Below are 72,089 nucleotides of genomic sequence, written 5' to 3'. Positions count from 1 at the left end.
ACAAACATGTTTAACCCCACTATTTTTGCGCCTGTCCCTAGTCAGGAGCCTCTGGCTTTTGTTAGTCTTGTACTATTTTTAATATTAGTTTTTTGTGTACTATTTGGAGTTTAAGATGGCGTTCATACTTTGCTCCCTCTGCCTCTACATCAACCCCTACCACCACGCCCACGTGTTCTAGTAGATTTGGGTGGCATGACTGAATTGTTTCCGAGAAATCTCAGTTTTGATCAGAAATGGAAGGAATGGAACTATATTGATATGAAACACGATATTGACGGTATTGCTGAAAATGTAGTAAGATCGCGGTATGAACGTAGTAAAATCGTGGTAAGAACGTGCTATAATCGCAGTAAGATCGTGTTGCAATCGGATAACTCGTGGTATGGTCGTAGTGAGAATGTGAAGAGCGTAGAAAGATGTTTATAAGCGTAGTGAGGTCGTAGAATAAGCGCAGTTAGAACATGGTTTAATCGTAGCGGGATCGTTGTAGAAGCGTAATTAGGACGTAGTAGCATCGTGAAAGCAACGAACATTAACATTGTCATGCCGCTTATACCGCGACCTCAACACGATCTAAATTTATTTGAGATCGCGGTGAGCGTGGTACGGTCGTGGTCTAGTGGGACTGGGGCTTAAGAAACGATAACTGCATTTCCAGTAATTTAACAACTAATATTTTTTCATGGAAAGCACTCTGAGTCAAAATTTTTAATTCGTAACTTGTCAGTTCGTTATGTGTAGTTGTGTAATTTCATCATTCGTAATGCGTATATTGTCAGTTTGTTATCTGTATATTTGTAATTTCAAAATTGTTTAAATTGTTGTAAATTGTCAATTTTTTACTTGTAACTGTGTGTTTCAAAATTATTTATCGGTAAATTGTCAATTTGTATATTGATGTTTTGTAATTTGTAACTTGTAGGTTCGTGAAATGCCGATGTGTTAAATGTCAAAGTGTTAAATGTTGTCGTTGTTGTATTATATTAACGATCAATATGACGACTGATGGCGCTCGGTTTTTTCTTCGTGTACATAATCCATCTGTCAGTTGGAGCACCTTCATATGGAAAATATATTTAGTAATTTAAATCAATTATGTTCACCAAATGCCGCAAAAAAGAATGCATATTTACAGGATCCAAGTTTTATTTTGTTTACTGAAGACGACAGGTTGCGTTTCGTCATGCAACAACTATATAAAAAAAACATCCCTGATAGTTCAGTCCCTCCACGTAATCAATCTCTGCTAATTGTGAGGTTAATGAAAAAGTCGTTGGTCAGCGAAATAAAAAGACAGAATTAAAAATGAATAATAAGGAGATGTGTTGTTATTGCCAATGAGACAACTATCCACCAAAGTTCAAATAAAGTCGATGTAACTAGAAATGAAAAAGACAAACAAAAAAATAAAGCAGTGAAGACACAACATACAAAAGTAAAGACTAAGCAACCCGTACCTAACCGAAAACTTTGGGTAATCACAGGTGCTCCGGAATGGTAAGCATATTCTGCTTAAAATAGATTATCTCGAAGACACAGTATAAACTATTTTGAAAGAATGTTTATGTTGAGAAATAACACAACATGTGTGTAAGGTCTATCCACTCAGTTTAACAAAATCAATTAGATAAATTGGCAATAACTGTCGCTTGTTGGTATGTTTGTCACAGTGCAGGACTATTTTTTTTAAATAATTCGTAGTAAACAAATTTGTCGCCACAGTGAATTGTCATCACATGTATCGTTGTAACTTGTGTTAGCTTAGCACCTGGTTATTTTAGTTGGTTTTATAATATTAAGTTTATGAGTATTTCGACTTATTCTGATTTTCTAAAGCAGTTATTATTTAATGTGTTTAACATTATTTATATGAGTTATATTTACATGCTCAGGAAATAATGAGCGGCATTTAGCTTGGCCTAAAGTTCGTTACATGCAGTACATACACATGTACAATCGGGATTTCTGAACATATCTTTTGAAATAGAGAGGATAAGAAACTATGATGATATGTGCGAGCAGGTTTTACTGCCTTCCTCTATAGACATGTATGACTTTCTGACTGACAAACTCAATTAAAGCTTTGATAATATTTACGTACGTTTCGGCAACAAAGTTTATCGACAGGTTGTAGGTATCCCCATGGGCACTAATTGTGCTCCTTTAATAGCAGACTTGTGTTTGTACTGTTACGAATCACAGGTTATAACTAAACTGAGTAAAGACCCGTCGAAATTGCATTTAATTGATAAATTCAACAATCAAGAATTTTCTCAATATACTGCTGAAATTTACCCCAAGGAACTTACTTTAAATAAATCAAATGTATTTGGTAATAACTGTCCTTTCCAGGATTTAGATATTTCGGTTTTAAACGGGAAACTACACACTAAAATTTACGACAAAAGAGACGATTTTTCGTTCCCTATTGTTAATTTTCGAATTTTAGATGGTGATGTTCATTTGGCACAAGTAAGATCTTACGGTGTTTATATTTCACAACTTGTTCGCTATGCCCGTGTCTGTTGTGACGTTTTTGATTTTAACGAACGCAGCCTATGTATTACTGGTAAATTATTAAACCAGGGATATCGTTACCATAAATTACTTAAATCCTTTACTAAATTTTTCCATAGATATAAAGATTTGGTTTTGAAGTTTGGTTGTACCTGTAGAAAACTTATTTCCTCATTTTTACGGAAATATTGTTAACCGTGCCCGGAAATTTAGAAATGATCCATGTAAACTTGGTGTTCCTTTAAATAAACTTATTATAAAAGGTTACCTATTCAACACTGTAATAAGATCATTGAATATTGTTTTTATTGGTATAAATATTGATTTTGTTATCAGTTGATTAAAAGCTTACTAAATATTACTAGTATGTTATATACATATACATTTTCATGGATCTACAATCTGTCGACACCTGTAACTTGGCATTGCACAAGGTCATGTTTTTCTCTGGCTGTTTATGACGTCTTTACACTAAATCCATTGTAAGTTGGATGTGTACGGATTGAGTGTTTAGTCTTTGAGGCATGATTTTTTTATTAGTTGTTAGTGGCTTTGAACTAGCTGTCAGAAAACTGCAAGTACTCTCAGATCTGTTCATTGTATATATTTTTGTGTCGGGATGTATAAGTACCCGGCCACGTCCACGTCCACTTGTATTTTTTGTCTTTCTGATGAGTTAAGCCTTTTTCAGCTGATTTTTATAGTTCGTTCTGTTTGTGTACTGTTATACCACTGTACCAGGTTAGGGGGAGGGTTGGGATCCCGCTAGCATGTTTATTCCCGCCACATTATTTATGTATGTGCCTGTCCCAAGTCAGGAGCCTATAAAACAGTGGTTGACGTTTGTTTGTGTTACATAATTATTTTTCGTTCATTTTTTTACATAAATAAGGCCGTTAGTTTTCTCGTTTGAATTGTTTTACATTGTCTTATTGGGGCCTTTTATAGCTGACTATGCGGTATGGGCTTTGCTCAGTGTTGAAGGCCGTACGGTGATCTATAGTTGTTAATGTGTGTGTCATTTTGGTCTTTTGTGGATAGTTGTCTCATTGGCAATCATACCACATCTTCTTTTTTATATATTGGTAATTGTAACAAGTATACTAGAAAGTTATGGTACATTTTGCAAATATCGAAATAAAAATTTAAAGTGTGTTTTTAGCAAGAAAAAAAACACATATTAGAATACAATATACCAAATACCTCAACAATTGTCCTTCCTGTAATAGACCGTCATTTCAAAAATGTCTCATCATCAAATGTTGTAAGGTGAAAACTGAATTGCTTGATTTCAAAATTATCTTTTTTAGATTATGTAAGTGAGATTACATTTTTAAGAGTAGGGTATTTGATAAAATTATACTGTATGTTTGTTTTCATTTGATCTATCTAGAACCAAATTTGTTAACAACAGTAGACAAATTTTACCAAGTTAAAATCAGAAAAAAGGAAGCTAATAACAATTTACAACACAGAAATTATCAACTATATGCCATCTTATGGTATACAACAATAAGAAAAAACCCATATTGCATAGTCAGCTATGAAGGCCCCGTTAAACAAATCAAACCAGAAATGTAACGGTCTAATATATGTACAAAAACATGAACAAAAAATAAATATGTAAGACATCAACAAACTATAACCACTGAATTGAAGTCACATTACTAAGGCCAGGAACATATAAACATTATATGGCGGTTGAAACAAGTAAGCAGGATTGCAACCATCCACTAACCCAGAATAGTAGAACAACAGTACAACATAAGAAAGAACTTAACTAACATAACACCAACCGTTAAATATATGTACAAAAACATGAACGAAAACAGATATGTTAACATTGAATGTGATGCAACAATACGAGATACGAACGAACTATCAACATAAGTTGAGGAGGTTACCACACGTATAAAATTTTACTGTTTCACATATTAGAACCTATAACCAATTTGATAATGACTGTAGACTGTGAGATTTCTTTTTAAATTTATGTGTTTGCGTTCTGGCAGTCATACTAACGATAACTCAATATTAAAACCACCATTCGTAAATATATTAGACGTCAATAAGGATATACATATATGTAAAGTGGAATTTTAATTCGAAAAATAAGATCAGTTACAGTCTTTACCCTTCTAATTCCTTTAAACTGCGAAATTACTCTGAACCAAAACTAATCAATATAAACTGAAATTTTGAATATTTACCTAGTGTCTAATTCGTGCATTTATTTTTATATATAAATTCGATAGATTGTTCCGTTAGACCTGATAGGCGGGTGTTATGACCTGTATTTACGAAATAATTCATCATATTCATGGCAGCCGTCAATTTGTTTTAATTTAACCATTAGTTGGACATTTGTATTCGATTATTTGACAAAGCGTTAGGTCGTTATATTAGAATTATAGAAAACTTAATTCAAAAAATTAGTCCAATACTAACTACAGCTTGTGCGTAGGTACAAAGCGAATATATGGGATAAGGAAATACTAATTGTCTCGAATGTTTTTTTCTAATTAGTCGGTACTGTTAAGTTATCCGGGAACAGCAATCTATAGTTGTAGTATGCTTTAGTTTCCGAGTTTTAGTTTTGTTTTCATCGATTTAGTTTAACCTTCACTATTACTTATTGTTTAATAAAGAATAAATTAGATTTCTATTTTCAAAGGATAACAGGCGATAAAGGATACTCGAATATTACTTGTATAAACTAGATTTCTTTTCGTGTAGAGACACTTTCATTTCCATCGAATTTATAAAGTACCACGCTCATTAAAGTTAACTTCTTTTTTACCGGAATACAACATGCATGTGTACCTGTTGTGTCTGGTTTTTTTTATTCACGCATCGTTGTTAATATAATAAAAAATTGATACGACCGTCTCATAGTGAGAGGTTTAGCGCTACAAAACAGGGTTTCATTTGTAACTTTTTACATCAGAAAATGCCTTTACTAATTTAGGAATATGGAAGCTGTTATCCATCAGTCTGTAGTGTAATACATAGTTTATCGTGTAATCAATATTCAACTACTTGCAACACTTTATGGTCCCCTTAATTTGTATTGTATATATTGAACGATATGATGCAATATTTCCTATACAATATACAAAGACAAATCAGTATTGAAAAAAGGCTTTAATTAGTGTTATATGACATGTTTAAACAATGTATGTGATTTGTTGATAAGAACATTTTAGTATTCCAAATTGAAATAGTCGACAAAAAAAAACCAACAGAAAGTAAAAATATCAAGTTCCTAGAAACATCCATACCGAAAATAAAAAGTAAGCAGTAAACACCTGGCGAGTAATGAAAAATCAAAACCGAAAAAATCGAAACTCAGTAAATCCCGGATGACATAGAGTGCTCTAAAAAGTTGGATTCTCTGCTTCACTATCATTTTGCTACTCCGAATACGTTGTTATAGTATTATCACATATTAAGCAATGACATCTAAGTGCATTTATCGTCCATTCGTTTGATGTTTTTGAGCTTTTGATTTTGTCATTTGATTAGGGAATTTCTGTTTTGAATTTTTCTTAGAGGTTAGGCATGTTAGTATTTTTTGTGATTTTATTTTGTTTATTGCATGAAATTACTCCTTCTAGTGTATTGTTACATTGTTGCACGTTTGAATGAGTAGATGCTGTAAACCTTTACATTATCGTGACCACCTAATTTTAATATCACGTTGAATTATTTAGTTTTTCAAATATTATGTGGGAGTTAAATTTTAGAATGGCAAAATGAGTTAAAATTGTAATAAACAATGATGAAATAAAGCAATTTATTTTATTTCAAAAGTATTATTTAACATATTTTTTTTTCACAAAAAACACCAGATCTTAGTCAAACTAATAGATCTAAAACAAACTGACAACGCCATGGCTAAGAATAAACATACAGACAGACACATAATAACAAAGACGACACAACATAGAAAACCAAAAACTTAGCAACACGAACCCCACCAACAACTTGGAGTGATATAAAGTGCTCTAGAACGGTAAGCAGTTCTTGTTCCACATGTGGCACCCATCATGTTGCTTATGGTATTGCAAGTCTGGTAAATAGCATAATTCGGTAGGTTCAACAGCCAAACAGATACAAATTTAAAGAACATTGATGATAAAAAATTTCCCAAAGTGTGCCAAATACTGTTACGGTGATATGTGGTTGGGATGAGACAACTCTAACTGTTTAGAATAATTTATATTTTTGCAAACTATAAATTTATAAAAAAAAATACCATTAAATAGATATGCATGTTAAGAACGAAGTGCTGACATACAACAGAATAAAGGCAAATACGTAGAACAACCTAGGACAGCACATAAAAACAGCCCAAAAGAACAAAAACATTGTATGTCAAAGTACTTGATCCACACAGTGCCGTCACAATTAAATTTCTAAAAAAATTGTATAGTTAAAAATGTTGTATGTAATGTTGGTTTTTGATGTATTTCAAACAAATATTAATATTATAGTGTACTGATATAGTTGAAAAGAATCGCCATCGTAGAGTTCTATGAAACAAAACAAACGACAACACGATTTGTTGACCGATATAGAATATCCGGCTCAAAGACATACCGAACATGTCATATTTTCCTAACGACATCTGCGTCCTAAATATTTGATCTTAATGCTTTCTATTAGTTTAAAAAATTACTGGATTTTATGCCATTTGCATGATGTGCAAACATAACTTTTATAAATGAATTACATCATAAAGACTCAGAAGGAACCGTTCTTTATTAATGATATTTTATTAATGTTAGCAATTCCTTCAATGCATTTTGTTCGAATTCAGAAAAAGAGAAAGATAGATTGTAAACATTTGGCAGTCCATAAATAAAAATAATTGAGCTATTACATACTTTTCTATTAAATCGTGATTATACAATACCAGAATAATAAACCATTTAGAACTTTAGTATTACGAACCCTCCTGAACAATCAAATACCTTGAACTTTATCACATTCATTCTTTATTTTTTTTTCAAATTGCATAAAAAGGAAACAATTGAATGGTAATACGTTAAATGACTGAAATAAAGCAATTATTTATTCTTATTTGTTGAATATTGGTTTTTAACTTTTACCTCAAAAATGTTCATCACCGATTCATTACACATTGAAAATCGATTATTATAAATGTATTTGTTAATTGTTTGGAGATTATATTTTATCGTTTCAATTCATTGCATGACGTTCGAGATTACTTAATGACGTGACACACATTTCTTATGTTTTTATCAGTGCATTTGAAACTTTGAAACACTCAAACAACAATTTGTCAGAATAACAAAGAAACGATGAAGACATTAAACTAGATGTGCAGAAAATGAATCAAGACTGAAAATAAAGGATTTATACATCAACATAGTCAGGTAGAATAAAATTGCGAATGGAAATGGAGAATGTGTCAAAGAGACAATAACCCGACTAAAAAAATGATAGCAGAAACGCAGTCATATGACTGTTATTATGAGAAGATGGGATTTATATTGGTTTTATTGTAAATCATTTTGTATTAACTACTTATATTATTTTGAAAATCGAATCTTATGTTTTTCTTAAAACGCAAGTTTGAAAAAGTGTGATGCTGCGTATGTATTGCGCACAACTGTATCTTCTGTACAAGTTTTTTCATTAATTTTGATAATAATGGTGTGTACATCATGTACATAAAACGCAGAACCAACCATCTTTATGAGACTTCCGTTTGTTTTTTTCGCATTTGTCTGGTGTTTTGGGGTGTTAGCGGCACAATATAAAAAGCTTACAAGTATTCCAAGATAATTTTGTTTTCTTTTGCTCTCTCAATTTGTTTTCATATCTCGAGCAATCTCCTTAGACATGTTATAATAGACAAACATACATCGTTATTGTCAAATGCGCGAATGCAAAATTCCTAATATAAAATTGAACAAAAGAACTCTTCTCAGTTTTTTTTATATAAAAGATAACTTGAAAAATTACAATAAGTTTGAAAGTCTAAAGGAGAAGTGACGTCATGATCAACAAGCCTGGTAAAGGTATAAAAGTAAACTATACAAGCACTTATATTAAACAATTTGCAGACATTCATACATAAGTCAAGATTACTAAATAAGAGATAAAGTGATAAATTGCAGCTTCAAGAACATTATAACTTACACACACTTTAGTCAATAAACATTAATACTAATATAAGCCTTGATTTTTTCAAACAAGAAAACGAACGGGGAATGTTATGTAAAGTGTAGATTTACTTAACTGTACAGTCAATACAATATGTATTCATGCAGTTTAAAGTGTTGATAATAAACCCGATGGGACATTAAAACAATGTCTCTGAAAGTTAAATATATGCAAATACATATATATTTACTATATCAAGTATACATATACATGATGCAATGTGGGATATAACCATAGATATTTTCTATTTGGCAAAGATACCACACGGCTGTACTTACTCTTCATTGTGAAAAAGTCAACCTGTAATACTACACAGGTTTCGGTTTGTATAAAATTACACAATTAAATCTATTTATAGTAGAATGGGAAACAAGTTATTGCAACTTATATTAATCCTTTTCCACTTTGCGGTAGCAAGTGCTACTTTGTAGCGGATTTAACTTGTTTTTTTGTAAATCTACAAGGGTTTTTTACGTGAAAGAGATATGGCTCTCTTTTAACACGGGTCAGCATTGTTTCGACCCCTTTCGACGGACTATCCTCGAGTCTGGTGACAAAATACCCTGACTTTTTTTACCCAGAACAGGTATCGAATCAGGAACATTTGTGTTAGTAGTCTGATGCACTAACCACAACACCACTGGTCTCTCGGTTTGTATTAACAGCCCGATTCAAGGGTGTATGGTACGTGAGTGTCCGTACTTATCCGAAGCTTATTTATCTCTATCTTTTATAATTTTCTGTGTGTTTTTTTTCGACTGTATTATTGCCCTCACTTGTGTTTTGTTATATCTTTTGACCATGTTGTCGCCGATTTATTTTCATCTTAATTTGTGCTCGTCGTTTATTTGTCTAGACGTCTACATCTCTTTGCGGTTTATAACACCTGTCAGAGGTTTGTTTTGCTATAGTTAAACATTGATACTTTGATGATATTAATAAAGTATTCATTTTAGTGTTTTGTGTCTTTTTCTTTTTTTTTATTAGTGTATAAAGTATAATAATCGTTTTCATCTAAATAAACTTCCTTAATTCTCTAACGCCACTTTCGAGAAAAAATCACGTGCAATGGTGTAAAGTATATTGTATAGCTCAATGGTTTGTATCGGCGTGTACGAAAACACAAATAGAAGGAAACTGTCCTGGTTTGATTTTTTTTAAGAACTATCGGAAACAAATCTGTATGCATTTATTTTTAGAATTTTTAATTAAATTTCTTTGCTATAAAACGAAAAACCCTATACAATCGACGATAAGCCAATGTTTGCTGGTAATAATAGTAATTTGATTAGATTTGTTTAATACTGACTGAAACTTGTTTTCATGAAATCTACAGTTTGGAAATTGTTATTTAATATTTAAAATATACACGATATTATATTCTTATCATGCATTCTACGATATAATTGCCTTGTATCAAGAATTTTCATGGAGTGTCATTCAACAAACGCCATTAACGACTAGCACATTTTGTAATGATGTTCATTATCAGAAATGATTGAAATTATTATATCGTATTCAAATACAATAGAAGAATTTATTCATAAATTGTGCATGTCTACTGATCAATTTTTTAGTGTACTCTTAGGAAGCAGACTGTATACAGCTCACTTCCGAATACAAAAACAAAAGACCATATTGCTCAATTATACAATTATTCAATTTCAATTATGTATAAACTGATAATGTTGCGTTTATCAAAAACCAACAGTGAAAGTAATTTAATGAATTTAACATAATTTCTTAAAAATATTTAAGATACAAATGTACAGATCGATCGTGCGATTACTGAAATTGCATGATTTAAGATTTATGTTGAAGAGAGTCACTTTATTCCATGGAGTGTATGTCTGTTTTTTACCTACATGTTTATATTTGTTAAATGTTAATTATGTAGATGCAGAAGTTTGATTTTACAACAAAGAATAACAACAAAATATAGTGTATGAAATATACCTAATGTTCAAGTATATCAAAAATGTTTAAGCAATCGTATATGATGTACAAGGTCAAGTAGACACAATCACCAAACATTTGTTGAAAATTTCGTAGCCTGAATCAGACAAGTCACATTTGCTTCAAAGGACCGCAATCAAATTCAAATATATATTATTCAAGACGTGCACCCCTACAACATACTGTGTTTTATACCATCAAATCTGAATTGATATATAGTTCATGTTGATAAACTTAACAATATAGTTTTTGCAACATCTATTATATCTATGAAAAGTAACAAATAACATGAATAACGGTCCCATATCGTTATATATTCATGTTTTGTACAAGATGTAAGATAGTAAGTTAGTACATATTATAATTTGTACAGGGTCTTTGTGCAAATTATAAGTTTTTTGACACATTATTTTTTGAACCTGGTGATAAAAGTTAAACTTGTAAAATTCATCAGCTTAATGTCCAAAGTCAAATGACAAAATTAAAAGTTCAAACATTGCTCTTAACTTGCCATGCACGATTTAATATATACTGTATGATACGTCTGTGTTTCTTTTAATATAATCCACAAATATTAAGATTTTCATGATAGAGAACAAAGGTTGATTCATAGGGAAAATCATCTAATAAGTTATATGTTTTATTTGAAATTTCTTGTTTGCAAAAGTAGGAATTATTCGAAATAGTATTATTTTGTTTTATCCCAGGTAAAGGTTATCATAGTCGTAAAACTTTTGGGAATTGTGGGTCCTCAATGCTCTCAATACAAACACCATGTTGATCTTAGCGTCACTAATGAGTTTTATGTAGAAGAAACGGGCATCTCTTTTTTAAAATTATAAACCTGGTACCTTTCATAACCAATTAGATACAAATATATTGTTTCCCGTAAATCAACGCATTTAGGCTAACAATTTCTTTAAAAAAATGTTGAACACGTTTAAAAATAGTAAGCATGGTTTAACTTCATTGTCTTATCAGATAACGTTAGTCCACTTTGCGGTAGAGAGTGCTGCCTTTATGAGTCTTATGTAGACGAAACGCGCGTCTGGCGTACTAAATTATAATCCTGGTACCTTTGATAACTATTTACACCACTGGTTCGATGCCTCTGCTGGTAGACGTTTCGTCCCCGAGGGTATCACCAGCCCAGTAGTCAGCACTTCGGTGTTGACATGAATATCAATTATGTGGTCATTTTTATAAATTTCCTGTTTACAAAACTTTAAATTTTTCGAAAAACTAAGGATTTTCTTATCCCAGGCATAGATTACCTTAGCCGTATTTGGCACAACTTTTGGGAATTTTGGATCCTCAATGCACTTCAACTTTGTTTTTGTTTGGTTTATAACTATTTCGATATGAGCGTCACTGATGAGTCTTATGTAGACGAAACGCGCGTCTGGCGTACTAAATTATAATCCTGGTACCTTTGATAACTATTTACACCACTGGATCGATGCCTCTGCTGGTGGACGTTTCGTCCCCGAGGGTATCACCAGCCCAGTAGTCAGCACTTTGGTGTTGACATGAATATCAATTATGTGGTCATTTTTATAAATTTCCTGTTTACAAAACTTTGAATTTTTCGAAAAACTAAAGATTTTCTTATCCCAGGCATAGATTACCTTAGCCGTATTTGGCACAACTTTTTGGAATTTTGGATCCTCAATGCACTTCAACTTTGTTTTTGTTTGGTTTATAACTATTTCGATATGAGCGTCACTGATGAGTCTTATGTAGACGAAACGCGCGTCTGGCGTACTAAATTATAATCCTCGTACCTTTGATAACTATTTTTACTAAGAAACGTAAAAAATTGTGTTTATTTTCCAACCTATCAGAATATCATTTCAATGTGTTGGATAACCTTCCTATCAACCTTCCAATTGTTTATTTGTATATACCTGCATATTGATATGTCAATCAACACGAGTGAAACTTACGAATACAAATTGAATATTCAAGCGTGTATGAAAGGCTTACCAGTCAGGAGTCTACTTCGTGAAAATTATCTCCCCATAACGCCAGTTCATTTTTACAGTCGTATAAATGGAAGCCATTGTAGGGGTGACGCGCTACCAATTTTGCTCTTCGAAACCGATAAAGTTATCAACATTGCACCATTACGATCCTTATATGTCAGTTGTATTTTAAAAGACAAATATATCAACTAGCTAATGAGCATCAGTTTATGATCTTGTCTGCATTGATTCAACTTAAAACTATTGTCTGATCGGTTGTCAGGTGGAATTTTCGAAAATTCATAAGCATTTAAAAAAAATCTAATTAAATATTTCGTAGAAGGGCAGACTAGATTTTTTTAGTGGTTGAAGACTATAAACCCTATTTATCACACTTTTCGAAGATATGGATTTCCATCATCCAACTTGAAAGACTGTCGTCAAGTACTTTCAGTAAAAAAATAGCTATTCGAACCCAACTTCTCTGTTTTTGTAATTCATTAGATAGGTATTTCACTGGACCCATATATTGCATCTTTTAGTACTGTGATTTTTTATGTTATAAAGTCAACCTGTAGCTTTGATAAATATAAATAATAGAATCTGAAGCGAGACGATGTATGAAATATTTTTTGGTTTGTACGATACCAAGACAAAATATTTAACTCAAACACGCCCTAACATAAAAACGTGCACTCGATTTTCTCCTTTCGATACTATTGTATTCTAATATAGAAAATATAAAAATTGTATTGTCTTTGGCACACTTGCCACTAGATTTTCAGCAGGTTTTAAAAAAAAGACCTAGGTCTAGTCTACCACCAATGAAGTAAACTTCAGGCCTATAATAGCTAATTTTGCGGTATGGACTTTTCTCATTGTTGAAGGCCATACGGTGATCTAAAGTTATTAATGTCTGTGTCAGTTGGTCTCTTGAGGAGAGTTTTCTCATTGGCATTCATACTACATCTTCTTTTTTATATTGTTTGTCTTTTGAGAATCTTTTAGTTTCCTCATGGGAACCTTTGTACTGGTTATGACTACACCAATGTGTATCCAAGTGATTTATTATATCCAATGGTATTGCACTTGAAGCAAACAAAAAAAATCGAATAAGTATTTGAAGATTATTACACCAGTGTAATTATAACATTTTAACCACGATAAGGGGAAACTCTTGTGACCTCTTACAATGATATAATCAAAAGGAATTTTCAAGATTTAAATGTATACATTGGATCCATATAATATATATCGTCTATTTCTTTCCCTCTAACTTCTTCAATTGAGAACATATTTTGACGGCTAAACCTAAAGGCATATAAAAAAATTCTTTCAGATCTTTTTTGTCTAATTCTATCAAGGCGGCACCGTCAATATGCTCTGATCTGAATTTTGCCGCATATGGAGAGCAATCTGGTATTGACGTGATGAACTCACAAACGGCATCCACCTGAAAAAGAAAAAAAAACATACTTATATGGATATTTCACAACACAAATAATACATAAAGCTTCACATAGTTTGGTAAGGTGATAACAACCATGTGTCCAGCATATGCATAATATGTATAGTGTTAAATAGTGTTTGTGCATCTTAACATTTGTTACTTAAAACAATAGGTGATATGTACATGTATTTGGGATGTCAATTAGATTGCAATATATAGTGTTCCTACTATTTGAACGTATACAAATATACGTATATGATGAGTATAAAAAACAATGGATTAGTTTAATATGCTCAGACCCAAACATCAGAGTAATCACGTTTTGTATTAAAAAAAGTATATCGACAAATGACCATCTTCAATTATTTATCCATAATTTGTTAACTACATGGTTTGTTTTCCACTATCAAAACAATAGCAAAAAAAATCAAAGGAATAGTTACACTCATGTTAAAAACAAACTGACAATATGAATCAAGCACCTATTATGTTGATCCTGATAATACAAAACTGGTAATCAACTGTACAATGAGGTATCTTTGAGGAGAATAGGACAGCATCGTTTTCATTGATTTTTTAACATATCCTTCGTTATCTATAACACAGATATTACATAATGGTATATAAGTATGTGGTACACTAAAACAAAAATGAAAGAGGTTAAATATAGATAATCATTAAAATTATAATCGTAAATTAGAAAATGATTCAGGGCATCGACTATTCAATAACGATCATTACAAGAAATGTTTATTATTGCACAGTCAGGAAAAATCCGTTTTACGCTGAATTTAAATATAATCGTGGGCACCAAATTTCATGGATGAAGGCTAAACTGTATTCTCGGAGATGCTTGATTATATTGTTTCCATTGGTCTAGATACTAGCCGCTTGAAAATATGTTGTTGTTCAACATTTACATTCAGGGTAAACCACTAAGCACGAAATTAAAAAGAAACGTATCCCTTAACTATCGATGAATCAACAGTACCCTTTTAAATTGAGAACTTCCAGTAGAATTTGTATAGATGTTATCGTTATAGATTACATCGAAAAACATCTAAATATACATTCAATTGATTCAAAGCGCAGATTTTCAACAAACACATCTATTTTCAGTATTGTATAACTACAACAATCGATTTTAATATTAGCTTAATTTCCATTGTTAAAAGACTCCCAACTTTGAATATTGACACAAAATGACAACCGTGTATTTTGTTTATGTGACATAAAAAATACAACGATTATTCAAGTCGGGGTCGTTTAAGCATGGAATTAACTATTGATCTGTATGAAAAACATTATATACAGGTGTTGCCTTTGAAAAAGGCTTATACTAAATGGTAATAGTTCTACAAACATTCCAATCTGCTGGTCTCCCGCTGAAACTATGTGTCTTTGTGATTGCCACCTGTGCCCCTGCTTCTGTAGCTAATTCAGCTGCTGAAACAAAGTATCTCAAAGTATACTATAAACTTTAAATAACGCACTTATTCACTCATAGTACATATAATTATACTGCTTATAAAAAAATAAATATGTATACCCAACATAGTTTTATATGTATCTTTAAAAAAAACAATAGATTACATTTCGTTAAATGTTAAAAAAAAAATGAATGTTTAAATGTCTGCTTGTTTCAGTCATTTGATATGTTGAATTTTATTATTGGTATTATATTGAATGTTATCTTTTGCTATTAGAATTGAATGAAAGATTTTTAAACAATATCTAACATTTTTTTTTAAAATTACTGTTTTATCACATTAAATTAAAAGTTGCCCAAACAAAGACACTGAGAGTATTGAACAGCAATGTGTTCAAAAAAAATAGTGAATTCTAAAGCATAATGGTAAACTTTATACATAATGAATTGCCAAAAAATTTTGGCATTTTTAAAAATTCGTTTAAGCACCATAATCCATAAATTGTTGGGTCTTTTTAATATACTGTTTTGATAAAATAAATGGGTTATTTATGTAATTCTCGATTTTTGTTGAATTATGTATCCATAAATATAAAATTTGATCTCTGTTTTATTTTGCTGATTGACACGTTTCAAGTCTCATAAACACAATATGTCGCTTAAAGAAAAAAAACATATCTACCTCTGTTTTCTGTGCTTCTCCTCGATTCACAATCTGAAACCGAGTTATAACAGTTAGGTCATACAGATGGACGTTTAAGATATTTCTATAGTAAACAATTTAACACTAATTGTGTGTATTGCACGAAAATTGGAACTTTGACTGATTACAATAAAGGAGTCACATGTATTGAGTTACAGGTAGACGTTGATGTATATAGTTTGAAATATACATTCAAGAAATACGAGACTGAACTTAGTACGAACATTAATTATAATGTTCTTACTAATTCGTTAAAAGAACTTAAACCATGCAAACATTGTATTGTATTATTTTCATGTAGCAATCATAGTTTCTTTTCATATATACATCCTCCCTCATTATTTGACAAAATTCAAGATTACTCTATTAATAACTGTATCTGCATAAATTTCTGTATATGTACGCAATGGAACAGTGTGTCTTATTGTGGAGGTACAATTGAGAATTGTGTGCTTCGTAATATCAAAAATGATTTTCCATTCATAGATATTAGTTATGTTGTGCATCTGTGCATAGTGAAGCTAAACCAATGCTTTTAAACACAAAATGCGCGCATTAAACTTCAGGATCGCAGTATTGCAAGTCGGTAAAATATATTTGATATGTTTGATAACCAACAAATATAGTCACTTATCAATATATTCTATCGAAAACAATTTTGAAACGTTTCAGAGATTTAGTAATATAACAAAACTAGAGGCTTAAAGGAGCCGGTGTCCTTCCACTTAGTCTATTAGCAAGAACACTTTTCAACATTGAAGACGATAATACATTTCAAGACAGTCTCTATTTTGTTGAACTTATATTACTGATCTTTTTTGTCTGTTTTATAGTTTCTTTGACTTATTAATAGATCTTACAAATAAACGAAAGGTACGTATGCTTGACGAATCATACTAGTTTTAGGGATCCTTCATTTTTATATAGTTAAATAATAGTCGTGGAACTTCGGACATGCAACGACACTTATAAAATGGGATTTTTCTTAGATATATTTAGGGTTTCGGGATGTACGAAAGGTTAGAATATGATTATTGATACCAGCAGGTCGGAGGAGATAACTCTACAAAATATTCTAAATATAGAGTAGTCAGACGAAAAATATACCCCTAGAAGACTAAAAAACGGTCCCTCCCCCATTCTTCAATATTACAATGTTGCACTGTTTAACATAATCAAAATCAAAATATTGTCATATAAACTTTACAGTTTGTGACCAACATATATTAACACAATAAACACAATAAATATATAAACATACATATTAAACATACACAATAACAACAGCGTCAAAATTTATAACAACAAACAAGCTGTTAAGAGTCCCCTGCCTTCAGTTCTAATGACTTTTCCAAGAAGGATCCTAACTTATTTGTTTGTAAAGGCGATGATGGATTTAGTAAAAAATGAATTTGTTCTTCTTCATTTAAATTATTAAAGTTATAATTTTTAACCTAAGAAAATGTCAAAGTAAATACATTGTCTTCTTCCCTAACAGAAACACAAATACTTCCTAGATTCAAAATTTGCAACCCTCAAAATGATAAAATGTAAATGAAGAAAAAAAGACGATCTTCATACTATGCCATATGCTTGTGCTCGTTTCATAAGTTTTGAATCATCGCCTCTCCCCTGGTAATATACGATACACCGGAGCAATGGAACGATTATTTTAACGTATAACTGCGTTTTACTTATAGTCCTGAACATTCATGAAATTTTAGCCACTGGACGATAAGTGACAACTTCGCGTCTATCATCCAAACATATGACTCTTAAATCGTCCTTATAAAATCCAAAATATATATAGTGCAAGATTTATTTTCGTGATAAAAAAAGTCTTTTTTTCTACATTTATTCAACATTACTTTTTGAAAAAAAAATGAAATACGTGCTCCCTTTACGTTCGTTCGTACCTTTTGTCAATTTGTAAGAAAGCTCTAATAGTTCCACAATAACAGTTAAAAGAGACTTTGTTTTATCCAGTAAAAAATCATTCCTTTTTAAATCAAGTTTATTTTTCAATGATAATAATATCGCAAATAATACACGATTTTAATATAATCAAACAGAGAAAAAAAGTGTCAAATGCACATACGTCCCATACGTTAATTACGTAAACCACGAGTACACACATTTTCACGAGAATTTTTTAAGCATGAGTTTCACGATTCACATTTCAAAGGCATTGTTGAAGTAAGTTAGTCTTAATTTAACGACAAGCTTTACATATATTTTTATTTTTTATAGTACACTTTCAGCAAATTGTCAAAGAAGATTTTCGTGATTTGCTTAAAAAAGATGCTACAATGTTTTTAAAAATTAATGCTGAATAAATCTAGAAATAAACAGATTTTGTATGTCAAGAAAATAAATCTAAAATTTTGCATCGTATATATTGTGGATCTTATAATGACGATTTAACATTACACATGTTTGGAAGATGTACGCGAAGTTGTCACTTATCGTTCAGTGGCTAATATTTCATGAATGTTCAGGACTATAGGCAAAACGTGATTATACGCGAAAATAACCGTTCCATTGATCCGGTGTATCATATATACACATTTAGGGGGACAACGAATATTACCAAGGGAGAGGCGCCTTTGAATCAACTCTGAAGATCATCTTTTTTCCTTCATTTTCATTTTATTGTTTTGAGCATTGCAAATTTTGAATCAAGGAAGTATCTGTGTTTTGATATTTCTTATTTTGCTGTAAAGGAGGAAGACAATGTATTTGCTTTGACATTTTCTTAGATTAAATAGTGCAACATTGTAATATTGATGAGTGGGAAGGGACGGTTTTGGGGTCTTTTAGAGGCATTTTTTCCCGTCTGACTACTCTACAATTAGGATTTTTTGTAGTGTTATCTCCTCCGACCTGGTGGTATCATAAGTTTACTTATCGTACGTCCCAAAATCCTAAACATATCTCAAGGAAAATTAAATTTAATAAGTGTCGTTGCATGTAGGATGATTTTACGAAGTTCCACGACTTTTATTTAAATGTGTCTATTAGAGCTTTCTTACAAATTGACGAAAGGTACGAACGAAGTAAAGGGAGGGCGTATTTATTTTTACAATAACCAAAGAGTCTTTGTTTTATTCAGTAAAACAGCATTCTTTTCAAAATCAAATTTATTTTTTAAAAAAATCACAAGTAATTATACACGATTTTAATATAATCAAACAGAGAAAAATAGTGACAGATACACTTTCGTCCGACACGTTACTTACGTAAACCACAAGTACACACATTTCCGCGGGAATTTTTTAAGCACGAGGTTCACGATTAATATTTAAATGACATTGTATGAAGTACGTTAGTCTAAATCGTTTACGATAAAATTCACATTTATTTTTATTTGTTACAGTACACTTTCAGCAAATTGTCAAAGATCAAGATCATTATGCTATAATTAATGTTTTTAAAAAGTAATGTTGAATAAATCTAGAAAAAAAGACTTTGTATATCAAGAAAATAAATCTACAATTTTGCACCATATACATTGTGGATTTTATAACGACGATTTAACAGTACACATGTTTGGCAGATAGACGCGAAGTTGTCTTTCATCGTCCAGTGGCTGAAATTTCATGAATGTTCAGGACTATATGCAAAACGCAGTTATACGCTAAAATAACCGTTCCAGTGCTCCGGTGTATCATATATACACATTTAGGGGGGGGGGGGGCAATGATTATTACCAGGGGAGAGGCGATGATTCAAAAGTTATGAAACGAGCACAAGCATATGGCATAGTATGAAGATCATCTTTTTTTCTTCATTTTCATTTTATTATTTTGAGTGTTGCAAATTTTGAATCAAGGAAGTATTTGTGTTTCTGATAGGGAAGACGCCAATGTATTTACTTTGACATTTTCTTAGGTTAAAGTTTGCAACATTGTAATATTGAAGAGTGTGGGAAGGGCCGGTTTTTAGTCTTCTAGGGGCATTGTTTCCGTCTGAATACTCTATATTTAGAATATTTTGTAGTATTTCCTCCTCCGACCTGGTGGTATCAATAATCATATTTTATCCTATCGTACGTCCCGAAATCCTAAATATATCTCAAGAAAAATCCAATTTGATAAGTTTCGTTGCATGCACGATAATTGTCCGAAGTCCACGACTATTATTTAAATATGTCAAAATAAAGGATCCCTAAAACGAGTCTTACGTATGATTCGTCAAGCATATGTACCTTTCGTCAATTTGTAAGAAAGCTCTAATAGGAGAATTCCTCGGGTCAATACAATTCATATCGTATTAGGACAATGAACACTGTTTAACGAATTTATCCTGATTTTGTAATATTACATATTAGTATATTCAAATTCAATATAAGGACAATATCAAACATATATATTTTAAATACTCAATCAAAAACTGTGAAAATTTTTAAATATTCGGACTATAAAGACACTTAATAATATATTGTTTTATTAGGTCAACGGCATAAGGGAGATCTTTCCAATTGACGTAATACATAAAGGAGATACTTATGATTGACGTTATAAAACAATTGTTCTGCACTTTATAAGAAAATACTAGCCATTCAAATTGCGGGAAATTACTCTAATTCAGAGTAAAAGAATTTGTCTAACATATATAGACAATAGGTAGATATAAGTTTTTCTGAACATATTCGTTCCTTTCAGTCATATTGGTTGGTAGGCGGAATCATCTGACAATTACTTTTAACCATATACCTTTATAATGAGTGTGACCAAGTTTAGTTAAAATTGTCTCTAAAGTTTCAGAGAAGATTTTTGTAAAAGATAACAAAAATTTGCAAAATAAAGTTTAAAATAGACTATGCGGACATTTTGGTCGTGTTCGTTGAACAATTTTGCTGTTTCATTAAGTAATGTCATTCGACAAACTCAAGCAATCTCACAATTGTCTGATGCCAAGTAATGGTTCCGGACGGATGCCAAGTAAAGACTCAACGATTGAAATAAATATTCATCAACATTCTACGATTTGAACATTGGTGTGTGGAAGGATGAATCAAATGTAAGATATTTTCAAAAACTGATGTTATTTATCCACCAAGATTTTACTTGAGGTGATGTTTTTGTACAGCAATAAAACAAATAAACCCTCATTCACTGTTTCTAATAACAATTTGAATTAAATAAAAGCAAACACGCATGCAAAAAAAGATATATATGTGATGTCTTTTACCTGTAAAGATGTTCATACGAAGTTTCATGCGTGAATCGTCATTTGCATGATGTGTGTGGAGTGCTGCTCAACTATTAAAAATGCAATCGAAATATAAATCCTAATCTGAAGAACCAAGAGATAAAAAAAGTATGATAAAAGCAAAAGAAAAACGTTATCATTAGCAATCACTTATAGCTCTCGTCCGCGCAGACAGAAAATAAGTAACATAACGCGAAACATAACACAGAAACATTAAGGAGTACTCATGTGATAAGTTCTTGTATACAGGCCAAACCCGGCCAACAAATAAAGCATAGCAACAAGTAAGATGACCGGAATGATTTTTAGATTTTTAACTGCAATAATCTGTTCTACGATCAACATTTTAATTTAAGTTCTACGATAGAACTGTGCAATTTATTAAGGGCTTTTATAATTTACATTTACATTTTCATAAAAGTCCGATAATTACTTTCTGGTGAACATTGTTAAATCTTGTGACAGTCTTATTTAATTAGTCTAAGTGATCACATGCAATTCTATAAATTTTGACTGAAATGTGATGCAATGCTATTTCAGAGACATGACTGTCGAATTCAATGAGGGCAGTATTGGTGCTATTATATTTATTTAGATTATTCATTGTTAAACTATCTTTTGTTTATCATGTCAGTTAATCTGAGTTCGATTGATATATTTTTGGTTAATTTTGATAAATATTTGTAAGAAATGTATGCATAGCTTACCTTTGTTAATGATAGAAACTTGGCAACAATCTCCGCAAATTTCAACGACACCATAAACAACTGAAAAATAAAGTGGGATTGTTTGTTCATTTGTTTAGGTCGTACGGTTCCAAATCATTGCTGCATCCAGATAATTTGAAGTTTAGTGGACAGTATTGCCATTGGCGATCAAATTACGTCTGTTTTTTTTTAAACACAATGACAATAACAACACATACATGTCGACAAATGACTGTATTTTAATCAACACAGATTGATACTGCATCAATAAACGAGAACATCTGGAATAAAACTGGGGGGAAAGCTAGGCAACTCACAAAGATTAATGACGTTTCTGGATGAGAATAAGAAACACAACAAGCATAATGCTTTTCAGAAAGTAAGCTAAACACCGTCGAAGCAAAATTAGAAATAATTCAATAGATCAACCAACGTTCAACATAATAAATAATTATTAAACAATAGATCAAATACGAATACCGCAAAAGTCAACAACAAAAAACTCAAACGCAGACTGCTGACTTGGAAAATCCACCTTTAGAGTATGGAGTCGTTAACGGCGATGTTGTCAATTTTAAAAGTCAGCATTTGCTGACAAAATAATGTCACATATATATAGGAAGATATGGAATGAGTGCCAATGAGACAACTCTCCATCCAAATAACAATTTATAAAAGTAAACCATTATAGGTCAAGGTTCGGCCTTCAACACAGAGCCTTGGCTCACACCGAACAACAAGCTATAAAGGGCCTCCAAAATTATAAGTGTATATATATAACCTTTCAAACGTGACATCCAACGGTCCAATCTATATAAAACAACATGAAACGAAAAACACGTATAAATTACATCAACAAACGACAACTACTGTATATCAGATAAGTTTGTTTTTGCTTGACCAACAGCACGAATTTGATAAAATTGTCAATTACTTTCTAAGAAGATTGACAATTTCATTTCCGTGACTTATTTTTTCTTGTACTAACTCGTTTGTGCATGAAGATAGTATAATTCTAATGATTTTCACCCTTGGAAGTGTTCTCTTATCTATAGTGTGCTAATAATAAGCGGAAAAACAAATTGAACACAAATATTACTTGTTATGCTTAAGGATTATTGCTGCTAAAAAAATCCCCATGATAAGTTTAATAAAAATCATGGGTTTTTGAACAGTTTAACTTTTAAGAATATGATATATCTTTCAAATTATTGCAATGAAAATCGAGAAAAAGATCATAAAAGCAGTTGCCCGTTTTTCATTAAAGTTGTTATTAGATTGTGCCTTAACAAATGTAATATAACGGTTCTCATAAAGTTATTTCATTTACTAACCATTCCTGCATATTATCTGTACTTTAATTATTTGTGTGTAGCTACGTAAATTACCAAGATGGATGGTATAACACATTTTTGAATCAATATACGATAGTGGCCAAATAAACTGTCATTTGACAAACGACATACGATGTAATACGAACTGATGAGGACATGTTACTTGTCTGTTGGACAAGAGGAGCTTAAACACAATTTCGCATTAAAACAAAAAGTAGTTAATATACAAATAAGTATAACCATGCATATATGTATAAGCATTTAGTTTAAACATATTTATTTATAGTGGATTGGGAAACAAGTTTTGCAACTTATATTAATCCCTTTCCACTTTGCGGGTGCGGGTGCTGCCTTGTAGCGGCATTAGCTTACTCTTTTTTCGAAATCTACAAGGGTGTCTTTAACTTGCAAGATATATGACTCTCTTTTAACACGCGTCAGCCATTTATCGTCCCCTTCCGACGGACTTTCATCGTTTCCTTAAAACCATACTCGCAAATGGCGTCAAGGGAGAGCCGAAAATTGAGTTCCTGAAATTTTCATCCCAAATGGGAATCGAACCAGAAACCTTTGTGTTAGTAGTCCGATGAATTAACCACTACACAACGGCTATAAGCATTTGTATTACATTTTGTCACTCAGATTGATTCATTCTAATTTTTGTTAAAAACTACGCCCATCATTTGTCGAAAATTATGCTTATTTGTATTTATTCTGTGTTCTCTACTATTTAGAATAGGAATCAGAAGACAGATTGCTTCATTATGAGTTGGTGTGTGCAATGTGTAGCTTAACCAATTTATCGGCTATATCATGTATATATCAGCGATATTTTGTTCGAGGTTTTGCCCTTATATTTGGATTTGATATCATCTTGTCTCGCGTTTCGCTACTTGTAATTCATTTTGTCCATAAAACGATGATATTTGCACAAATGGTACAATATAAAAAGTACATGGTCTACTATGAAAACTCATTTCACTGTATTTGCTTCGCGACTGTTAAAACCGTAAGAAGATGAATTAGTTATAGAAACATTTTAAAAAGTATTTCTATAAAATAACATAATGACTAAGTAAAAGCCCTCAAATAAAACAAATATATTAAGATACTACAATATCAATTTTACAACTAACATTTAGTTTCCTCAAATAACCATCAATAACTTCAATAAAGTATAATAACATTTGTACCCAATTATATAGTGGTCTTACCTTTAGGTAAATCAGAAAAAGCTTTACCATGGTCAATACCATTCAAGTGAAAGTGTAGGGTACTGTCTGGCGCTTTCATAATACCAAGTTTATCACCGACTTGTACTGTATCTGGATTTAAGGAATATGAACCCATTCTCTTTCCATTTTTGAATAAAGAATTACCACTGAAAGATATGGTGTAAACAATGAAGGTTTATTTATATTATCTTACCCGGTAACTTCTCTAGAGTAATCCTTGCTTAAAGTAATTTAAGACAAGTAATCTTTGGAATTATCAATGTAGCTTAGATTGGGTGACAACAAATACTCTCTATCTCCATAAGTTGCGTTGTTGGACGTTTTCCAAGCAAAATTTTCATTGTTGTATATCACTTCAGTTATATGTATTTGTGATTAATGAACTAATGTGCTACTCTAAACGAAAAACAATGTCTCACCTTAAAAGGCAAACATTGTTAAATTAAGAATATTTGCTAACTTGTAAGTTCATTTTTTATTGCTTCATTGAATATATATTGCTTAATCCAAAGCTGCAAACATGTGACATATAGTCAGAACAGTGTTGAGTATTATTCAATTACTGCAATACTCAATAACATCAGCTTGCCATTTTATTGCAATCTCATTTTTTTACTTGGTATGACATGTATAAATAATGCTACTGAAGCTTAGAAATACAATACTTTCAACGTATAAAATCACATTACGTATATTGCTTCGAATAATACAAGGAGTATTGTTCTTACGAATTGAAATGTATCTATAAGTTGGTCGGGGTCATGCTAAAAGTTTTAACGTTTTGTACATGTTTTTGGTCCTTTGAAGATCAAACACCAATATATAAAAAAAAAAGTAGCCAAATAACCCATTATAGCATTGGGAGTCATGCATGAATACATTGTTAGTTTAGACATATTTATGTATAATGGATTCGAAAACAAGTTTTGTAACTTATATAAATCCCTTTCCACTTTGCTGGTGCGAGTACTGCCTTGTAGTTACATTATCCTGCACTTTTTCGAAGTCTTCAAGTCTTTTTATTTCTTTAGTGATTAACATTTAAACACAGTGATGACTCCCTCCATTCCCTAAAAATTTGTCATTTTTACCCATTATATATGTTAGTTTTGATTTTATATTATTGTCAATATAATGGAACTGTTATACAAATGAAAAATAGAAAGGAAGCTGTTAATTTAAATTTTGCCAAACTGACACGGAAAAAGAAACGCATGTTCCAATAATAACAAGTGGTTTTTTCCCCCTATTCATTTGATATGTTTGACCTTTGATTTTGTATTTTGATCAAGAACTTGCAGTCTTTAATTGTCATTTAAGTTTTGTATGTTGGTTTCCTTACTTTTTACCTAAAAGCTATGCCGAGAGTTGCTATCTAATATTTGTCTTAGAGAACAGCACTTCATATAATATCGAAACAACTTTGTCAAATACAAACAAAAGGCTGACAATAAGTTGCTTTAAATTTCAAAAACCTTAACTATTTCATTCATATTCAAATGTCTACATTTGCTGTTAATATAAGATTTTAACACTAGCGAACGTTTGAACTTTTTTGAAAGTAACAAGCAACAAGTAACCTTGATCACATGGTTTTGCGCTGCCAATAACCAATATTTGTTTAAAAGGTATGTAATATTAAGTATGATATAACAGATCAAGATGATGTAAATGTCATAACTTGATTGTTGTGTTCCTGCTTTCAGTAAATATTACCGTGTGTTGATGCACCACATGTGTATTTACACACTGTCATCACATTGAGTATCTTTTCATGAAATTTATGAAAACTGGTGAATAGTTATTATAAAGTATGCTTGTGTTTTGTCTTGACTTTCATAATAAAGTATGTTTCAGGTACTGTTCCTAGAAGTATGTTTTTTTTTTTAAAGTTATTGAAGCTGTTTACATGTCTTGTGTTACTATACTATGTAAAGGCCGAAGTGGTAACACTTATTTGAAAATAACGAATCAAAATGTTTAGAAAACTTTCCTTTCTTCTTTGAAACACGAACTCACCTTAATGTCCTGATATTTTCCATATCCATTGTTAAGCCAATTTTTCCCGCATTAGGTGGTATCTTTGTCGTCACACCTGACAACAGAAAATACATCTAATTAATCGATTGTAATAACCAATCTGGTTTGCATATGTGGATATGTTAGATTGATATGATTCGAAAGTGTATGGAGCGCAGAAGATGCGTTTTAATCAATCACCCCCACAAAAATTCAATCGAAAATTCTAAATTATTGATCTGATTTTTGCATTGTATTTGTTTTGATGTTCTTTGTGTAATATTTTTTCGTTGTTAATAAAACATTATATAGTTTCAAAATCAGATTATCAGAATGGATATTGTCCACCTTATACGAATCTGTAACGTTGTACTGCACAAATTTCTTCAGTTTACACAATGTTAGTTCTTGATATCACTTGAAGTCATCTTTTTTTTAAAATTAATATTTGTAATTCACTTGTTATTTAACTAAATCAAATGATAGAAAGCTAATTATAGATTAATTTCATGATATTGCTAAAGCGAATTTCTGACTAATGACATGTCTAAAATAAAAGTAGACTACTAAAATGAAAGAAAAACATTGTATTACATGTTTCTTAATAGAGCTGACAATTTTTGTTTACGTTTCAAACAACTTGGTCTTTTATAAGAGAGTTCATATTGACGAAAATATGCACAAGCAGTGTTGAATAATTACAGTTATGTTTTTTGTAGTTGTAATCTTTATTGTATTTGACCAAACACACACATAAAAGGAAAGAATGTGAAAACCAACGGAATATTAAAGCTAATAAGTCTGCAGCTGACTATATCATGGCAAAATGAAAACACACTCACTAAATTAAAAACAGCAGGATATGCAATATAAAAATGAAGATCACCGGCCACAAAAGACTAAATGAGGCAGAAATTTACAACTTTAAGTCACCGTACAACCTTAAACAATGGCCATACCTATGGGAAGCTATAATTGGCCCCGAAATTACAACGAAAACAATGTAAAAGAGAAAACTAAAGACCTTTAAGATTTTTTTTAACCCATAAACAAACGAATACAACTGACGTACAGGGTCCTGACTGGGGACATGAACATACATACCGAATGTGACGGATTTGAACATATTAACGGGATCCCAACCCTCCTCCTATAATCTGGGACAGCGGTGGACAGAACTATCAAATTCAGTTGGAAAAGACTTAACTCATTAGATTGATATAACTACAAACACTATACAGAGTGAACAACATAAAATATAATTCTATAGACTGGCCATAGACCACAATTAATTCCTCTATCAGTTCTTTATAACCTTTTGCCTCATTAAAAAAAATGCACCATGCACAATTGTTAAATTGTGTGTGTGTGTAATGTAAAGTCCTAGTCCAAATATATATCCAATATTCAGAAAGATTGACGCAATCACTTTTTCAAATTAAGCCAATACACATCCATACCCCTATTGACAAGTCAAGAGATGTTCCGAAAACTGTAAATATTACCTTTTTGCACTTGGCCTAAACACTCATGCCATATTAAAATCAGTTAAAATACAACATCCAAAAATTTATTTCACCTCTCTTCTTTCTTTTCCACCCCAAAAAAATGAAGAAATGAGTGACGAAGGGAAAGAACAAAAATTAAAGAAAAATACACTCTAATTAAAAGGAACTATATTCGTGGACAGCGAAAAGCGGGGTCATTAATTGTGGTCTTGGGCCGACTGAGCAATATGAACCACAAAAAAACCGGGAGATAACTGGAGTGGTTAATATATCAATAACGGTAGGTTGTCATCTGTTTAGATATCGTATAATACAGATCACATCTGCATTGAAATGTCGGTCAAACCTGAGAATGGAAATAAGGAATGTGTTAAATAGACAACTCGACCAAACAGCAGAAAATAGCCAAAGGCCAACAAATGTTTTCAATTCAGCGAGCAACTCCCGCACCCGAATGCATTCTTCAGCTGGCACGTAAACAAACATGTACACTAGTTCAGTGATAATGGACGTCAAATTAAACACCGAAATAAACACAAGAAACTAAAATTAAAAATCATACAAGACAAACAAAGACCAGAGGCTGCTGACTTGGAACAGGCGCAAAAATGCGGCGGGGTTGAACAGGTTTTTAAGATCTCAAACCTCCTCTTATACATCTATACCTCTGAAAGATTAGGCAACGAATTGTTTTGATCGTGAAAGATGATGCGTGACCAGACTTAATTTAAGTAACTAGAAATCAATATTTCTTTTACCATTTAATATACAAAATGTAGCTGGAACTGGTTGAAGCCTGTAACTTTTTTGATAAGAATAAACATTAAAGCTATTATTTGTTTTTAATTCAACTCTTTTCCTCGAAAATTATAAAAACCAAACCCAAAACGTGTCTAAATCAGTGTGAAAAATTCAGTTCTGGAATTTGATCTAGTACAATTCAGGCAGACAGCCACTATTTAGCCAATACAATGGGTATCCATCGTTTAAACCAAAATGTTAACCATCAACCAAAAACTTATAGTTAAAAAAAAAACATATGTTATGAACTATTTAAGATTAAACGATAACCAACATTTTGTGCAACAGTACTTTCTTAAGTTCTATGTATGAGGGGGGATAGGACCTTTATCCGGGACTCCGGGATCGGGTCTCTTTAGGGTATCGGGATTGACCCTTTCGTGAACCGGGAATCCTTTTTTTAGGATTTCGGGACGTCGGGATTTCGTTTTTTTAAGTCCGGGATTTCGGGATCAGGACCCCTCCTATCCCCCCTCATGTATCTGTTTATACACAATGTGATTTTCCTGCAAAACCGAATAAAAGTTTTGATGTTGCAGACACAGTTATAAATGTAGCAATAGGTAAGCTTCGCGTATCGCATAAATGATAAAATATATCACATATGGTGTCTTTTTTCATATTATAATGTATTTTCACATCAAATAATAGAAATAATTTGAGTGAAAGCTGTATTTATCAAAAGAAAGATCGCAAGCGGAGTTTAAGCTCCGCCCACTGTTAACCTTATTTGAAAAATCTAGCCGTGAAGCTTGCAGTTTGCAAGTCTGTTAATTGAAGATAATTGAAGCAGCATCGCACTTGTCAGTTGATATTTAAACGACCCAGTTGAAGAAACTTATGTGAACAAATGGAAAATTTATTCAATATGATCCAAATGTCTGGGCAAAACATGATTTAGAAGGATAATTATGGTGTGATGTATCGCTTTCAGGTATAATAATCTCGAGATATATCAAAATTATGCAGACGGCATGGCTTGTGTATTGGTTAGTATCCATCATTGTTATACGAAAGACACCGAAACACAGGGGCTCTTCTTCACAGGGGTCCATACAAATTATGAACGTTCATATTGTGTCAGATAATTTAGGAAAATGAAACATAAAATAAATAAAAAAACATGTGCCTGTGCCTCTTATCGCCTTTTTAAATGCATAAACTAATGTAAAGGGCAAATCTATGTATTTCAATTGCATGATTTTATAACGGAGGGGTTCCCAACCAAGGAAATGAAGGTGGGGGGGATTCAGACTATATGTCCCCATTCAAATGCATTAATCGGCCCCCCAAAAAGCCCTCCCCTTTGATCCACCAATGTGCCATCAGTCATGTAAACATTGTATTTATTTACATCATGCCATTCGTCCAAAGTAATATTCCTGCAGGACACATAATATAAAAGCTTCCAATTAATAATTAATAGGACTAATCTTGCCATTGATTCGGTTATTATATAATTTGCAAGGGCTAATTATTCTTCATCAAAACTACTCCAAATAATTATGACGTGTTGAAAAGCTATTATTTCAATTAATCATCCCTAACAAACATATTTTTTGTTCGTCTGTAATTGGTAATAGTCCAAATAATTAAGACGTCTGGCAAGACTATTTTTATTTTTAATCTGAGACACCAGTAGGAAGTCATCCAAGAAAAAAAATTAAATAGCCTTGCCAGACGTCATTATAAGTTATATGGTTCGCTACAGACCCCATACGGATCCATAGAGGGTTAGTAAAATCCATAGGGGTTGAGGCCGGAGGCCGAGTACCCTATGAATTTTATTTACCCTCTATGGATCCGTAGGGGGTCAGTAGTTAACCGTATAACGAATTTATCGGACGCTGGACTTTTTCTGCGGCGTTTTGTTGAAAAATAAACAATAAAACACAACAACATCAATAGATGACGTTGCCATTAACGCGTCATGAACCCCATATGAAACTTACTAACCCCATACGGTATCATAGGGGTCACCACGTGACGGCGTTTAACCAATCACAACGTGATTATTCATCTGAGGTCCGATAAAATTATTTGGACTAGGTCTGTAATTTAGCAGTTCATGTACAGATATAATTGTAACCTCTTACAAGTTCCAAGGCTAGCTATATCATTTTTTATAGCATTGCTCAAAACTAAAATTAAATAAACTTACAGATGTCTCAATTTTTTAGACTAAGAATATTAATAGACCAATTCGCTATTATTATTATGGCGCTGTATCTTGTAACTATTTGGAATAAAGGGAAGAACAGTTTTACACCAGAGTTGAATTTCTTAAATATACATGTAAATACCATTGATTTCATCATACATGTATGTCTAAATCATTCATTAATTATTACAAACTCTATTGTCTGACATAAGTGGGTCTCATTTGGGTCTAAGCATGAAGCAGGATTGTCGGTTTTATTGTAAGCGTGACACGTGAAAGTCAAATAATTGTGTCGTGAAAACGGGAAATGAGGTCTTGTGGGACCCGGGAAATGACAAAAATATGAGAATTGCTTACGTACATAGTGTGAGCGGGATATGGGAATCTGACAAAACAGTAAGCGGTATCCGGGATCGGAACCCCCCAATGAGACCCCCTCTTAAGTCTAAATTTATAAGTGATTTTCCTAATCTTTTTCAAATGGGGCCTGGACACTTTATGCTAATAAAAGGAACCCTGAACATGTAATCTGGAGCTCGACCACAGGTATGATGTACATTTGATCCTCTTCTCCCAAAAGAAGTTCTTTTTCTATTTAATATTTATCAGGTCCATGTACATGATGTATTGTTATATATATTTTTTTTTTTTTTGTTATAAATAATGGTTGCTAGTTCACAGTCTGGTATCTGTATCATTCTGGAACCGGAAAGGACTATTCCGTATCCAGCATGATATGAACTCTCTTTCATTTCTTGGCGATGTGGGTAGCAGTTGTTATTTTATGTTGAGAGCAAAAATTAAAACAAAATCTATATTGTTTGTGTTTATTTGTGTCCTTTAAATTTAAAGTCCCCAACGGATACAGAAAGAACTTGTGTTGTTATACATTGTAAGGACCTTCAAATTGCTATAATATATACATGTAGATATCAATCTAAATTATCTTTAAAATCAAATGCAATTCAAAAAGGTTTAAAAGTGACAGCAAATTCGTTATGTCCATTAAAAATGACTGCAGTCAGCTTGTTATTTTCTGTGCTACAATGTATGATTTTGTTTTTTTTTCACCAGTTTTTCCACATGTTCCATGTTTTATTAACAAAAAGTCCAAAACATATTATGATTTCTTAAAAGGCTTTGTTAAGATTAACTGGAACGCCTTCCTCATGTTCCCATCTACATGTATGAGTCATATAAGTTTAATGTTTTTGGTTCTTCCAATTTTGTTGCTGCAATTCCTTTCTAATAATGGATTATGCTATTCATAGTATGAAATTCAATATCACATGTATTAGGCAAAAACAATATATGTCTGTTTAAGGTTACATACATCAAATAAATAGGGTACATGTAGGTAGGTCAGTATTTCCATTTTATTTTATTTTTTCATTTTAATTTTTTTGCATGATTTAGAGTCATGGAGTTTTATCTTTTCATGGGCCGAGTTTACCTGTATTACTAAAGATTGGATTATTTCTCTTTGATATTGGTTGGTTATAAAAATGGTTGGAAAGTATTTATTTCATCACACGAGTTGCGAAATTTCCTTAAAACAGCTGCCATATTTACGATTGTGAACATTAGGATGTATCATGCAATTTACTTACAATTTACGGAAATAAAATGACTATTTAAAGGGTCGGTGCTCAAAAAAAGGGTAGGTCAGGTAACCGTAAACAGATATATATATTGGCCTTAGGAAAGACTAAAAGAAGCAATGATCTGAGGCTAATTAATATATAGCTTGCTCATCACAACTGCCTACTTTAACATATTATTTATATATATATATACAGATCTAACATTGTTGGGTTGATGTTTAAACGAGTTGTATATACATTATGTACACAGCCATGTATCACCATCATTGATGGCGATCCGATGGATACATCTGTTGTAGGGTTGTCACTGACTCAGACGTACTTATGAATATAATTATTTTCTGTGACTGTATCTTACATTAATTTGTAGGATCCTTTACTATATATAATTTAGCTGATCTGTAACCATAACATCTTCATGCATTATATATATATCATGTACTGTAGTACGCCGCTAGATAAAAACTGACGTGGAAAGGTAACATATGGCCACCGAAAGCTCTTTTTTGAGAGCCCAGGTGGTCGTGTGGTCTAGCGGGACGGCTGCAGTGCAGGCGATTTGGTGTCACGATATCACAGTAGCATGGGTTCGAATCCCGGCGAGGGAAGAACCAAAAATTTGCGTAAACAAATTTACAGATTTAACATTGTTGGGTTGATGTTTAGACGAGTTGTATATACATTATGTACACAGCCATGTATCACCATCATTGATGGCGATCCGATGGATACATCTGTTGTAGGGTTGTCACTGACTCAGACGTACTTATGAATATAATTATTTTCTGTGACTGTATCTTACATTAATTTGTAGGATCCTTTACTATAGATAATTTAGCTGATCTGTAACCATAACATCTTCATGCATTATATATATATCATGTACTGTACTACGCCGCTAGATTAAAACTGACGTGGAAAGGTAACATATGGCCACCGAAAGCTCTTTTTTTGAGAGCCCAGGTGGTCGTGTGGTCTAGCGGGACGGCTGCAGTGCAGGCGATTTGGTGTCACGATATCACAGTAACATGGGTTCGAATCCCGGCGAGGGAAGAACCAAAAATTTGCGAAAGCAAATTTACAGATCTAACATTGTTGGGTTGATGTTTAGACGAGTTGTATATACATTATGTACACTGCCATGTATCACCATCATTGATGGCGATCCGATGGATACATCTGTTGTAGGGTTGTCACTGACTCAGACGTACTTATGAATATAATTATTTTCTGTGACTGTATCTTACATTAATTTGTAGGATCCTTTACTATAGATAATTTAGCTGATCTGTAACCATAACATCTTCATGCATTATATATATATCATGTACTGTAGTACGCCGCTAGATTAAAACTGACGTGGAAAGGTAACATATGGCCACCGAAAGCTCTTCTTTGAGAGCCCAGGTGGTCGTGTGGTCTAGCGGGACGGCTGCAGTGCAGGCGATTTGGTGTCACGATATCACAGTAGCATGGGTTCGAATCCCGGCGAGGGAAGAACCAAAAATTTGCGAAAGCAAATTTACAGATCTAACATTGTTGGGTTGATGTTTAGACGAGTTGTATATACATTATGAACACAGCCATGTATCACCATCATTGATGGCGATCCGATGGATACATCTGTTGTAGGGTTGTCACTGACTCAGACGTACTTATGAATATAATTATTTTCTGTGACTGTATCTTACATTAATTTGTAGGATCCTTTACTATAGATAATTTAGCTGATCTGTAACCATAACATCTTCATGCATTATATATATATCATGTACTGTAGTACGCCGATAGATTAAAACTGACGTGGAAAGGTAACATATGGCTACCGAAAGCTCTTTTTTTGAGAGCCCAGGTGGTCGTGTGGTCTAGCGGGACGGCTACAGTGCAGGCGATTTGGTGTCACGATATCACAGTAGCATGGGTTCGAATCCCGGCGAGGGAAGAACCAAAAATTTGCGAAAGCAAATTTACAGATCTAACATTGTTGGGTTGATGTTTAGACGAGTTGTATATACATTATGTACACAGCCATGTATCACCATCATTGATGGCGATCCGATGGATACATCTGTTGTAGGGTTGTCACTGACTCAGACGTACTTATGAATATAATTATTTTCTGTGACTGTATCTTACATTAATTTGTAGGATCCTTTACTATAGATAATTTAGCTGATCTGTAACCATAACATCTTCATGCATTATATATATATCATGTACTGTAGTACGCCGATAGATTAAAACTGACGTGGAAAGGTAACATATGGCCACCGAAAGCTCTTTTTTTGAGAGCCCAGGTGGTCGTGTGGTCTAGCGGGACGGCTGCAGTGCAGGCGATTTGGTGTCACGATATCACAGTAGCATGGGTTCGAATTCCGGCGAGGGAAGAACCAAAAATTTGCGAAAGCAAATTTACAGATCTAACATTGTTGGGTTGATGTTTAGACGAGTTGTATATATATATATATATATATGTCTTTTGGAAAATACTAAAATTACGAGGTCCAATTTGTCAGCCGTCATCACGTAAAAACGACGAATCAAAGAATTCAACTTTATATTTAACGAATATAGTACAAAGGTGTAAATTAAAAATTACACCACTCCAGGCCCTTTTGTTTTCCATGTAATTGATATTGCCAATAATTAAGAAGTTCCGGGTAAAGCCGATACCGATACCAATAGTATATTCACCTGTTTCCTATTACCTTATCTGTACGTTCCGCATCTGACAGGAGCACCACCAAACGGTGTATTTAGGATTAATATGCTATATACACGGGTCATAATCACAGGGTTGACACTACCAAATTGTCAAATTGTTACCTTTGTGTAGTATTTTAATCAGTAAGACTTTCTAAGATAACAAATCTGGACTAAAATAAGGCGTATAGGTACAGTTTTCAATTTGTTAGTGGGCATGCATGACATAAAACAGCGAATCAAAGAATTCAACTTTATTTATAACTAATATATGACAATGCTGTTGATTAAAAAATACTCCATTCCAGGACCTTTTGTTTTCCAAATAGTTAATATTACCAATAATTGATAAGTTCCAGTTCGACGGGTTCAAACAGAAAGATTTGAAAACAGAGAAACTGTGTATCTTATAATCGGCATAATTTTATCCGATGACAATACTAATACTAAAATAAAGCTTGCGCATAGTTATATACGTTAATTCATTCCCGGACCCGCGATATCACGGGTGTGTTCTAGTGTCTTTTGGAAAATGTTGTTTGTGCTGTTTTTAGACCCTTCTACAACAAAATTTGTTTTACATGCACACGTATAAAAATTGCTGTTTTTATCCAACGCAATCATAGGTTTGAACGTAGTTTTCAATTTAGACTCGTATATATATATTTAATATTATTTATATATTCAGTTATAAATTGAATAGTCATGCATGCTCTTTCCCTCTAAAACACATGCATGACATCAAATATCTAAACTCTGTCCCTGTTTAGTGTTGGTTGGAATTAAATCCATTACTCAAATCTATATCCCCAGTAAACAGAATCAAACTATAATGGGACGCCTCCAGTTGCGGGAATTTCTCGCTACATTGGCGACCTTCTGCTGTTGTTTTTTATTTGGTCGGGTTGTTGTCTCTTTGACACATTCCCCATTTCCATTCTCAATTTTATTTGTAAAATTTTCTTTGTGAAACCACATTTCCAAGAGGCAGAAAAAAAGCCCCACTTGTAATAAAGCTTTGTATTCTGTTACAACAGAAAAGTGTACATGTATGCAAGCATGAAAGTATGCAAATCATCATTTTTTTTAACTAAAAAGGCCACAGCATTTTAGAAACAGTCAAAACGATAGATGAGAGGGGAGGGTCTCATACATGTCATATTCTTATTGCTGTGAATGTAAGTCTACCTCAATCTACTGATGATACAACAAATAACAACACATACAAGTGTTTTTCATGACACTTAGCTGAAATGTAACATAAGCTCCCTTAAGATCATGATTTTTATTTATTTTTATTTACTTATTCTAGTTATCAGGATTTTATCTTTTTTTATACCAAAACTTTTCATCTTTAAAAAGGTGCGGGTACAATTGCACATGTAATTGTATACTGTATTATTTCTATCTATACATCTTTAAATTAGACAGACATTTGGATAGGGAATCCGAGGCGGATCCAGCCATTTTGAAAAGGGGGGGGGGGGGGTCCCAATCAAGGAAAAAGATCCCCCTTGGATCTGCCAATGAGAGTTGTCTCATTGGCACTCATACATTTTGTACCACATCGTTCTATACATCTATATCTATATCTAGTCAGACTGACTATATTAAAGTCAGTCTGTCTGTCTGTTCCATGAATTTTTTTCTTGGCACCATTCCCAGGAAAATTACAAGGATTTCTGAAATTTGCTTTCAGGGTTTATATGAGTTAGCAATACCATGTGATGCTTTTTCATATATATTCATCACTCAACAACTTCCTGTGTACCTTCAAATTCTTATAGTATATGAGGGTATCATAAGTTATCAGTAGCTCACAGATTCACTTGTTTGTTTCTGATTATTTTATATTTTTTGTTGGGGAAGGAGCTACCAGGCTATTTTGAGTAGTGCTCTCAGCACTTCTAGTCAAGCATAAATTAGCAACATCCGTATCATGAGTTCATTTAATTTGCATTAATAAACAAACTTGTGTGGCAAAAGTTATTTATTTATTTAAAAAAAATTATGATTCATTATCATGATCATACACAGATACATGTTACATGTATACACAGGTCCATACTAATTTTGACTTATAGCTCTGTAACGATTTCAGTACTTATACATCTTTGGATTTTATATGTTTGTCTTTGAGTGTTCCTGATGAAGGTAAATCCAGAAAAGCACACTTTGGACGCATGAAATTATTAAACGTGTCGTTGTCAATTTTTCAAAAGTATATTATATTACAATCTTTTTTTTTAGGTCGCCTGAGAATAACAGGACTGAAGTTACAGTATGGCATTCAAGCTTTGATGAAATATAAAGTAATGGTTTGAATTTGGGATCTTTATCAAGACAGGTAAATTGTTTATACTGCAATTATCTAACTATTGTACAATGAGACAACTCTCCTCAAGAGTCTTAAGTGAAACAGAAATTAACAAGAATGTGTCCACAGTACACGGATGCCCCACTCGCACTATCATTTTCTATGTTTAGTTGACCGTGAAATTGGAATGAATTCTCTAATTTGGCATCAAAATTAGAATTATCTTAGCAAAGGGAACATGTATACTAAGTTTCAAGTTGATTGGACTTCTACTTTATCAAAAACTACCTTGACCAAACACTTTAACCTGAAATTTGCACTATCATTTTCTATGTTCAGTGAACTGTAAAGTTGGGGTCAGAACTCTAATTTGGCATTACATTTAGAAAGATCATATCTTAGGGCACATGTATACTAAGTTTCAAGTTGATTGGACTTCAACTTCATCAAAAACTACCTTGTCAGACCAAAAACTTTAACCTGAAGCGGGACAGACAGACGGACGTACGGACGGACGAACAGACGAACGGACGCACAGACCAGAAAACATAATGCCCCTCTACTATAGGTCACCATTTAGGCATAAATGGCCTTCAACAATGAGAAAACACATAAAAGGCCCCAAATCATAAATGTTTGTAAACATGTTGAAATAGCAATTATTTATATCACAATTTTCCATTCTTCATGAATTGCAATACAATAATTTCTGTCATGACCCAATATAAATGATCATGATAATTTCTTAATTAAAAATGAAGCTTCTGTACCAGCAATAATATTTATTTACACAGACAGGAAAGATACACCTTTATCAATATACTGAAGTTGCTAGCTCAAATGTATTGTGATCATGTTGATATTGAAGTATTCCTGTCATTGTTCACATTTGGAAAAGGAGATATAAAACAATGAAGTTAAACATTATACATAAATTTAAATATTTATTACATAGTGCGCCTTTTTAAAATGCATGTGGAAAATTTATTTTTTGTTCAAATGTTGAATGAAGACATTAATACTACAGGTAAAAAAGGATGCGAATTATTTTGTCAGAATTTTAATCCTACCTTTTTGAAGAAGTATGTTTGCACTAACTTTTAATTACTTTTTTCATTTTGAAAATTTCAGTTGATATACATGTACATGTATACATTGTACATGTATTATATTTGGATTTTTTTATATCAGGGATGAAGACCTTAGACCTGCAGTCAGACACCAGTTAAAAGATGCTTGTAACTCATCATGGCCATTACCATGATTATGGAAGATGTGATTAAATTTGTTTAGAAAGCTACCAAATATGTCTGTGAAAAAAAAGAAAAAAAGACAGCAATTCTACATAATGTACTGTTCTAAGCAGAAGCATTGACTGTTTCAAGACCAAATGAATTGGAATTTAGTGTTTTTATGCTGAAAAACCGAGGAATATTAATTGGACAATTTAACGTTTTTTCATCATTATTGAAGTTGATATTTTTACCACAGTTAAAATGATATCCAAATATACATAATGGCAGTCCAGAGATTTGTGAATATTCTTAGAATAGGAGCTTCAAAAGCATTTCAGTTCAAAAATTGTATTTCATGGATGTAAAAAATGTAATTTGTTGTCTCTCTCATGAATTCTTTTTAAAAAATCTGCAATATCTAACCAAGATGAGAGAGAGAGATCTACAAATAGACATGCCATTCAGTTGAATTGTAAACATGGTAAAGAGGAATTTTGAAATATTCATTTATAAGACTTATATGAGTGTTTTGTTGTTTTTATGGCGATTACAGGCGATTCAATATAAATATTAATCATACCAGTAAACTTACAGATATGTACATGTACATGAGATATGTGCATACATGTACAATGTATGCATGTAATTCACTGATGCACCACTTATGGAGTTACATGTACATGTAATAATAAAAGTAAGAATATGACATATGATTGCCAATGAAACAACTCTCCCTCACGGAACAAATAGTCATATACATGTACATTTATGTATTGGCCACCAGAGATCAAGAAAATCATATGTTGTCACGATTTATATTTCAATCTCATTTCATGACACACAAACTTCAGGTTTACAAAAGGTTCAAAAGCATGATAAAGTGTTTTAACTGCAGTTGTTGGTCATATTGGTGTTGGCCTTCAATGCTGAGCAAGACTACAAGTGTAACAGCCACACAATGTTTGAACCAAAAAAAAAATGCATTTATATCATGATTCTATAATTTTGTACATCTGTACATTTACATACATCATATGTTCATGTGTATCTAACTTTTCTACAGGTATACTTGGAAATGGGAATTATATTATATTTGTCATGTCCCCTTTATCATGATTCATTCATCTGATTACCACATTAAAATGTATACATATATCATGATTCCTTCATTTGATTACCACATTACAGTGTATACATGTATGGCAATGAGACAGCATTCCCAACACACAGACAGAAATTACTTTCTTCTTATTTTAAATTTAAATGTATCATATTTATGTACATATATATATAGTTAGTACAGCTAGAATTTGATACAAAAATAAGATGTGGTATAATAGCCAATGAAGTTTTGATTAACAATTAAGTTGTGTTACTTAAGTGTTTACATGTATATACATGTATCATTTTTACTTTCCTACTGACTTTTTTGTCCTGTCCCCTATATCATGATTCATATATCTGAAACTTTTTGATTGTGTATATGTAGAAATTGTTATTAAGCATGTTGGTTATTAATGTATTTTTATATACATTGTATACTGGTACATAGAATTTCTTTTATTCTGACAGAAAAAAATGCCATGTCAGTTGGCTTCAATCTCAGCAATGAAAACATGATTGATCATGTTGATTGTGCTGAATGTCACGTAAGCACTTGCAGCAATTTCTTGGCTGTCCATTTGTATTAGTGGCCACTTTGTACAGTAGGCAGGATTTTAATACGAAATGAGCGACATAAAAAAACACACTATTTCCAACATAATGGTAAAATTGTATACTTAACTTTTAAGGTTGAGAAATTAAGATGCATATGACAAGGCTGCAAATTGAATCATAGGTACATTGTACATGTACATGTGTCTGATGTGATTTGTTTAACTGGTTATTGCTTAATCATGATATATATACATGTAGTATAAGCATAAATTATAGAGCTCAATGGACTTTTTTTAAAGTTTGGAGTACTCAATGCCACAGCTTCTTATCCTTACTCTAAACAGGTAGTTTGTGCAAAATTTATATTAAAACTGAATGAGAACAGAATCATGTAAATGCTGGTGTATGCCTTTGAATATTCCAAACAAAATTATTTAAGTAAAAGAAGGGCAGAATAATTTTACCAAGTAACTGTAAGAATGTTAGAATAAGTAAAATATTGCCCTAAATGGCGATGAATGGGTTGAAAAAAAATATTCTGTCCAACAAAATACAGGAAATAACAAGGGACATAACAAAAAAAAAAGCCTGACAATTGTTGAAAAATCATAAACATTTAAAGGCAAAAAAAAACCTTTCCCTGTGCATGCCCCCATGAGAACAAATTCAAAAAGACCTCCCAATCATGATTAACAAATGATACCAGTCACACTTGATTAACAGCAGATATTCAACAAGTAAAATTTGAATATTATCATGCAGGTAGGTTATTTTATTTAAATTTAAAAATAACCAATGACACACTGAACAAACAAATAAATCATGAATTTCAGAATTCTTTATGAAAATGCAACTTTTTTCAGTAAAATGGGAATGGTTTACAATACATAAACACTAGAAGATGCATATTAGGCTAATCTATTAATTTATATAATGAACTCTCACTTGTGAAGTAAGAGCTATACAAGCACCCCAGATGCGGATTCCGAATTTGAACCAAAAAAGGGGGAGGGGTGCGTGCCCACACACTAATCGACGTTTGTAGGGTTACACACAAACATATAAGAATGACCTGAATAATTCTGAATTGTTTCCCTTCAAATGATAAAGCAAGCAATAAGAGCATATTTGTTTATCCTCTTAATCATATTATTACATAAAACGCCGGTGAAAACAAAATATACACATAGTTTTCCGTCAGCCGATCCGACTATTACAGGGTCTTTTAAACGCTTTTTTCTTGCAATTCATGGCGATTATGTTACTACACGTTAAATAAATTGAAAAGTGCAGGTACAAGAGCTATACCAACCCACTAAATTCTGGTATTGGTAGAAAGGCCACATTCCATATTTTTCAAAAAGTGCTGCTACTAGTTATAAAGCGTTCGTGTAATAGAAATTTCACAACCCGAAGTGCCAAAAAGTCAATAAATCGACAAAATTCTCCATGTTTTATTGTTTTTTATTTACAAAACATCTAATAACAAACTATTAGCAGCACTTTTCAAGTAAAACAAGTTATGCCGCTTACAGGGAGCCCAAAATCAGGGCGATCCGATTTAATCTTCAACCTGCACTTTTGACTTTTTAGGAAAATGTCGTTACTTTCAGTTTGAAGTCACGTGACACTAGTGTATTTATATTTTTCTATAAATAAAAGTTTGGAATGTAAATCAGAATAGACCCTTTCCCCTCCGTTTACTCCTTCGACGTGTATTTTGACAATGAAAAATAGCTCTGAGTTCAATATGATGTTTCTTGTGTATAAAAATGGGGAATTTCTTGAAAAGACCTTAAAACACTGGACACTTTTAATTTGCAAAACACTCATTTGCAAATCCGCCGCCGCCTCAAACAAGAGCTACAATGTCATGAATACATGTATAACCAAAATGTGCGGAATTACATGGGATTCAATAATTTCATTGGTTTTCTACTGTTACTAGCATATTTATTTTGCTATTTGATTTATAAAAACATGGGATTTTCAATATCCCATGGGACAGGGCAAAATCCCATGGGATTGACCATAAAGTTTTTGTTTTCTTTATTCACAACTTGCTATGTACAATTATTCAGTCCACTATATAAGAGTGAAGTCAATAAATAATTTCATTCACTAGAATACTCCTGCAATTCTTAGACAAAACATTTTTTTCAATCTGTTCTTCAAAGATCTTCCTCTGTACATCTTTATTGAACGGCGAGATTCAAATGAGAAGACACAGCAAGTTTATTTGGACAACAACATTCTAATATTTTGTTCATTCGTTTCATGTTTCAATTGATAATTATATTGATGTATTTATATGATCAAGTTCTTGTGCATCAATGATCGTGATGATATGACTCATTTTTGTATACAGTCATCATGTTGAAATTTCCTCTTTCAAATAAATGTAGGAAAAAACACGTTCCATTTCAAATCAATAAAGAAATCGCACTATGGAGAAAAATATCAGCTTTAAGTTTTCCGTTCAGTATTGATCTATGAATGATGACCATGAAAATCGAGATGTCTGACCTACAAATACACAAACTCAAAAATTATCAGTGAAGAGATCAATAAAATGGCTATTTTATCATGTTTATGGTTATTATGATAAACTTTCATTTGAATATTCAAGTACTAAATTACAGAAATCGCTTAACTTTTATAATAGTTTAGTTCAAGTACAGCTTATTTAAAAATTATAATAAACAAGAATTCGTCCAAAGTACACGAATGCCCTACTCGCATAATCATTTTCCATGTTCAATGGACCATGAAATTGGATAAAAAATATAATAAGGCATTAAAATTAGAAAGATATTATCATAAGGAACATGTGTACTAAGTTTCAAATTGATTGGACATCAACTTCATCAAAAACTACCTTGACCAAAAACTTTAACCTGAAACATCCACTTTCTTTTTCTAAGTTCAGTGGACAGTGAAATTGGGTTCAAAAGTTTAATTTGGTTTAAAAATTAGAAAGATTATATCATAAGGAATATGTGTACTAAGTTTCAAGTTGATTGGACTACAACTTCATCAAAAACTACATTGACCAAAAACTTTAACCTGAAGCGGGACAGATGGACGAACGAAAGGACAGACAGACGGACGAACAGACGCACAGACCAGAAAACATAATGCCACTCTACTATCGTAGATGGGGCATAAAAATAAAGGCCACTGATGAGTTAAAAAAGATATTACATTTCTAATGCCAAAAATGGCATTTTTTGCACCAAAGGGAGATAATTTGGAGCTTTTTCAATGATATATACATTTTAAAAGTCATCTGGGGCCAAACCGAATTGATTGTTTTGAATAATTTGTTGTACCATATGATAAAGTTATAAATAAAATGAGTTATGAAAAAAAATATATTTTCTGAAATTGTTATACCAAAGAGCCTCCTTAAATGTCATTTGATCTCTATTGGAGAAATGTCTCATTGGAAATCAGACTGCTATAAAGTGTTTCTTTTTTTTTTTATATAAACCCAGCCATATTATACCTGTCCAATATCAGGAGCTTGTACATAGTTCAGTGGTTGATGTTGGTTCATATCCGTCATTTTTATTTTTCCTAATTTTTTGTTTTTATAAATTAGTCTGGTATATTTGACGTTTGAATTGATGCTCTGTTTCAAATTTGGTTAGTGTTGTCTTTTATTGATTACTATAACATGTATAGGGTATGGGTTTTCTCATTACTTACACATGTTACAGGTCATCAATGGCCTCTAATAAGTAATTACAATGCTTACATCCACTAAATTGACCTCTGATGGATAGTTTTCTCATTCATCATACCACATCTTATTTTAATAAATATTTAATCATTATTTAAGGTCAAAAACTTTTATAACAGTGGACTTACCATTTAGGCTTTGTTGACCTCTGTAAATCTTATTTTGTTGATAATTTCTTCTGTTTATAGTTTCCCCTTTATCTTTATTGTTCTTGCCCTACACATAAAAGAGTAAACATCATTTAATGACCAAAAAAACTACTATTACATAATTAGTAGGCAACTGAAAATTTTGCCTTATTTGTATATAACATCAACTTACTCATCATTCTTGCTGTTCAATATCATGAATATTATCATTATTCTATGAATCAGAAGTCACAGTAAAATTAACCTTGGCAGGCAGACATTATTTTTTTTATATGATACCTTGTAGTCATTCCATACAACAACAAGTAGACCTATGCTTAGGAAAACTGATAAAATGACAAAACCAAGAAAACTTATCATTGACCAAAGAACAATAAAATGCGGTCATGGTTTATATATGAATCTGCCATTCAGACATGCACACCTTACAATTGTTTCATATCTACCAAATATAAGCTACCTGTAACTTTAACATGTTTAAACATATGATAAACTGACAAAACAATGCAGTGTTTCATTGACTAATGAACCATGAAAATGAGGTCAAGTTCATATAAAATATGGCAGACAGATATGTGCATCTTACAATTATTTTATTCACTAAATAAAGGGGCCTTATTGCTTACAGTATCCGGAAAAAAGACCAAACCACAAAAACTAAACATTTTCAAAGTTCCTTATACCCAGCCAATTTGTTATGGATGTGCCTGTTCCAAGTCAGGATCCTATAATTCAGTGATTGTCGTTTGTTTATGTGAAACATATATCTGTTTTTCATTTTTTTTGTACATAAATTAAGTTGTTAGTTTTCAACTTTCAACTTGGCTATCATGTGTAAAATCATACAAGTGTTCGGAAAATAGGAAGTTATGGAGTGATGAATCTGAAAATGCATCACACGGTATAGCTGACTTATTTAACCCTGAAATCAAATTTCAGAAATCCTTCTATTGTAGTTCCTGAGGAAAATGGGACAAAAATTATTCATTGGACGGACTGACTGACGCAAGGATGGATGGACAGACAGGGGTAAAACAGTATGCCCCCCTTTTTTAAAGTGGGGGTATTATTTTAATACGGGGGTATACTTTTAATAAGGGGGTATAAAAACCCTTGCAAGATGTCAAAACAAAAAAGAAGTAACCTAATCCTTACTTGTTAGGGGCTATGTATTTATTGTCAGTTATACATATAACAATACAACATAAGCTCTGTAGAGCTTTTATCCGACATACATGACAAGCACAATACATTTGTACATGAAACATAAAGCTCATCACTGAGATAGTAGTCTCAGATAGAGGGAGACAAGGTCAACCAAACTCCCCTATTCAATCTGAATGTAGGACAGAAAGTCACAGTCAAAAAGTCCAAGGACAAAAAGTCACAATTTAGTTTTGAGATTATTTTTCTTTGAACAAGAAAACACTCTTTTTGTATTTTTTTGAAGTTTTATACATGAACATGATGTAGCAACTTTGTAATTAAAATTTATTAAAAACAAATAAATCAGTGCATTAGGTTTGTGCACATTACCATTACATTTGCATACAAAAATCATTACGTACAATGTGTGCATTTTTGTTTACATTTGCACACATTTTTTGACATGTAAATATAAAAAAAAGATATGGTATGATTGCCTTTTACAGCTGACTATAGGGTATGGGATTTACATCGGCTTTGCTCATTCTGGAAGGCTGTATGGTGACCTATGGTTGTTAATGTCTGTGTCATTTTGGTCTCTTGTGGACAGTTGTCTCATTGGCAATCATTATCATACCACATCTTTTTTTATATTGGCTCATTGTTGAAGGCCGTAAAGACCTATAGTTGTTAATGTCTGTGTCATTTTGGTCTCTTGTGGACAGTTGTCTCATTGGCAAAATTGCCAATCATACCACATCTTCTTTTTTATATTATGAACAATTTCTTTAAATTAAAAATGAATATATGTAATAAAAAGAAGATATTTCAAAATCTTTTTTTCATTTACATTCAAACAATTGTCAACAAATTGTTTGTAACGTTTTGTCCTATCAACTTTGTTACTTTATGTCTGAGTCTGACATGTGTCTGACTTTTTGTCCTGTGACTTTTTGTCGGAATGTCCTGTGACTTTCTGTTCGTTTACCTTCCATCTTAATCAGTGAACTGAATACTTGTTTTTTGCAAAAGTCCGGGGAATGTTTAAAAATCACATGTGCAAATTGAGAGTCAACACTTACACAGGGACTACACAATACTTTTTTTTTCAGAATGTCAGCAAAAAAGGATCACTGGTGACAGGGGAGTGTAACCGATGAATTGATCCTAAATCAGATAAGATTTTCCCGGTACTTCTAAACACCGCACAGGAGGACCTCATGAGTGCACACATGCAGGGCATACAAAGTGCACTCATGGCAGACCCTATATAGTCGTCGTATCTGCACACATGATGAATGTATATATTCGTTATAGATCGTTATACACTTCTCATTTTAGAGTTAAATTTGCAAGTAACGGCCGGGGAACCTCTTAAAATTTTAGAATAATAATGCTACTAAAAATATATTATTTCCCCCAATTTTCGCAATTTTTTCGCTATAATAATTATATTTTTAGGCGACTGTGCTTTTAGTGAATATAAATGATGACGAGGGCCTCACAAATAAATATAAAGTATCGTAAGAGAAATCTTAAGTCATTTTCACAAAGGCGGTCGTAAGATTATTTTTTGTCTTAAGAGTAATCTTAATTAAGTTTTTATCTTAAGTAATAACTTACGACTAATCTTAAGATAAACAATTGCATAGCAACCTTGTTTCACTTTCGTTTCACATGCGCAATGACGACTTCCGATTATCACTTGCCAATATTCTCAAATTACAATGTTGTCAAAACCTACGAAAAAGATAACAATACGTATAATATGTATTACACGCTGCATCAATATGTATAGTACACCACCGGTAAATTCCGGTGTGCGATTATATATGTAATGAACGGGTAAATCTGAAAACAATATTATAAATGTGTTAGTGTAACAGCCAGTACTTTTCAACTAGTTATTTCGTTCCGATGGAACTTTCCAACTAGTTTTTTTTTATTCCGAATACAGTCGAAAAGTTCCGGAAAAAAGGAGCTAGTTGAAATGTACCGGAGCATTGTCATATTATGTGAACAAAACATATAATTTTTTTGTTACCGTGTAAGATAAAAATCGATCACTCCCGCTTGGTAAGTATATATACCTATATCCGCTGTACGATGATACACGGTGATTGTAGCTAGTTGATTAGTTCTAGAGGAACAGAACAACTAGTTGCATCGCTCCGAATAAACCATATTTCGTCCTTTTTGTAGAAAGAGGGGGAAGAATGAGTATCAGTATATATAAGAGCAAATCATTTATTTACAAGAATACCCAACGCAATGAAAGGGGTTTCTTTAGGGGGGAAAAGGGCATGGAACTTTATTTTTGGGGAAATAATGAAGATGTTTTTAGAAGTTGATGTATTGTGGGGGACTAACAAACTCCCCCAGCAAAATTTAAGTAGTATAGCTCACATAAAACGGAATAAGTTGCATTATCATCCAAATTTAGTATTCATAGTACCTCAAGAGAGGGAAGAATACCACCTCCTCATATGGCTCTTTGCATCAATTCTCCAAGTGAAACTTTGTGACTGGTTGATAAGTTCCGTTGACATTTTTAGGCTAGTTTGTTAGTCCCGGTTTTGACTTATTTACCAAAAGGAACTTTCTAACTAGTTGATATGTTCCGTTGGAATTTTTTAACTAGTCACTTTGTTCCGGTGAAACTTTTAAACCAGAAGAAGAAAAAAATAACTAGTTAATAAGTTCCTCTGGAACTTTTCGGTTAGTCAGTTCTTTCCGCCCGGAACTTTCCAACGTCGGAACAAAAGAGCATTTACATTAGCTTGTCACTCGCGAGTAAAACAGTAAAAGGTGTAACGGAAAAGGATCGTGAACAAACAAGACGTGCAAATGCAAGAAAGCTATTGTAACGTGTGGAAGTAAATGTCATTTTAAGCATACATGCAAGAATACAATTAACGATGAATACTTCTAATATAAATCAACTGACTGCAAGTGGCATCTATATTTAATGTATATGTAGCCTGTGAATTGTAAAATTAATACATTTTTTATATGTACCCATTATTTTTTTTAAAGATACAGTTTATTGTATTATTGAAACTTTTTTATTGCATATTTGAAAAAAAAGTACCTATATGGTCGAAATACTCATATGGTCCGGTCCATTAAAGGGGGGTCATTAATAACCAAACGGGTATAATACTCATAGGGTCTGACCATACGCGTATGGTCCAAATACTCATATTGTCCAGATACAATGCAGAAGTGACAGTGGATAATTATGAGAGAAATATATAAAAATAAAAGAGAAATATATAAAAATAAAAGAGAAGCATATACATTATTACATAAATCAAGTATATGATAAAGAAGGTAATTTGTTGTTCAATAGATTATTATTTAATTTTTTTGATGAGGTTATCTAGCTCTCACATAGTTATAGGGTGAACATTTTAAAAGAAAGTGTAGTTCATCTTCAATGTCTACATTGTTGCAGCAAAGACATACCCTACTCTGCTTTGGTATTTTTATATATCGCCCTCTTTCAATAGATAAAGTATGAGCACTTAACCTTAGTCTACATAATGTCGATCTATCACATTTGGATTTGCATTGATCAACATACGAGGTTCTTCTACTAGGTTTATATTATTATAGTATATTAAAAAAGTTTAGTTTGATTAGAGTCAGTCTCTTGCTGCCGGAAGGCTATATCGTTGATTCTCTCTTGAATGGTTTTAAATACATTTTAATATCAATAGGATTTAGAGTTATTTTTTTCAGTTGCTTTATATATTTTGAGGGCAAGTGAATTATGAATTTCAGTTTGCAAAAGTGATGCAGATGCAAAAGAAACAAGTGTTATGTTTAGTTCATGTCTGCATCGGCAGCACCTCTCTTGTGCTAGACTTAAAAGAAAACCACAAAAAAAGCAAGGCACTGGTTTTGTAACGCTCGTCAAGCAGGTTGAAGTTGTTGGGTATTACTATTTTAGTCATCCTATCAAAGAAAAAAGTACTACATGTAGTATCAATTTTAGTGTTTATGGTTTTCTTTTTAGATATTTAAAAAATACACATTTTTAGAGACTACTTATTCTAAAAGTAAAGAATATCAATTTAGATAATTTTTTAAAGAAGACATTTTGGTATAGAGATTCCTTGTTATTTTTTTTTTTTTTTTTTATTATTTATGTCTATACTTCTGTTAAATTTTAAATTAAGACCGGCAATTTTAAATTAGCGGGAATTTTGATAAAACAACTATACATACTAAAAAATTAAATTGAGAATGAAAATAGGGAATGTGTGGAAGAGATAACAAATCGACCATAGAACAGACAACAGCAGAAGGTCACAAAAAGGTCTTCAATGCATGCAGTAAAATGAAAGCCATCATTGCTTAAAAACAAGCACCTGAGATCACCCTATTTTTTTTTTGGGGGGGGGGTGTTGATTTTGATTAGTTTTCAAGGTTTTTTTATGTTGGGGTAAGTGGAGACTTGTGTGTGTTTTTTTTTTATTACTCGCCACTACGGGCGCCGAATGGGACTCTTGTGGTTTTGTACAAAATTCAATTCTGTCATAACAAAATCATTTTTGTCTTACAAAACTATGTGCTACAGACTTGTTTTGTGAGAACTTCAATTTTGTGATGACACAATTCATTTGTGTAGACAAAATTCATTTTTGTCATGACAAAATTCATTTTTGTAGACAAAATTCATATTTGTCATGACAAAAGTCAATTTTGTCTTAAAGGTATGCAAATATAAACATATTTGCATACAAAATTGACTTTTGTTACCTGATATGGAAATTAAATAACAAAAGTCAATTGTGTACGGTAAGATTCAATTTTGTGAGACAAAATTGACTTTTGTGAAACAAAATTAACTTTTGTGAGACTAAATTGACTTTTGTCATGACAAAAGTGACTTTTGTCCGCTGAGAGATAATTTTGTATGACAAAATTTCAAATTTGTAGTATGATACAAATTTTGTTAAACTGAACTCATTTTTGTTGAACAAAAGTCACTTTTGTCCGTACAAAATTGAATTTTGAGTACAAAACCACAAGAGTCCCATTCGGCGCCCCGTAGCCACAGTATTATTGTTTTGTTTTCGACCTTTGACCCTTTTGTATCTTTCGCCCTTTTTTCAAATCTGTTCATATTATGCAACAGTATATATATCTTTCGTTTTATAATAATATTTATTGGAAAAAAAGAAACTTTAGTCAGTGGAGGCTTTGTTAAATATTTGACAATATTCCCAGATTTATTAGTTAATGGTTATAGATTTTCTATCTGGTTTTTTTTTAATGTTGTCGATTATTATTGTGATTTTCACTCGTCATCAACATGTCTGTCCCTATTTTTGACAAGTTATTCTACAGCTCTTAGCAAGTACATGGGACGTACATATTATATATAATGTACCTTGTAAAAGTTGTATATGAAAATTAATGTCCGACATGCAGAATACCAAGTGTTTTCATGAAACCCATCATGTCTTTTAATTGTAAACAAACATTTAAGAAGCAATGTATTACCTTTTTAAAACAAGACTGAAACAGTAACATTGAATTAAATTTGTAATAATAAATCATATTTCCGGCTTTGAAAGCCACTACTACATTTCTAAGTCAGATAAGCATGCACTGTTGTTGTTCTAATTAATAAAACCCGAACATTAAATCATTTGTATGCAGATGTGTGTAGTTGAAATGAATTGATTAAAGGTAGGTTGAAAAACAGGTCATCGGACAATTCCCCCTTTTTCCGAGTACCCTCATATCTCACCCCAAATGTGAATATTTCTAAAACTGTGTGTACAATAATCAGACTGACAAATTTAAGGCTTTGGAAAATAAGTTTATTGATCTTAAACGTTCTTAATATATATGTTCACCTTGAGTCTTGCTTGTGTGTAAGTGTTCGGGATTGGTGTAACATAATTTGCAATGTTTCATTCCATAGCGGACGTGATAGAGAGCACCAAATTTGCTCATTTAACTACAAGACGGAAGAAAAAGTTGATTTGTGTCGTTTGTCTCGTTATACTTCTTGAATATGGGAAGGGATTGCAATTGATTTGTTGGGAGTTCTTTTTCTGAGCGTGTCTGTTAAATCATCCAAATGGACTGCTTTTGGAAACGATACCGTGCAATTGAATGGCCATTATTTATGGTCCGGTTGCGAAAAACGTGATCTCTTCTTTTAAACTTTAAATTGTTCAATTCTTTCTATTTCATAATTTTGTCAAAGTTTACTTTTTAAAGTTTTAGATTTTAAAGAAAAAATGAATTTTCCATTTTGATTTGAAGAAAATCTTTTTGAACTGTTATGACATCACGGTGGGTATGGTTGTCCTGCGAGAGAACGTACTGTGCTGGTGATTTGGTCCTGACGGGTGCTGGTGGGTCCTGATTCTGTGCTGGTGGGTTTGTTTACATTGTATCAGAACGGCAATAAAACGACTGTTTTGTTGCTTAATTTTTCTCTGATGTGTCACAAGTACCATGCAAAGTATATTACAACAATATTATATTGCAAAAGTCGTGCAAGTTCGTTAAACGGAATTGTCCTGACGCTGTGCTGGTGATAAGAAAAACGGTCCTGGTTCTGTGCTCCTATGTCCTGGTTCTGTGCTTTTATATTTTAGTTAAAAGTGGCATATATTCAAGATCATTGATGCTGTACTGTTATTGACTTATTAGCTGTTGTCTGCTTTCTTGAATTTGACATTGTTGTGAATCTGTTTACTGTTATTATGAGTAAAAAAATACCCCTATTTTAATTTTTTTTTTTTAAACTAACTGTAATCTTATTTATTGGCCTGTTAATGGAACCCTTCTTGCCCCCTTTTAAGATAAGAAAATATATTTACGATTTTCGGGATAACGATCATTTGTTATTGAATCTGTTTACTGTTATTATGAGTAAAAAAATACCACCAAGATCACCAAAATACGTTGTAATTTATACAATACTTATATAAAGTAGATGATGTGGTATGTTTGTTGTCAATGGACAAATTTCCATAAGAAACCAAAGGAAGTATGTGTTAACAACCATTCGTCATCGTACGACCTTCAACAATAACCAAAAAATAAAAATGTAAAAGGTTTTGCATAAAAATGGAGAGCAAAAATATAGAACAAAGGACTTTCTGAGCGTTTGAATCATGTCTTTAGCAGCTTAAAACACATTTGTTTGTGAACAATTGAGTGCTGACTATAAGAATGACAATATTATTGCGAATTTGTTTGTTTGGTGTGGGTTTTTTTTTTGGGGGGGGGGGGGGGGGAAGGATGGGGATAAGTTGGAGCGAGGTTACAGTGAAAGCTTGGAATAGTTTCCCGTAAGATTTAAAAGTTGTATTGTAAAAGAAAAATGTATCGTATAGTATTAGAATCACTTGCTGTAAGATTTTTCCAACAATTTTTTTTTGTCTAAACGGTTATCAGGTTTGTTTTTTTCGAAAGTTCGATAGAACACTAAAAAAAATCACTATTTTATGAAAGGGCAGGCTAGAATATGTCAGAGAATGAAGACGAGATAACCTAGAGAACACTAATAAAATTAAGATTTCTTAGCTTTTTTCATTTCAAAATAAATATTTTTGATAAAGAATTACGGGGGAGGAAGTGAACAATGTGTCCTTCTTTTCTATATATAAATATTTTTCATGAATAAAAATAAAATGTGCCTTGATTATAATTGAAAATGAGTAAATGGAAAAAATACCCAACTAAAATACACTTTTATTTTAATATTGGTAATAACACTAAGCTTTTAAGTTTTGTGGGTCAAACACACCATCTCTGTAGTAATGACTCCTTACTAAGATATTTCACTTCATTCATGTTTTTCTGCATTTTTTTATATTGTGAATAATAGAATTATTATATTAAAATGTAGCCTTAATTTGTATTTAAAAAAAACTGAATCTAAAGCCATTTATATCTAACATTTTTGTTTCCATCTATCCGTTTTCAGGACTTTAACAATCAACAATAACACGCCTGAAAAGTAAAATGCGTACTCGGCTGTCTGTAATCGACCATTTTAGACACTCCAGGCTCCTAAAAAAACAAGCCGGGGTGGGGGTTCAAAGATGCAAATTAAGTACTTATATCAATATTTTATCTTTTCGTGTACGGTTTATGACCCCTCCTGTGGCCTGTCAATTCCGAAATGTGCAAACTGCAATAGTATCAAAACAGCACAGACAATGAATAATAGAGATATAATTTTGTACATATATCAAAGGGGAAACTTCTTGCAAAGCATTATTATTTATAGTTCATTATTGTATTTAGTAGAAAAAGAGAATTTAGTGAAAATAAAATCACTATTTTTTTAGAAAATTCACAGACCTTTGTACAGAGATTTTTGTTATGTTTAGCAGGGGATCAACACAATGGTTCATTACCGAGTAAAAAAAATCAAAATGTCTATCTGCCTTGCACATTTCAGAAAATTCAGATCAGATAACGAAACTGGTTCCAGCAATATTTATCAGCAATTTAAGATTGTGACCCTCACATTTCCATTCCCCACAAATATTCTCGTTACAACGAATCATTTTAAATACAAAAATACGTGTTGCATGCAGCCTTTTGTGTATCTATTAATATATGTATACGGATAAAGTTATGAAAGGCAGCAGGGTCATCAGGGTGAGGAGTCCATGTCATCTGAAATAAAAGCTTAGCATAGATCTAGAAAGCGACATATAATCATGACATTAAAAAAAGTCTTCTTTTCGACTTTTTTCGAACAAATTGACACATAAAATGAATTATATAGTATTGTGGAATTTTTAACTTATTTTAGATACTATATATTGTTATCTGATATTGGACGAAAGATGTTGAACTTTTTTGTTATTATGTAATACAAGTTCAGATCATTTGAAAACACATATTAAACAGCCAAATGGATGCACAAGAGCTAAAATAGGAGTCATAGATCCTGTTGGCAACACTTATCTGGCTAATTTTATTGATTTTGTAACATTTGTTTCAAATATGACCAACTTCTTATCTAAAATCACCAGCACCGTATCAGGACCCACCAGCACAATGACAGGACCCACCAGCACAGTATCAGGACATGAATAAATTGAGAAAATGCTAAATTTTAATAAATTGCAATGTTTTTTCACAAAATTGTTTTGTCGTGTGGATTACGGTCTAGAAAGCGGACTCTATGAGCATTTTTGTTTTATTTTTTCAGTTCGAGATTTTCTGAAAATGAGCTTTTTGTGTTACGCTTACTGAAACAGTTCATAGGGTCATTTTTGTAATGGTTTACATATGAACCCATAAGAAACGAAATTGAAAAATCTCAACTGTTTTCTTCCATTTTTTATGAGTGAAAACGTCAAAAATCATCATTTTCGTCTTTGTTTACATTTTTTCATTGATCACCAGCACCCGTCAGGACCGAATCACCAGCACAGTACGTTCTCTCGCAGGACAACCATACCCACCGTGATGGTGTTGCAAAGCTGATTACAGGTAACTATAACATACAGTAATTTTCCATTACGACAGTGCGTGTATTCTCGGGTGTGTATAACGTATAGTTTTCTAGAGAACATCCTGTCTACGTGTAATACAGATTGATGACATTATACAACATTTCTTTTGTCAAATGTGATAATAGGTATCTGTGTGACTGTCCATTCCCTATTTCAACACCACTAATTTTTCGACGAAAAATAATCAAAAATAATTTATATGAAATTAAGAAGAAAAGTAGCAAATATAAACTTCAGTAATTACGCATTGAGTAAACATAATTTCAATATTGCATGAACAAATCCGTGAGAAAACGTATACATGTATGAATTAAGATGTGTTTAAAAAGACCCATTGGCTTTATTTCACACTAGGACCTAAGATAACTAAAACTAAACAATGGTTGATCCAGAAATTTTCATAAGTGGGGACTCATTGACTGCCTTAGAGGGGTCACATCCAGTCATGTTTCCGTGATTCCCTGTATAATCTACCATCTGTTTCCCAAGATTTAGGGGGGGGGGGGGCTGGAAAAAAAAACGAAATCCGCCTCTGCTAATTGGAAAGTCATTTGGTCTGATACATACATATATATAAATATACCTCTGTGGCGGATCCAGCCATTTGAAAAAAGGACAAAAGGGGGAGGGGTGGTTCCAACCATATGTCCCCATTCAAATACATTGATCGTTCAAAAAAGGGGTGGTTCCGACCCCGAAACCCTCCCCCTGGATCCGCCACTGATACCTAGTATGCATATAATTAAGAACAGCTTTAAATATGTGCATATAAAATAATGGTACGTCTAAAAACCGTTCAGGATCTCCTGGTTGCACACAGGACATTAAGTAACTTAGGACATGTATATATAATAGTGAGAGTTCAGGGTATACATTCGATTGATAACTTATTTTATAATTTTGTAATTTTTGTTTTGATAAAATCATAGAAATATAATACATGTATTGAGACATATATAATACATGGACATATAATACATGTGTCTTTGAAAAAATCAAACCATCTTTAAATAAGTTATTTCAGTTTGACTCGACTGTTTTTTGCATTAGGATTCCAAAACGTTAATGTTATCAGAGACATATAGTATGTATTATATGTCTCTGATGTTATTTACAAATGCCAAAACCTGCAAATATATTTTAGACAGAAAGAAACATTTATATTTATATTAGATTTTTACACTAAATGTTTTCGTAATTTGTTTTAAAAATATTAAAAAGTACATGTACATCGATTTTTCCAGATTTGTATAGTAACTGGTTTAAATATCGGAACAGTTACCAACAGATGTTCAACAACGCAGGAAAGAAATACTACCACTCATGAAAGAACTCAGAGACCAAAATGTAAAAGCCTACTTTGTCAGGGACAAAATTCATGTTGGCGGCCAGGAATATAAACCGTAGCGGTTACCCAGAGAACATGCATACACTTTAAAATATTTATCATGGAACATTAATGGCTTAGAGTCTTGTTATGATGACAATGATTTCTTGAACTTAATAAATAGTTATGATGTGTTATTTTTATGTGAAACATGGTTAAAAAAAGACATTTTGATAAATATTGAAGGTTTCACTATGGTAACTTCTGTTAATAGAAAGAAAAATATAGGCCAAAGAGAAGAAGGAGGTATTGCTGTTTTTTGTAAAAATAATATTTTTGAAGGTATTTCTATTGAAAAAGAATATGATCATGGTATTGTGCTTATAAAGTTTTCTAAGTTATATTTTAATTTAAATGATGATTTATATATATGTTTTGTTTATATACCTCAATAAAAGTCTAATTTTAATCGAATTTGTGATAATGATTTTCATGATTATATAGAAAATATTTTTATAGAATATAAATATAAAGGTTCAGTTATTATTTGTGGTGATATGAATAGCCGCACTGGCGAGCTAAATGATATTCTTGAGACTGATAATTTAGATAAGTATATCGACTGCGTTGAGCCCGATGTATCTCCTATAATTTCAACACGATGCTCGATGGACAAAGTAATAAACGCATACGGACGAAAGTTAATACAACTATGTTACAATACAGGACTAACTATTGCGAATGGTCGTCTCGGTAATGATTCTCTTGGATCTTATACTTTTTGTACATCTAGGGGTCAAAGTGTAAATGATTACTTGCTGGTTTGCCCCGAAAATTATGATATTATCAAGAACTTTGGTGTTATAGACTTCAATGAATTTTCTGATCATGCTCCTTTATCATACGAGATAGGTCTAAATAACAATATTAAGTGCAACAGTTTGCCAAGTGATCACAAATACCTTAAATGGGACTCTTGTAAAAACCAAGACTATATTCAACTGCTATCACAACACAATGAGATACTTAGTTCGGTGGTTAGAAACATGAATAGTGCCGATGATGTTAATAATGCAGTAAGGGAGATAAACCGTATTTTATATGACAGTGCGTTTGCTGTGTTTGGTAAAACTGTACATAAACGTAGCGCAACATATGTGAATATCATGACAACGATTGGTTTAACCAAACCTGTGCTTCTGCAAGACGAGACTTTAACTATGCTAGAAATTTTTATCAACGTCATCCAACTGATGCTAATCGCCAGCATTTTATTTTTGCTCGAAACAAGTACAACCGAACAAAACGGTTGGCGGTGACCAACTATAAGCGAGCTAAAGGCCAGGAACTCTGCGAATTTGCCAAATCTGACCCTCGAAAATTTTGGTCGACATTCAAACCAATGAACAAAAATAAATGTCTTGCTGACAGTGACTTACTTATTAAACATTTCGAACAGTTACTTGGTGGAAACCCCCCTGATATCTGCGAAGAAGTTATGAATTTGATTGAATCTAACTCGTTTTTAAATGACATTGATATAGATTCGCTGGATACTGAAATATCCGAAGATGAAATTTTGCAGTCTATTTCAAAACTTAAAACTGGAAAAAGTGCGGGAAGTTACAGTATTATTAATAATATGTTTATTGCCAGGCCGCACTTTTTTGCTCCGATTTTGAAAATGCTATTTAATTTCATATTCAATAGGGGAATTTTTCCTGATTTTTGGACAGAAGGAATCCTTATAACAGTTCCAAAAAGTGGAGACTTATCCGACCCAAATAATTACCGTCCTATAATTTTAGTTAGTGTGATGTCCAAAATTTTTACATCTATTTTGACTAACAGATTATTCAATTGGGCCGATGACGAAGAAAAGCTTATCGACAACCAGTTCGGATTTCGACCAAACCGGTCAACAATTGATGCCATATTCATTTTACATGGAATCATATCACACATATTACACCAGAAGTCTAAAGTTTATTGTGCTTTTGTCGATTTCCGCAAAGCCTTTGATAAGGTAATTCGGAGAATTCTCTGGTACAAGTTATTAAAAAGTGGAGTTAGTGGAAAATTTATAACAATTATTAAAGCAGTATATGAAACCGTGCGTCTACGAATTAGAACGAAAGATGGCTTATCTGATGCGTTTGTAAACTTTCTTGGAGTGAAACAAGGGGAACCACTCTCTCCTCTCTTGTTCCTATTTTTCATAAATGATATAATCAGTGATATACAAGTTGATAACAATGGTGACATATTCGAACTTAATGGTTACCTCATATATTTGCTATTATTTGCTGACGATACAGTTCTGCTAGCAAAGTCTCCAGATGCATTGCAAATTTTGTTAGATAAACTTTCATTCTACTGCAGGAGATGGAATATAACTGTCAATACGGACAAAACAAAAATTGTTGTTTTTCGCAATGGTTGGAAGCCCGTAACTGACCATTTTTATTTCGAAGGCCAAGAACTTGAAATCGTCAAATCATATACATGTATATACCTTGGTATGCTGCTACATTTCAATGGCAAATTTGTTCAAACTCAAAAAAGAATGGCACAACAGGGAGCTAGAGCTCTATCATCTTTAATCAACTCTATGAAAAGAGTATTCATTGGTCCAATTCAACAGTGTTTTTTATTCAATAGTATGGTTGGATCCGTTCTGAACTATGCGTCCGAGGTGTGGGGATTTCATCGGGCCAACGAAGTAGAATATGTTCATAATCGTTTTTGTCGATATATACTCAACTTGGGTAAAACTGTTCCAATCTTGTTTTTATGTGGTGAACTCGGACACTTTCCGATGTGTATTTCAAGAAAATATAGAATTGTTAAAAATTGGTTGCATTTAATAAAGGACCAACCAAATATTGTGTATGATGTATATAAAGTTTTATGTATTGATGCTACTAATGGCAAAACAAACTGGGCATCCAATGTAAGAGACCTTTTGTTTAGTTTAGGTTTGAATTATATATGGATTAACCAGGATCACATAAATGTGTCATTTGACCTTATTAAATCACGTATCAACGATCAATATTATCAAAGCTGGTATGCTAATATTAATGCCTGTGAAAAACTGTCTATCTATAAATGTTTCAAACTAGATTTTTGTATGGAGAATTATTTACAATATGATTTTAATACCAATATACTTACAAAACTACGTAGTGGAAGCTTAAAATTATATTTAGAAACAGGTCGCTATGACAATATTCCTAGAGTCAATCGTATTTGTAAATGATGTCAAATGAATAATATTGAAGATGAATATCATTTTGTGTTGATTTGTCCTGCATATAGATCACTAGGATGTAATTTTTTGCCAAAGTATTATTGTTCATGGCCAAATACACGAAAGCTAATTTTTCTGTTACAAGCTGGGTCAAAAAGCTTAACAAAAAATCTATGAAATTATCTTAAAGCTGCATGGAAACTAAGATTGCAAATTATCAGTTATCAGTATTATCCTGGACCAGTAATATATGATTATTTATATTATTATAAGTTATCTCTGCATTATTTAACCTATTTAATTGTTCTCTGTATTCTGTCATATTTGTCATATTTGTATATACCTTGTTTTATGCTAAAGCAATGTTGTTGCTAATGCAATAAAGATTCATTCATTCAATTAAGTCCCCTTGATGAAATTTAAATTGCGAGACGCTAATTAATAAACTATCTATCTATCGACATGCGCCGTTATTTGGGTAAGTCACGGATGACCGATGGTCATATTCAATACGATATACCAATCATCATTTGAATTTGGTCAATTTATCATTAATAATTGGGACTTATTGGTGATGGCAGAAAATATCACGCTGGTGATGGTTAAAAACATATAGAAGTAAACTTTGCCAAAAAAAAAAAGGTTTCCTTGGGAAAAAATATGAAAATATATGAATATGCTAAATATTTTTTTCTTTCCGAAATAATAATTAAAGACGTTTAGAAATAACAAATTTTCACAGTTGGTAAATTTTTAATTCCAGTTTTTTTCATTTTGAAAACGTTGACAAATATAGATCTTATTCGATGTACAATGTGGGCCGCTTGGAGATCAACTTGTGAAACCCTGCTTAACTAGGGTTTGTCTACTTTCGTCTTTTTATATTGCCAAACATTCTATAATCAAGGATTTGTACAAGGCCTTGTTATAATATAATGAATCTTATCTATAAAGAGCTTACATATGCAAATATCTTTTTAGAAGTATGTGAGCGGAAATAAAATTTGTTTATTGCCCCCCCCCCCCCCACACTTTTTTCCTTTTATAAAATTTAATTGTAAACGATTTTCTTTCTTAATTTGTGTTTGCTCATTAACTGGGGTTCATGCTGTCAAAAAACAAAAATGTCTCCTTGTGTATAAGTTATAGATAAAAAAAAATTTGAAGCCGCCAGAAGAATAACGGAACGCCTAAACACCGCTTGAAGGACCTCCTGATTGCACTCATGACATATATACGAAGTGCACTCAGGACCCTTTATAGTTATCGCACACAGGATGGATGCATATATGCGTTATACGCTTCTTATTTTAGAGTTAAATTTGGTAGAATTTGAAATCGAACTTATATAGGTATGTTAATTCTTATAAAATAATGAGGGCACGTGTCACTGATTACACAACTTCTGAGCCATGAATTATCCAATCAACAAAATTGATTTGATTATCTTTATTGTTGTTTACAGATTGTGTTGTTAAGACAGTGTGACCATGCGGGAAGTAATATTGTGACGTTTAAAATCAATATCACGATGTTTTAAGATTTTCGTATTTTATTAAAATTTCGTTTTATTCTTAATTTTATTATCCTGGACCAGTAATTAATTCTTTGTACGATTTTGGAAAGGGAAATAAATGTTCATACTTTTAAAGAATTTATATTAATTAAAGTTTTGTATATGGAATCCGTTCTTAACTGTAAAAGCCGTACTTTTCAAACAATTCAACTCATATACATGTAGTTAGATGTTATTTCTCATTTTAATCGAACTTGTCCAGGAATTTTATTTCTGAGTTATACGAATGTTTTAAGAAATCCGCATTTATTAAGTGTTTTTTTCTCTAATTAAATTCGTGTTGTCCAGTTTCACAAGCCTGAAATGAATTTCAATGTGAAAATAAATTCTGAAAATGCACTTGTCTCCGTTTTCGTCTCCGTTTTTTGAAAATTATGATATTTTGTTATAATTATTTCTAAACAATATGTAAGTAAGATTGGAGTAAGATTCTAAACTTAATTTAAAAAAATGATTTTTGTTACAGCGAGAAAGACTTTTTCGAAGACAGTCTATTGACACGAAATCCGTTCAAACCAAAACTAAGTCTTCGTGCACAGATTTCCGTTAAGGTTAAACTGAATATTGTACATAATTATGGCACGCGGGAACCACATAAATGAGATAATCACAATTTATCGGGGATAATGATAGATTATCGGTCGACCATTATAGATGTACGGCGTAAAGTATACTTTACGGTTGTAAATGTATTTACGAAATTATGGTCGACAATCTATCATTGTCGATCATAAATGCATTAACAGTCGACAATCTATAATAAAGGAACGCGGGAACCACATTATTGGATAATTACAGTTTAACAGGCGATTCGTAAATGCATTTACGCCCTAGTTTCGATAGCAATTCATATGTACCCAATCACAATAGATTATCGACAATGCCAATTAATTTCGTCCAATCATATCCATCGATTCAAATGACAACACATGTAACTCCAAATTGATCGTCTAGCTAGATCTCAACAACCGGCAATTAATAGTATTTAAAAGAATTGAAATACTGTTTATCTGTAAAAATTGAGACGCAATTAATTACATGCAAGTTTACATTTATTAAATATTTTTACGTTTGCATCAGAGATCAACCGATACGAATCTTGGGAATATTAATTATTATTTTTTTTTATACTTATAATAATTTTACAAAGTTAATAAGTTATAACTGGCACTAAATTCATATACATGGCAAGTCGTTGTAGAATAATTTACTTTCTATTTGTCAATATTAACGCACCATTTATCATTTCTAATGTAACAAAATAGTTTTTTTATATCAAATATTTAATATTAAAAAATCGTCCATTTTTCACACACACACATATAAATAATGTACCGTTACATATATTGTTTTTTCCGGATTGAATACCATTATAATAGTATTACCTAGTGCTTCTGTTTAAATAAAGTAAAGTAATTTGTTTAGTTGTAAAAACAAATACCAAGTGATAATCCATTTAGAACTTCACCTCCAGCTTAATTTCAGGTGATTGGAGGGCAATAAATTGCGTAATCGCACACCTGTAAATCCAGTCAAAACTCGGGCTACAGAACTAGTTGTTCGAAAATCGGACACATATAACTTCACTGTGTACAAAAATATAATTAAGAAGCAAATCTGAGCAAATAAATGCAGTACAGAAAACGGTTTCTTGTAATATCAACTGATCTTTACCATTAAAAGAAATGCCGAGAAAGTACCTTTTTGTTTGATTGGTGTATAAAATTGCCACAAATCCACTTATTCATGGTATGGCATCAATATTTCTGACCTGACACTACGTTCTTTATATTGCCTTAATTCTATAGATTTCAATATGCAATGTTTCGGGTCCTTTCAGGAATATTCCCAGGTAAACCCTCATCAGAGGCCGAAAGATACTGTCGAGTGAATATCTAATTGTACATAATTAAATAAAGTTTATCAAGAGAAAAAATAAAATCATATAGACGGTGAAACACTATTAAAGGAAGTAAGCCTCACAGGCAGACAGCTCGAAAGAATAAAAAAAATATTAATTTGACTTAACTAAAATGTATAACCAATGAATATCTGTAGACAGAATATATTCAGAAACAAATTTTGTACAAGTTGCTCTAGTATTGTTTCTAATAATTCTCGTAATTTGTAAAGGAATTAAATTAAAATAGTTGTACATTTTGTTCACCGTCTATTTGAATATATTAAATCCATAATTTCTCGTTCTCGCTTAAACGTTCAGTGGAACATATTTCGTGTATGTTTAGGACGATGATATAGCAATAGTGATGACCTAAGGTTATTTGCTAGTATAATAGTATAACATCTGTATTAATGTTGGTTCTCAATGCTCTTCAACTTCGTACTTCATTTGGCCTTTTTAACTTTTTTGGATTCGAGCGCCACTGATGAGTCTTTTGTAGACGAAACGCGCGTCTGGCGTATATACTAAATTTAGTCCTGGTATATATGATGAGTTTATTCTCATCGACACTCATATTAATTTGTATTTATTTTCCATGTTTCCAACTAAGGTTTGACTTGAAATAACGATGAATTATTGACTGTGATTGTTTTAATGCCAGTGACAAATATTTCATGTATGTGTAGGACGATGATATAGTGATGGCCTAATGCGGGGTTCACACATTGCCGATTATTGCTCCCGTTTGAGATCAGACAGCAATACGACACGAAAACTGAAAAAGTCGGATTAGTATCCTCAATTATCTGGAATGTCCTATCATTGTCTGAACACAGTCGTTTAAATTAAGTTCGTAACAGATTCTTACGGGTCGGGAAGGGTCCGAATAGTTCGGCAAATCACCCCGACAGTTAGGTGCGTCCCGTAACATTCGGGACAACTCAGCCGATTTTGTCTAGTCGGATTACAATCGTGGCTATGTCGTGACAGATTCTGCTGTATCGGATCGAATTCCGAACAAGGTCTTGTGTATTCTGGACGGTGTCTTGTGGCACGGGAATGATCTGGAGTAATTTTTCCATAGGTCCGAACTTAGGTCTTAAGGGTCATTATGCCTACCCCAAATTTTCAAAAGTCTGTCAAAAATTCCCTACGGCAATACTTTTTTACCCACTAGGTGCAAATGATAGGTAAGGGTCTAAGGTCCAATGGGTCAAAAGGTCCAGGTGGGACAACTTATGGTTTGTCCTCACCATGGGTCCAAAGTTAGATTTAAAAAAAATGCCGTACCCCAATTTTTAAAAGAGTATAAAAAATTCCCTACGGCAATACTTTTTCAGCCACTAGGTGGAAATGGTAGGTAATGGGCTAGGGTCCAATGGGCCAAAAGGTCCAGGTGGGACAACTCATAGTTTGTCTTCACCATAGGTCCGAACTTAGGTCTTAAGGGTCATTATGCCTACCCCAAATTTTCAAAAGTCTGTCAAAAATTCCCTACGGCAATACTTTTTTACCCACTAGGTGCAAATGATAGGTAAGGGTCTAAGGTCCAATGGGTCAAAAGGTCCAGGTGGGACAACTTATGGTTTGTCCTCACCATGGGTCCAAAGTTAGATTTAAAAAAAATGCCGTACCCCAATTTTTAAAAGAGTATAAAAAATTCCCTACGGCAATACTTTTTCAGCCACTAGGTGGAAATGGTAGGTAATGGGCTAGGGTCCAATGGGTGAAAAGGTCCAGGTGGGACAACTCATAGTTTGTCTTCACCATAGGTCCGAACTTAGGTCTTAAGGGTCATTATGCCTACCCCAAATTTTCAAAAGTCTGTCAAAAATTCCCTACGGCAATACTTTTTTACCCACTAGGTGCAAATGATAGGTAAGGGTCTAAGGTCCAATGGGTCAAAAGGTCCAGGTGGGACAACTTATGGTTTGTCCTCACCATGGGTCCAAAGTTAGATTTTAAAAAAATGCCGTACCCCAATTTTTAAAAGAGTATAAAAAATTCCCTACGGCAATACTTTTTCAGCCACTAGGTGGAAATGGTAGGTAATGGGCTAGGGTCCAATGGGCCAAAAGGTCCAGGTGGGACAACTCATAGTTTGTCTTCACCATAGGTCCGAACTTAGGTCTTAAGGGTCATTATGCCTACCCCAAATTTTCAAAAGTCTGTCAAAAATTCCCTACGGCAATACTTTTTTACCCACTAGGTGCAAATGATAGGTAAGGGTCTAAGGTCCAATGGGTCAAAAGGTCCAGGTGGGACAACTTATGGTTTGTCCTCACCATGGGTCCAAAGTTAGATTTAAAAAAAATGCCGTACCCCAATTTTTAAAAGAGTATAAAAAATTCCCTACGGCAATACTTTTTCAGCCACTAGGTGGAAATGGTAGGTAATGGGCTAGGGTCCAATGGGCCAAAAGGTCCAGGTGGGACAACTCATAGTTTGTCTTCACCATAGGTCCGAACTTAGGTCTTAAGGGTCATTATGCCTACCCCAAATTTTCAAAAGTCTGTCAAAAATTCCCTACGGCAATACTTTTTTACCCACTAGGTGCAAATGATAGGTAAGGGTCTAAGGTCCAATGGGTCAAAAGGTCCAGGTGGGACAACTTATGGTTTGTCCTCACCATGGGTCCAAAGTTAGATTTAAAAAAAATGCCGTACCCCAATTTTTAAAAGAGTATAAAAAATTCCCTACGGCAATACTTTTTCAGCCACTAGGTGGAAATGGTAGGTAATGGGCTAGGGTCCAATGGGCCAAAAGGTCCAGGTGGGACAACTCATAGTTTGTCTTCACCATAGGTCCGAACTTAGGTCTTAAGGGTCATTATGCCTACCCCAAATTTTCAAAAGTCTGTCAAAAATTCCCTACGGCAATACTTTTTTACCCACTAGGTGCAAATGATAGGTAAGGGTCTAAGGTCCAATGGGTCAAAAGGTCCAGGTGGGACAACTTATGGTTTGTCCTCACCATGGGTCCAAAGTTAGATTTAAAAAAAATGCCGTACCCCAATTTTTAAAAGAGTATAAAAAATTCCCTACGGCAATACTTTTTCAGCCACTAGGTGGAAATGGTAGGTAATGGGCTAGGGTCCAATGGGCCAAAAGGTCCAGGTGGGACAACTCATAGTTTGTCTTCACCACAGGTCCGAACTTAGGTCTTAAGGGTCATTATGCCTACCCCAAATTTTCAAAAGTCTGTCAAAAATTCCCTACGGCAATACTTTTTTACCCACTAGGTGCAAATGATAGGTAAGGGTCTAAGGTCCAATGGGTCAAAAGGTCCAGGTGGGACAACTTATGGTTTGTCCTCACCATGGGTCCAAAGTTAGATTTAAAAAAAATGCCGTACCCCAATTTTTAAAAGAGTATAAAAAATTCCCTACGGCAATACTTTTTCAGCCACTAGGTGGAAATGGTAGGTAATGGGCTAGGGTCCAATGGGCCAAAAGGTCCAGGTGGGACAACTCATAGTTTGTCTTCACCATAGGTCCGAACTTAGGTCTTAAGGGTCATTATGCCTACCCCAAATTTTCAAAAGTCTGTCAAAAATTCCCTACGGCAATACTTTTTTACCCACTAGGTGCAAATGATAGGTAAGGGTCTAAGGTCCAATGGGTCAAAAGGTCCAGGTGGGACAACTTATGGTTTGTCCTCACCATGGGTCCAAAGTTAGATTTAAAAAAAATGCCGTACCCCAATTTTTAAAAGAGTATAAAAAATTCCCTACGGCAATACTTTTTCAGCCACTAGGTGGAAATGGTAGGTAATGGGCTAGGGTCCAATGGGCCAAAAGGTCCAGGTGGGACAACTCATAGTTTGTCTTCACCACAGGTCCGAACTTAGGTCTTAAGGGTCATTATGCCTACCCCAAATTTTCAAAAGTCTGTCAAAAATTCCCTACGGCAATACTTTTTTACCCACTAGGTGCAAATGATAGGTAAGGGTCTAAGGTCCAATGGGTCAAAAGGTCCAGGTGGGACAACTTATGGTTTGTCCTCACCATGGGTCCAAAGTTAGATTTAAAAAAAATGCCGTACCCCAATTTTTAAAAGAGTATAAAAAATTCCCTACGGCAATACTTTTTCAGCCACTAGGTGGAAATGGTAGGTAATGGGCTAGGGTCCAATGGGCCAAAAGGTCCAGGTGGGACAACTCATAGTTTGTCTTCACCACAGGTCCGAACTTAGGTCTTAAGGGTCATTATGCCTACCCCAAATTTTCAAAAGTCTGTCAAAAATTCCCTACGGCAATACTTTTTTACCCACTAGGTGCAAATGATAGGTAAGGGTCTAAGGTCCAATGGGTCAAAAGGTCCAGGTGGGACAACTTATGGTTTGTCCTCACCATGGGTCCAAAGTTAGATTTAAAAAAAATGCCGTACCCCAATTTTTAAAAGAGTATAAAAAATTCCCTACGGCAATACTTTTTCAGCCACTAGGTGGAAATGGTAGGTAATGGGCTAGGGTCCAATGGGCCAAAAGGTCCAGGTGGGACAACTCATAGTTTGTCTTCACCATAGGTCCGAACTTAGGTCTTAAGGGTCATTATGCCTACCCCAAATTTTCAAAAGTCTGTCAAAAATTCCCTACGGCAATACTTTTTTACCCACTAGGTGCAAATGATAGGTAAGGGTCTAAGGTCCAATGGGTCAAAAGGTCCAGGTGGGACAACTTATGGTTTGTCCTCACCATGGGTCCAAAGTTAGATTTAAAAAAAATGCCGTACCCCAATTTTTAAAAGAGTATAAAAAATTCCCTACGGCAATACTTTTTCAGCCACTAGGTGGAAATGGTAGGTAATGGGCTAGGGTCCAATGGGCCAAAAGGTCCAGGTGGGACAACTCATAGTTTGTCTTCACCACAGGTCCGAACTTAGGTCTTAAGGGTCATTATGCCTACCCCAAATTTTCAAAAGTCTGTCAAAAATTCCCTACGGCAATACTTTTTTACCCACTAGGTGCAAATGATAGGTAAGGGTCTAAGGTCCAATGGGTCAAAAGGTCCAGGTGGGACAACTTATGGTTTGTCCTCACCATGGGTCCAAAGTTAGATTTAAAAAAAATGCCGTACCCCAATTTTTAAAAGAGTATAAAAAATTCCCTACGGCAATACTTTTTCAGCCACTAGGTGGAAATGGTAGGTAATGGGCTAGGGTCCAATGGGCCAAAAGGTCCAGGTGGGACAACTCATAGTTTGTCTTCACCACAGGTCCGAACTTAGGTCTTAAGGGTCATTATGCCTACCCCAAATTTTCAAAAGTCTGTCAAAAATTCCCTACGGCAATACTTTTTTACCCACTAGGTGCAAATGATAGGTAAGGGTCTAAGGTCCAATGGGTCAAAAGGTCCAGGTGGGACAACTTATGGTTTGTCCTCACCATGGGTCCAAAGTTAGATTTAAAAAAAATGCCGTACCCCAATTTTTAAAAGAGTATAAAAAATTCCCTACGGCAATACTTTTTCAGCCACTAGGTGGAAATGGTAGGTAATGGGCTAGGGTCCAATGGGCCAAAAGGTCCAGGTGGGACAACTCATAGTTTGTCTTCACCATAGGTCCGAACTTAGGTCTTAAGGGTCATTATGCCTACCCCAAATTTTCAAAAGTCTGTCAAAAATTCCCTACGGCAATACTTTTTTACCCACTAGGTGCAAATGATAGGTAAGGGTCTAAGGTCCAATGGGTCAAAAGGTCCAGGTGGGACAACTTATGGTTTGTCCTCACCATGGGTCCAAAGTTAGATTTAAAAAAAATGCCGTACCCCAATTTTTAAAAGAGTATAAAAAATTCCCTACGGCAATACTTTTTCAGCCACTAGGTGGAAATGGTAGGTAATGGGCTAGGGTCCAATGGGCCAAAAGGTCCAGGTGGGACAACTCATAGTTTGTCTTCACCACAGGTCCGAACTTAGGTCTTAAGGGTCATTATGCCTACCCCAAATTTTCAAAAGTCTGTCAAAAATTCCCTACGGCAATACTTTTTTACCCACTAGGTGCAAATGATAGGTAAGGGTCTAAGGTCCAATGGGTCAAAAGGTCCAGGTGGGACAACTTATGGTTTGTCCTCACCATGGGTCCAAAGTTAGATTTAAAAAAAATGCCGTACCCCAATTTTTAAAAGAGTATAAAAAATTCCCTACGGCAATACTTTTTCAGCCACTAGGTGGAAATGGTAGGTAATGGGCTAGGGTCCAATGGGCCAAAAGGTCCAGGTGGGACAACTCATAGTTTGTCTTCACCATAGGTCCGAACTTAGGTCTTAAGGGTCATTATGCCTACCCCAAATTTTCAAAAGTCTGTCAAAAATTCCCTACGGCAATACTTTTTTACCCACTAGGTGCAAATGATAGGTAAGGGTCTAAGGTCCAATGGGTCAAAAGGTCCAGGTGGGACAACTTATGGTTTGTCCTCACCATGGGTCCAAAGTTAGATTTAAAAAAAATGCCGTACCCCAATTTTTAAAAGAGTATAAAAAATTCCCTACGGCAATACTTTTTCAGCCACTAGGTGGAAATGGTAGGTAATGGGCTAGGGTCCAATGGGCCAAAAGGTCCAGGTGGGACAACTCATAGTTTGTCTTCACCATAGGTCCGAACTTAGGTCTTAAGGGTCATTATGCCTACCCCAAATTTTCAAAAGTCTGTCAAAAATTCCCTACGGCAATACTTTTTTACCCACTAGGTGCAAATGATAGGTAAGGGTCTAAGGTCCAATGGGTCAAAAGGTCCAGGTGGGACAACTTATGGTTTGTCCTCACCATGGGTCCAAAGTTAGATTTAAAAAAAATGCCGTACCCCAATTTTTAAAAGAGTATAAAAAATTCCCTACGGCAATACTTTTTCAGCCACTAGGTGGAAATGGTAGGTAATGGGCTAGGGTCCAATGGGCCAAAAGGTCCAGGTGGGACAACTCATAGTTTGTCTTCACCACAGGTCCGAACTTAGGTCTTAAGGGTCATTATGCCTACCCCAAATTTTCAAAAGTCTGTCAAAAATTCCCTACGGCAATACTTTTTTACCCACTAGGTGCAAATGATAGGTAAGGGTCTAAGGTCCAATGGGTCAAAAGGTCCAGGTGGGACAACTTATGGTTTGTCCTCACCATGGGTCCAAAGTTAGATTTAAAAAAAATGCCGTACCCCAATTTTTAAAAGAGTATAAAAAATTCCCTACGGCAATACTTTTTCAGCCACTAGGTGGAAATGGTAGGTAATGGGCTAGGGTCCAATGGGCCAAAAGGTCCAGGTGGGACAACTCATAGTTTGTCTTCACCATAGGTCCGAACTTAGGTCTTAAGGGTCATTATGCCTACCCCAAATTTTCAAAAGTCTGTCAAAAATTCCCTACGGCAATACTTTTTTACCCACTAGGTGCAAATGATAGGTAAGGGTCTAAGGTCCAATGGGTCAAAAGGTCCAGGTGGGACAACTTATGGTTTGTCCTCACCATGGGTCCAAAGTTAGATTTAAAAAAAATGCCGTACCCCAATTTTTAAAAGAGTATAAAAAATTCCCTACGGCAATACTTTTTCAGCCACTAGGTGGAAATGGTAGGTAATGGGCTAGGGTCCAATGGGCCAAAAGGTCCAGGTGGGACAACTCATAGTTTGTCTTCACCACAGGTCCGAACTTAGGTCTTAAGGGTCATTATGCCTACCCCAAATTTTCAAAAGTCTGTCAAAAATTCCCTACGGCAATACTTTTTTACCCACTAGGTGCAAATGATAGGTAAGGGTCTAAGGTCCAATGGGTCAAAAGGTCCAGGTGGGACAACTTATGGTTTGTCCTCACCATGGGTCCAAAGTTAGATTTAAAAAAAAATGCCGTACCCCAATTTTTAAAAGAGTATAAAAAATTCCCTACGGCAATACTTTTTCAGCCACTAGGTGGAAATGGTAGGTAATGGGCTAGGGTCCAATGGGCCAAAAGGTCCAGGTGGGACAACTCATAGTTTGTCTTCACCACAGGTCCGAACTTAGGTCTTAAGGGTCATTATGCCTACCCCAAATTTTCAAAAGTCTGTCAAAAATTCCCTACGGCAATACTTTTTTACCCACTAGGTGCAAATGATAGGTAAGGGTCTAAGGTCCAATGGGTCAAAAGGTCCAGGTGGGACAACTTATGGTTTGTCCTCACCATGGGTCCAAAGTTAGATTTAAAAAAAATGCCGTACCCCAATTTTTAAAAGAGTATAAAAAATTCCCTACGGCAATACTTTTTCAGCCACTAGGTGGAAATGGTAGGTAATGGGCTAGGGTCCAATGGGCCAAAAGGTCCAGGTGGGACAACTCATAGTTTGTCTTCACCATAGGTCCGAACTTAGGTCTTAAGGGTCATTATGCCTACCCCAAATTTTCAAAAGTCTGTCAAAAATTCCCTACGGCAATACTTTTTTACCCACTAGGTGCAAATGATAGGTAAGGGTCTAAGGTCCAATGGGTCAAAAGGTCCAGGTGGGACAACTTATGGTTTGTCCTCACCATGGGTCCAAAGTTAGATTTAAAAAAAATGCCGTACCCCAATTTTTAAAAGAGTATAAAAAATTCCCTACGGCAATACTTTTTCAGCCACTAGGTGGAAATGGTAGGTAATGGGCTAGGGTCCAATGGGCCAAAAGGTCCAGGTGGGACAACTCATAGTTTGTCTTCACCACAGGTCCGAACTTAGGTCTTAAGGGTCATTATGCCTACCCCAAATTTTCAAAAGTCTGTCAAAAATTCCCTACGGCAATACTTTTTTACCCACTAGGTGCAAATGATAGGTAAG

The 72,089-nt window shown here is 33.3% G+C and overlaps 1 protein-coding gene across 2 annotated transcripts; it reads right to left on the bottom strand.

Annotated features, from left to right (window-relative positions):
- Positions 1-13,730: 13,730 nt before the first annotated feature.
- On the bottom strand, positions 13,731-26,798 carry LOC134689668 (neuralized-like protein 4). 2 transcript variants are annotated; one of them, XM_063549631.1, is made up of 6 exons: positions 26,727-26,798; positions 24,687-24,853; positions 22,139-22,198; positions 16,197-16,229; positions 15,449-15,531; positions 13,731-14,088 (listed from the first exon to the last, which is right to left on the bottom strand). In XM_063549631.1, exons 1-6 carry the CDS (start codon positions 26,753-26,755, stop codon positions 13,894-13,896), a joined length of 567 nt encoding a protein of 188 aa, XP_063405701.1. In that variant the 5' UTR covers positions 26,756-26,798; the 3' UTR covers positions 13,731-13,893. The 2 variants fall into 2 exon arrangements, with proteins under 2 accessions (XP_063405701.1, XP_063405702.1); XM_063549632.1 differs by having other exon boundaries at positions 15,449-15,528.
- Between the last annotated feature and the right edge of the window lie 45,291 nt (positions 26,799-72,089).

Source organism: Mytilus trossulus, chromosome 11 (genome assembly GCF_036588685.1).
Source record: "Mytilus trossulus isolate FHL-02 chromosome 11, PNRI_Mtr1.1.1.hap1, whole genome shotgun sequence".
Lineage (NCBI taxonomy): Eukaryota > Metazoa > Mollusca > Bivalvia > Mytilida > Mytilidae > Mytilus > Mytilus trossulus.
This window is presented reverse-complemented; position numbering and strand designations above follow the sequence as displayed.

Bases quoted from the DNA above. Each gene is read 5' to 3' on its own strand.
- LOC134689668 (XM_063549631.1), bottom strand. From the start codon at position 26,755: ATGGATATGGAAAATATCAGGACATTAAG. The intron at 24,854-26,726 runs GTGAGTTCGTGT...CATATCTTTCAG, and splicing joins GAAAATATCAGGACATTAAG to TGGTAATTCTTTATTCAAAA. The intron at 15,532-16,196 runs GTAGATATGTTT...ACTTTGTTTCAG, and splicing joins GAGAAGCACAGAAAACAGAG to CAGCTGAATTAGCTACAGAA.